Source organism: Papaver somniferum, chromosome 8 (assembly GCF_003573695.1).
Source record: "Papaver somniferum cultivar HN1 chromosome 8, ASM357369v1, whole genome shotgun sequence".
Classification (NCBI taxonomy): domain Eukaryota; kingdom Viridiplantae; phylum Streptophyta; class Magnoliopsida; order Ranunculales; family Papaveraceae; genus Papaver; species Papaver somniferum.
The window spans coordinates 137,417,089-137,489,177 of record NC_039365.1 but is presented as its reverse complement, the minus strand read 5'-3'; the positions used below and the strand labels follow the sequence as shown (position 1 = coordinate 137,489,177).

At 36.4% G+C, this 72,089-nt stretch overlaps 2 protein-coding genes, 1 long non-coding RNA gene and 2 pseudogenes across 4 annotated transcripts; 3 read left to right on the top strand and 2 right to left on the bottom strand.

The window, feature by feature from the left end:
- Positions 1-15,399: 15,399 nt before the first annotated feature.
- LOC113304401 (DNA polymerase epsilon subunit B-like) lies at positions 15,400-21,401 on the top strand. Of its 2 annotated transcripts, XM_026553505.1 has the most exons (12): positions 15,400-15,849; positions 15,933-16,086; positions 16,735-16,866; positions 16,979-17,056; positions 17,896-18,000; positions 18,094-18,174; positions 18,259-18,389; positions 18,477-18,571; positions 18,662-18,761; positions 19,554-19,668; positions 19,791-19,901; positions 20,483-21,401. In XM_026553505.1, the coding sequence occupies exons 1-12, from the start codon at positions 15,509-15,511 to the stop codon at positions 20,621-20,623; spliced, it is 1,584 nt and encodes a 527-aa protein (XP_026409290.1). In that variant the 5' UTR covers positions 15,400-15,508; the 3' UTR covers positions 20,624-21,401. The 2 variants fall into 2 exon arrangements, with proteins under 2 accessions (XP_026409290.1, XP_026409291.1); XM_026553506.1 differs by lacking the exon at positions 20,483-21,401 and having other exon boundaries at positions 19,573-19,668; positions 19,791-19,896.
- A 17,804-nt stretch (positions 21,402-39,205) lies between these two features.
- Positions 39,206-39,655, top strand: LOC113306088. Its single transcript, XM_026555070.1, has one exon. It carries the CDS (start codon positions 39,206-39,208, stop codon positions 39,653-39,655), a length of 450 nt encoding a protein of 149 aa, XP_026410855.1.
- Positions 39,656-41,841: 2,186 nt separating this feature from the next.
- Positions 41,842-42,412, top strand: LOC113303917. The gene is made up of 2 exons (XR_003337879.1): positions 41,842-41,963; positions 42,111-42,412. It is a non-coding gene; the product is annotated as an uncharacterized LOC113303917 (long non-coding RNA).
- An 8,240-nt stretch (positions 42,413-50,652) lies between these two features.
- Positions 50,653-64,708, bottom strand: LOC113306087 (annotated as a pseudogene).
- Positions 64,709-70,486: 5,778 nt separating this feature from the next.
- Positions 70,487-72,089, bottom strand: part of LOC113306086 — a 9,454-nt pseudogene continuing 7,851 nt past the window's right edge.

Below are 72,089 nucleotides of genomic sequence, written 5' to 3'. Positions count from 1 at the left end.
GTTATGATACACTAAAAGTTCCGATAAGATATTCGGTTTTGATATCCGATAACCGCTATGTCGTATATTAACCTAGCGGAATCCGAATATTCGGAAACAGCTATCAGATATCCATTTACAACCATAGCCACACCTGCCACAAAAGATGGTTAAAGCGGGCCAGTATCCATACCACCTAGATTAGTCTTAGGCCTGGGTGGACCAGTTAGACCCGTCTGTTGGATCCTTATATTGGTAACATACCTACTGATACTAAAAGATCGAGTGGTTATGGATGTCAGCCTTCACTATCGGTACGATCCTAATGATATTAAGAGATTGAGTAGTAAATGATGCCATCCTTCACTCGGTAGAATATAGATTGTGCCCAGAATGGACCGATCATCTAAGAGATCTAAGGTCACTAAGAGATCGAGTGGTTATGGATGCCCGCCTTCACTATCAATATTATGTAGATTGGCCTTGGATTGGACCGGTTAGATCATCTGTTGGATCCTTCCATACTATCATACCAATGGGCTACTAAGAGATCGAGTGGTTATGGATGCCATACTTCACGTATGATGTGCATAAGACTTAGTGCCTTGACGAGTGGTTATCGATGTCAGTTTTCACGGATGATAAACGTAGGGTGGAATTAGTGCCTTAAGTGAGCGAAATATTAACTCAGGTGGAGGCAGGCTAAGATAGAGCTAGGGCACATGGTGGAGTTAGGCTATACTCCTATTTAAATCAAGTGGAGCAAGCTCATAAGGGCATGCAAGGCTCAAGGGCGCATAGCTAGCGCTATGGTGGAGTTTGACCAGACCATATTTAACGCAAGTGAGTTAGGATCGAAGGGGTGGGAAAGGTTCAAGGGCGCATAGTAACTGTAAATAAGTTCGACGGTAGAATGCAATTGATGATCATGTTTGACGGATTGGTTTGGCATGCAGTTCACCTGGAATAGTGTCAATCAATATAGAGTTGTGAACATGAAGTAGCAAGGTGTATCTCAAGATGTTGCATGACGGGTGATCATATGAAGATAATTGGTGAGATGACTTTGGATCTCACCAAGTTGGAGATCGTGTCAATACAGTTAGTCCCACATGAAATAAACAAGGTTCAATGTTGTGACTAGTAAGTCGTGGAATCTCCTTACATAATATCGAGGCCTTTTAGATAAAAACCCCACACTTGTAGTTAAATTAAGGCAGTTAATTTGGGGCAATATCGGTACAATGTAGATTGAGCCCGAATTGGGTCGATAGATCGTGCGTCATCTTTGACATCTTTGCTACAACTATAGCTACACTTTTGAAAAGAATGTTGGTGGATAAATTGACTAGATCAACACTGCACTTATATATCTGAAATATCAGAATACTTAATCCAACCCAAGAGGAATGGAAGTTTGTGTTCCAAAAATTAGAAACTTTTGAACCTAGTTATTTATCAACATCTCAACGATTTATGTTTTGATGGTTTGGAATAGTGGTCTTGGACTACATCCTTAACTCTTTAAGAATTTATATCTGGCAGTTACGAGGTTCGAACCCCTACCTCTGTAGTGGGAGTGACCATGCCAACCATCAGACTACTTGATGGTTGGCTAAAATCTCAACGATGAAGTACGAATACTGGAAATACAGTAAAATAATAAGGAACATGAAAAGAATATAGCCATGATTTGCTACTTTCATTTGATGTGTATTTCACATAGGTCGATTATATTATAGGCTTTGTTATTTTAATAATACTGTCAATACAAGTTTTAAAAGACAAAGCAAAGTTATCTTAGGCCCGAAGTGGACCGGTTAGACCCCACGTACGACACTAGCGTGATTGATGTTTGGAGTGCATCATTTCTTAAAACCGGTATCATAAACTAACTCATTTTCCATTCATATGGATTGTGAAAATAGGTTTGGAAATTCCAATAGCATTCCAAATTCCACAGAATGATATATTTTGTTTCGAATCTTGTGTTATAATGCAGCCCCAACAATGGATACACACAATAATTTTTTCTTGGTTAATAGTTGTCTGATGTGCAAGAAAAGTCATGAATCAAATCATCATATTTTTCTCCGTTGTCAAACTAACACTTTAATATAAAATCATTTTTCGGATGGATACAAGCTCCAACAGGTGTTTAAGGGATCAGTAAAACAGACATTATGGGAGTGATACAATGTGGCTCCAACGGCGGATACATATAAGAATTCTTTCTTGGTTAATGGTTGTCTGTTCTGCAAGAAAAGTTCTTAATCAAATAATCATATTTTTCTCCATTATACTACCACTTCAGTATGAAGCCATTTTTTTTGGATAGATACAAGATCTAATGGGTGCTTCAGGGATCCGAAAGAAGGACCCTAATTTGTCCATTAGAAAGAAAGTATGAACTATACCTATTTGCAGTTTGTTGGAAAATATGGGTGGAAAAAAACAACATGCACTTTATGAAAGATACAATGAGTTAAAGGTCATCATTGATAATGTTAAGATTCAGATTTTCAACTGTTGTGTGTGGGGGAAAATATTTTTGATGGGTATAATTTGAATGATGTGATTTTATGTCCTTTCTAAGACATTTATTAAGAGTTGTGTAAGGTTATTGGACCATTTTTTGTTTTTGTTTTTGTTTTTGTTTTTTTTCTATTAGGTTGTATTTTGGATACAAGCTTTGAAGAAACGTCAAACTCGTACCTTCACATATTTCCTATTGATATCCTCTGTTTGGGATGAGATATCAGTTGTTACTCTTTTATCTGATATCCGGTCAAGATTCCGACGGTGTTGGGTATGGATTTCCGGATTATCTTATAAGCCGGTTGAGGTAATGGCGGTTAGAAGAGAATCGGAGAGAGAAAGGGAGAGAAAATTGTATGAAGTATATTTGCTATTATCAGAATTAACTTGTTTACATCATCAGCCTTTATGGATATTTATACATGACATGAATACAACAATTACATGTAGATGACTAAGTACATGACAGCCCGGACTTCAATAGTTTCCCGCCTTGTGCTTGTACTGACTTGGGATGGTTTCCAGGTCTTCCCTTAGATGACATCATCAAGAATCTTCTTAGATTCGCATATGGGTACACAGGTCTTCCACGCCCAACTCCGTGTCTCTATTTTGTTTGATCGTCTATGGATCGAGTAATAGACATCTGGTTCAGGTCTTCTACGTATGACCTTGAGTCTTATTTCATATCTCAGCTATATTACTCTTCAGCTGCCAGTTCTTTGGTAGATGTTATATTTTGTCATCTACAAGCTTCTTTTTTTTTTTTTTGTATCTCTACTACAACTGAGCACAAGTTGCTTTTTGCAGTTAACCACTTTGTTGGTGGGATAACTGCACTTTTCTTTTATACATTGCCTTTTGGGCCCAGAAAAAAATCTTACAAGAGTTTCCTGAAGAGTCCATTTTCCAACAGAGATTTTTAGGAATATAAAAGGAAGCAATTTAGTAAATAGGAATGGTTTAACATATTTTCACCAAAGTGTAACTATCAGCCCTAAAAATCCCTGATACGGATACGATGCATGAACACGAAGCTATACAGACACAAATACACGGACCATCCTCAACATATTATAACACCTACACTTTGGTTCCAGTAACTTGGGCATTCTATTTGGATTTAATAACATCTGTGTAAAAAGTATGGAATGAGCCCAAGTCATATTCGCAACTGCTAGTAGATTATATCAACAAAGAGTCTCGACCATTATTATAATAATAAAACAATTGCTAAGTACATTTTCCATCACATGCATACATGTATATAGAGAAAGCAACTAAGTTGCCGATACCCTAGCCTTAAAAGGAACGGATGATGCAAGAATTTGCCAACATAAAGCTACACCAATTGTTTGAGACTATTGTAACCCCAATTTTATGTTTACAATCATGTAAATGATGGCTTAAAGTAAGTCTAATGGAGACCGGCTAATAACCCATTTAATGATCCGCGTGGATGAGCAAACTCATTTTATCACAGTGGGAAAAGAGTTATCGTTTATAGTTAAGACGATCAACTATATTTTGGACGACCGTCAGGTTGAGTCGCCCATCAGCTAAAATAGAGTCGATCATCCCAGGGTTGGTCAAAAACGGGCTACTTTTTTACCCATTATCCAACAACTATGTATCCCTTCTACCTATATAAATCTCCTTTCGTCCAACAATTAACACACATATCTTTTATACATTTTCTATTTTAACAAAAATTCATTTAATTTATTCAATATATTACTTGGTTTCAGTCGTTTCAATCAAGATTTTCTTTTTTCTTATTGATCCTAATTTGGAAAATGATGAAACACACATAGTTGCACTAATCTTTCCCCAACAACAACAAGTGTTTATATAATAGTTTGATCAAATAGATGAATACTCATATGAAGGGAGTATGATGACCGACGTCGTGATACAATTATACACAGGTCAAATACCGCGAGCTCCATATTCAAGAGAAGTATTGAAAAGATGATATGCGTGGATATTTCGAGGGGATGAAAAATAATGAATGATTCTAGATTATTTTATTGACGGATGTGTGTACTGTAATCAAGACTTTCAACGTCGTTTACGCATGCCGAAACACTTGGCTATTAGGATTATTGAAGAGCTTTGTCGGGTAAACCCTTAATTAAACTATCAATTTGATGCACAAAACGTACGAGGACATAGTCCTGAACAAAATTTCACTACAACCTTAATGATTCTAGATTATGGTTTGCCAGATAATGCCTATGATAAGTACATGCGTATGGCAAAGCAACAACAAACGAAAATTTCTATTTTGGGAAAGTATAGTCAACTATTTTGGTCCACGTTTCTTACGACAACCAACACAAGATGATGTCGAACGATTACTAGTTGAACATATGAAAAAGGTATTTCTTAGAATGATAGGTAGCCTTGATTGTATGCATTGGGTGTGGCATGAGCTTCATGTCTGGAAAGGTTAATGTTAGAGCACTGCTCGGTCAAACTCGCAAGCGTTGCTATCTCAAGCTTGTTTGTCAAGTTTAGTTGATCAAAACTACATACTTGATTTCTAGTTTACTTATAGCTATGTCTCGGATTAGGATAGAATGTGTAGTTGAGCTTTATACTTCACGGGTTCACCAATTGAAGATGAAGATCTACTGAGGTGCTTGGAGAAACTTCATCAACAAAAGTTATGTGGAGACTAAAACTTATCTATCACTCAGAAGTGTATTCTATTCTATCTCTTAATGAGACTAAGTCGTGTAGCTATATAGAATTTTACATTATACACATTTGATATTTCGAGCTGATCGAGTTTAACTCGCTTATCTATTTATCGAAATATGTGTTGGAAGCTTTTTGCTTTATCTATGTTCATCGTATTCTTGACGAGTTTAGTTGAAACAATTTGTTTGTTGGAATCTGGACTAGGTCCCGAGGTTTTTCTGCATTTGCGATTGCCTCGTTAACAAAAATTTTGGTGTCTGTGTTATTTCTTTTCCGCGTTATATTTTTATATAATTGAAATATCACAGGTTGTGCATAGTTGAATCAGTTGATAAATCCAACCTTGTTTGTTGGATAAAAACTTGATTGACACTTGGATATTGGTCTTTGGTACCGTCCAAGTTATTTCTCATATCAATCAGGCTCGCGGATTTCTATCTGTTTGAATTGCTGATTGTATTGAGAAAGAGGTATAAACTCTTTGATATAATTCTTGATTGAGTCTCACTTTTAAGTTGGTGCTCTCAGAATTAAGTTGGAGTTTAGTCCATACAGATTGCCGAACGAATTATTGGGTCTGGTTGTTATACCCCCGCCTTTTCAATTGGTATCAGAGCAGGCAAACACGATAAACCTAATAAGTTTGTGTTTGTTTGATCCTAAAGTTTATTCTAATGGGAAATCACTTTGGGAAACTTGTTATGTGCATCTGTGACGCACGCCAAAAATGCTTAAAGGTTGTTCACAGTTTTTTCTTCTCAAGACCGCTGGTCTCTCAAGATAATCTCAAGCCAACTAAGACAAAAATCTTAGCTGATGGAAAACAACCTTAAGGAAAAGGAAAAGGTTCCTCTAAGAAAAATCGTTGCAAGAAACATGTGAACAAAATCTCAAGGATATAAAATTTCACTAGATTGTTACTCAGTCTATTCGAGGAATACTATCATGATGGATCTATCGACAAAGATCTATTTACAGCTTTTGAAGATACGTTTAAATTCTTCGAGCAACTTAATTCGATTAAGGAAAAAGGTTGTCCTGGTGTTAGTCTTGATTATATTATATCATGTCATGTATTCATGAAGTGCAGTCTGACCGTGTGAACAACTCATGTAAAATCAATAAAAAGTTTTCTACTGAGTTTGTTGCAAGTTCGAAATATCGGAAAATTTCACCCCTTAATCGTAAGAAAGAGGAGTCAAGAAAAACAATTATCCATGAGTATCATCATTACTATGATTATACCCCTGGTACATATCACAAATATCAACCTAAGATGGTGCGTGAGCAGTCTCCTGCCCATCTAGCCTCTTGGTAACAAGATTGGCTCCACCACATCTGTATATAGATTAAGGTGTGGCAAGTAACAGTTTGATTGGCCTTGTGATTTTGTATTATTTTGGGTTAGTTTGTTTTGTATAAACTTTTGTTTATAAGAAAAGCTTTTTTTCAGCATGGTTCTGGCATTGGAATGTATTCAATGTGTTGAGGAAACTCCAATTGTTTTTCACCTTCTATGACAGAGTATTTCTGCTCTCCTGAGACTAAATAATGCTATGTAGTTTTTTACTATCTTATTTTCCACACTGTGACATGATGAAAATATCTTTTATTCTTATGCTCTAAATGTTTTTGAACTGTTCATTGATCTAAGAATAAATTTGACTATAAAATTTTCACAATGTTATTATCTCATGGTTTAGGTTTTCGCCTTGGTTTGTTTTTGAACCATCTATCAAAAATTAAATTAAGTTGAGCACTCTTCTTGGTTTATGTTGTGACTCCATCTAAACATTCTTTGGAATTGCTCTATGATAAGGAATCCTGGTTTTCATGAGTCACGGTACCGTTACGGGTCCGAGCCCAATAAAGGGTTATTTAAGGTTCAGTTCGCGTACTCTTCTTCTTCCTCTTATTGACATCGTTTGCGAACTAGATTTTGTTGTAGGGGTTTCGAACTGGATCAGTTTTAACTTAAAATTGGAGGTCTAGAAAAGGTGAAGGAAGCAATTTCTCAAGGAAGCTCATCAAGTAAGTTTCTTATCTTATTCTTCTCCTCTCAATCTTCTATTGGTTGCTATAATGGGAAGGTCTAATAATGATGATAAGAATCCAAGGAAAATTTCTAAAGGTCTTTTTACATCCTCTCACTCAAGTAAGATTTTTCCAAGAGACCAAGACTCTATTAGAATTGTATTCATCAATAATTCTACTAGTGAGACCTTTGAAAATATTTCTCATAGTAGATTCATACTAGCGAAGAAATTGGTAGAGGAAAGTGGTTATAAAGAAGACTTGGTGTGGTTTGAGAAATATAATCTTGGTAATATCTTCAATGGTCTTGGTGAAGGATTTGACACTCTCACAAGAATCTTTTATGCTAACATCCATGATGTTAATCTTGATAACTTGGAATTCAAGACTATGATAAATAGGAAAAAGATTCTAGTTGATAGAGAGTTAATTTCAAAGATTACCAAAATCCCTTTGGTTAATTTTTGTCTACCTAGACCAAAAGGAGAAAGATAATCTTATGAAGCCATTTCATTTGGTCTTTGCCGCAAGAAATTTGATTGGATAAAAGGGAAATTTCCTACCTAAGATCTTAGTATTGCTTTAAGGATCTTTGGAAATCTTGGCATGTCTAATATTTTTTCCTCCACAATTGAGAATTCTCGGTGGAGTTGTGAATTTGCGGAGTTGGTCTATTTCCTTGAAATGGGTGCTCAAGGTCTTCATATTTGTGGATTTATTATTCTTCAAATGGTCTCGATGACGTCACCCAACAAGAAATTAGGCTTTCAATGCTTAATTGGGCACATATGTAATGCACATTCCATTGCTCCCTTTGGAAACTCTATTGGAACTCCCAAACTAGTTCGTCCAAGTGTTTTCACATGTTTGAAGACAAACTTCTACAAAAGAGAAAGATGTGATACTCTTGACGGTTCTTGTGATTGTACCACCTTGGGTCTTCTTCAAAAAATTCACAAGGGTGTTTGTAAGGTCAATTACAAGGTAAAATGTGTGCAAGCACAATTGTGTGTGATTGCTACAAAATTTCCCGAAATCAAGGAATATATGGATAAAGTTCAAGCCTCTTGGATGGATTCCGATGATGATGAAGATGGTGATTAACTTCCTTATCTTTTGACTTTATGATGTCTAGGAAACTTCTTTATGAGAATTTATTCTTATGATTAAGAAGTATAACTAGGGTTTGGAATAACATTATTGTGATTACACATAGATATTTCAACGTTTTTCATCTTGCAATGTTTTTAGATTTATTTGTTTAAATTCTAAAGATATTCGGGAGATGATTTTTGCAGTATTTAATTTTTTTGATTTCATATATTGCAATTGCTTATGATATATATATATATATATATATATATATATATGTTTACGTTCATGAACTGTGCTTATCTCATATATGTTCAAAAGTTAAGTCCATTGTGTCTTTACGCAAACATTGACGAAAGATAGAATGAACTTTTAAAAAATTCCGTAGTATTGATATTTCCATGATCCACTTTTATTTGAATGTACTGTATGGCTCCGTAAGTTTTCTTATGTTGAGGATTTCCGATTAAACTAATTAATAAGGTCTTCTTATGGTTAATTTATTCGAGTTTACTGGATACAAATCCATGTGATTTGTTAATGTCCAAAGAAATCACATGGGGGTCACTCATGCTGTTCTCTTGGCAATGACATCAAATGGGGGAGAGTTCTTAATTGAACTTGTGCTTAATTGCCATATTTTTGTGGGGAGTGCGGTTGTGGAATATTGGAGGAGTTATCTTTATCTTTATAAACTCCTTGATGAATTCACTAAGTTTCCACTATGTGAAATTATCGAAACAAAGTTGATATGTTATCTTTTAGTCATGAAGTATCCTTTTGAAAATTTCATTATGATCCCGTAGTTTTCGTACCTTTGCCAATTTATATTCACAAAAAGGTGGAGAATTATTTTGTAGTTCACACTACATACATATGGTATACAGATCATTATGTAAGGCGGAGTGGTTTTTATTGTAATATGAAGTATTGACTAAGGGGGAGTGACCCATATCACCATAGTATTATTTCAAAGTTGTGATACAATTGGTCTTTGATTATCTATAATAATACTATGACATTGTATAACAATGATTGAGAACATCTGTTTTCTTATTGTTATGGCTACGGATCTTCAACAATAATGATACTGAGTTGAACACGTTCAGAATCGCTGAAGTACTTGGAGTAGCGAAGAATTCAAGGAATGTTGAAGATCCAAGGAAATCAATAATGATGGATGAGAAGATACAAAGTTTATTCATTTTGTAATACATATGTATTGATAGTTTTGTCACTAAAATTGACATATTTTGTAGTTCACACTATACAAATATGGTATACGGATCATTATGTAAGGCGGAGTGGTTTTTATTGTAAGATGAAGTATTGACTAAGTGGGAGTGATACATATCACCATAGTATTATTTCAAAGTTGTGATACAATTGGACTTTGATTATCTATAATAACACTATGATATTGTATAACAATGATTGAGAACATCTGTTTTCTTATTGTTATGACTACGGATCTTCAAAAATAATGATGCTGAGTTGAACACGTTCAGAATCGCTAAAGTACTTGGAGTAGCAAAGAATTCAAGGAATGTTGAAGATCCATGGAAATAAAGCATGATGGATGAGAAGCTACAAAGTTTATTTATTTTGTAATCCATATGTATTGATAGTTTTGTCACTAAAATTGACAAAGGGGGAGATTGTTAGAGCACTGCTCGGTCGAACTCGCAAGCGTTTCTATCTCAAGCTTTTTTGTCAAGTTTAGTTTCCAAAACTATAAGTCTTGATTTCTAGTCTACTTATAGCTAAGTCTCGGATTAGGATAGAATGTGTAGTTGAGCTTTAGACTTCACGGCGTTCACCAATTGAAGACGAAGATCTACCGAGGAGCTTGGAGAAACTCCATCAACAAAAGGTATGTGGAGACTAAAACTTATCTATCACTTAGAAGTCTATTCTATTTTATCTTCTAATGAGACTAAGTCGTAGAGCTATATTGACTTTTACATTATACACATTTGATATATCGAGCCGAGTTTAACTCGCTTATTTATTTCTCGAAATATGTGTTAGAAGATTTTTGCTTTATCTATGTTCATCGTACTCTTGACAAGTTTAGTTGGAAACAATCTATTTGTTGGAAACTACATATTAAGTCAAAGATGATCATGTGAAAATTACCTTGAACATCTTATATGATTTGTGTGAGACAGTCATTTGTTGTTAACTTGGGAAGTTTCGTATTGATCATTCGATCACTTGAAAATTACTTGAAGCTAATGGTTTGTGTGAGACAACCATTGTCGTCTTCCAAGGATGTTTCAACGATTGAAATGAGAGTTTAGAACAATTACCCATGTCCGGATACAACACGGTATGCATACATAGTATGCGAACTGTATTGTGGTGATTCAGGTCCGGAACTCTTGTTTGCGTACCTAGTATGCAAATGGATTTACCTGAGAAGGTCCGGAACTCTTGTTTGTGTACCTAGTATGCGAACGGGTTTACCTGAGTTGGGTCTGGAACGGTTGTTCGCGAACCGGGTTTGCAAACGGGTTGACTAGGCCAAGGTCCGAAGCTGTTGTTCGCCTACCTGGTTGGCGAACACAGTGGTGAAGTTCTAGAATCGGCTATACACGTATTATTCACATACTCATGAACTAAAACATTTATGATTTAAGGAATCCAATCTTTGCAAACCGTGGCTTGATGTTCATGAATTGATTCTTGTATAAGTACTTTGTACGATTACGAATCAAGCCGATTTCGATTCAATTTGTTCATATATATTTTTATGAGATAATGAACAATTGAACAACTATATTTGAAACACAATTAGATTCATTTGATTATCTTTCATGATTGATTAATCTTCATATTTGATCTAGAAGTGTTAAATGAATATAGTTAAGACAAAAGTGTTTATATGTCTAACTTCGGTTAACTGTTATTGAGCCAACTCAATATACACGTTTAGGTATGGTAATCCATATCTAAATGAAAGTATATTTTATTTGTGTGTAACAAGTTAAGACCATCTAACAGTGGAGATTGATTTCTTTATTTTTAAGCAGACTTAGCTTGAATCTTAAATCAGGTTTTCATCTAACGGTGAATATTGAATGCTATGTTACTAAGCTATCTTAGCTTTGATTGAAAGCAATCCTGATTTGAAAGAATATATAAGGGAGAACTCTAGCAACTGGAAAACCTAATCCCCGCACTAGTGTGTGTTCCTAGTTGCGTACTAGAGTCGATTCTCCTTTAACCTAGGTTTTTCCAAAACCATTATAGGTTAACGACTTGAAGACTTCATTGGGATTCATGAAGCCAGATCCAACTATTTTCTTTGTAGTTGCGTATTCATATCTTACTTGTTCTATCTATTGAGTTTTATTTTCTCTAAGATTTATCTCCGATAGGTAAGATATAAAAAGTAATCACAACAGTTCTTCGTCTTAGACTCTTGTGATTCCGCAATAACTTTTCCTGTTTATTAGTTGGGTTATTGTGAGGTTACTAATATTTCTAGGCTGCTCTTCGGGAGTATAAGACCAGATTATTAGTTTGTTCATGTTCACCTTGATTTATCAAAAGAGGGAACAAATATCGAATAAATAATAGACATATCTGTGGGAGACAGATTTATTTATAAGTCTTCGACTTTGGGTTATAACAACTCTTAGTTGTGGGTGAGATCAGCTAAGGGAATAAAGTGCGTCGGATTCTGCATGGTTCTAGAGGCGTAAGGAACGCGACTGTACTTTAATAGGCGTGAGACTTGGTTAGGGCACAACTACATTCCAGTCCGAAATTAACTTGTAGTAGGCTAGAGTCTGTAGCGGCTTCATACAGTGTGGTTTTCAAATCTGGACAAGGTCCCGAGGTTTTTTGCATTTGCGGTCTTCGTTAATAAAATTTCCGTTGTCTGTGTTATTTCTTTTCCGAATTATATTTTTATATAATTAAAATATCACAGGTTGTGTGCAGTTCGATCAGTTGATAAATCCAACCTTGTTTGTTGGATAAAACTTGATTGACACTTGAACATTGGTTTTTGGTAACATCCAAGTTATTTCTCATATCAATCAGGCTCGCAGATTTCTATTTGTTTGATTTTCTGATTGTATTGAGAAAGAGATATAAACTCTTTGATATAATTTTTGATTGAGTCTCTCTTTTAAGCCAGTGCTCTCGGAATCAATTTGGAGTTTAGTCCATATAGTTTTCCGAACGAATTATTGGATGTGGTTGTTATACCACCACTTTTTCAGTTAATATAAAAAGCGGCCGCTTCTTATGACTGTTGGATATGGCATGCTTTTTTTGACCTCCCGAATTCAAATAACGACATCTATATTTTGCATAAACCGTCATTGTTTCAACAACTAAAGTATGAAACTACTCTAACTGCAAATTTCACCGTCAATAGAAATAACTATAACATGGAGGGGGGGTGTATTTTCTTGCGTACAAAACCTATCCACCATGGTCAACTTTAGTTCATGCTTACGTCGAGAAACGATAACACGAGGAAAACCATGATAGAAAATATTTTAGCATGAAACAGATGGGATGTAGGAAGGATGTTGAAAAAGCATTTGGAGCTTTGAAGAGCATGTTTCGTGTAATTTGTGGACCATATCGTTTGTTTAAACGTTTTGCATAACATGGTAATCGAGGAAAGTCGACGAGATACCAACTGGAAAAGTTATGGAGATAAAGATTTGAAGGAAAAAGTTCAATCCAATCACGGTGTGCCCGCAAGAGAGTATTGAATGGTAGGAGAGAAAATTTAAAATAAAGGTTTATATTTAAGACCAAAGGAGAATCTCACTGCGCACAATTGGGCTGAATTCAAAAGAAGAAACCTCACATGTTTTTTGTTACTTTTTAATTGTCATTTCAATCATTTTAGTTTTATTATGTAATTTGATTTGTGCAATTTGGAACTAAGGATCACATTGGAAAAAAAAAACAACAATTAAAGATCACGTTGAGTTTAAAACCAAAGATCACATTGAAATTGAAACTAACTATTACATCAAGAATTAAAAACTAATAACTAAGCCAGTGTAATGACATTATTGTTATCCTTATATAAGGTGTCCTCCTCATCAAAGTCAATATCAACTGTTGTTGGGCGTTATTGTGCCTTATATGCTTGAATTTCATCAATTTATCTTTCAAGAGTCGTAGTTGTGCAGGATTCATCCTTGACGTGTCCATTCCCATAATTCTTCTCATGTGCACATTAAACAAATTTTGTTCAACCGCCTTACGACCTTTCTTGATTTCTTCAACCATTTACACTCAGTTGTCTTAACAATATCGGTATTTTCTTGTTTTTCGAAAAATTCTTGGATGTTGAATACACAAGATGATAATTGTACGACATCTTGAGCTTCATGTATGTTCCTTTTTTCTCTTTTGACACCAGGTCAATTAACTTTTTGGGATCCACCAGTATTGGGTTGAGGGTTTGAGCTTGTTTCTGGTAAATAATAAGGAGACCCAGGTTTTTGAGAAACATATGTAGTCTCATAAGGTGATTCCTTTGGTACTTGATATCTATTCAACATACCATGGTTATAATTTAATAACCTATCTGGGGATGTGGAAATAGGCTTCGTACTTGAAACTCGCATTTCTTTATTCTTTGATATTCCTCTCGAGTTTTTCATTGCCGCAGTTTGAACATTTATAAATTAGAACAAGCATATATAACATGTTTTAAAAATTAATTAAACAGTTTGAAATGCGATTTACCACATCGACTTCAATATCACAGCTCGTTTTGCAACGATTCATTTGCATCATCAAAACTACCTAATTGTTCACGTCTTTACTGATTGTATTAAAACAACCTAACAACCTAAAAACATCACCACTTTTTATATTCCTAGTTTACTGACTAAATTGTTTAAAAATGTCCCCCACAAAGCGTATTACGTTGTTGTTGAACACCATTGGTAGGATCAAGCGTAAATGCTATATAATCTCTGCAAATAGCTTTATTTTCATCCAGACTATATTTTGGACAACGAATTTTTGTTGTTGGAGTATTTTATGTTTGTGATGAACTGGTCATTTTTGGGGTTTTTTTTCTTTAGATTTAAAGATTAAGAGTTTGGGACTCAAAATGAAATTATATATTTTTTTGGATGTATAAAGTGTGATTTTAGAGCTAAAAATAGTCAAAGTATAGAAAATAAAGTTAGAGCAGTTGGATGAATGATTCAATCATCTCAAGTTGTACTTCCCTTGGGGTGGGAGTGGACGGAGTGAACAAATTACCTCGTTCGCCATCCCACTAGAGTTGCTCTTAGTCTAAGTCCTACGGGCTAGATTTGGCAGCTAAATTAGACAAAAAGCATTGCAGGTTTGAAAAAAAAAAGGTTGTCTATTTTTTAACACTACTTCTCTCTATATATATATCTCGCGTGTGAACTAGTAGCGAGATAGTTTCGCTGAATGGTTCAATGCAGAGAAAATCAACTTTACGTTGTTTGGTTCAGCGCAAATTGATTTATTTTTTGATCTGAAGGCTGAGATGGTGGCGTTGTTCCATTTAGCGCGGCCACAAGGAATGGTTAAGCTCATCTAGATGCTAGATTAGAATTGCCATAAGATTCAGGAGGTTATTCTAGCTTCCAATATGCTAGATTGGAAGCTAGAATAACCTCTTAAGTCATATGGTCATTCCAATCTATCATCTAGATACGCTGAATGGAACAGTGAAAAGTAGAATTAGGTTGCGTTGAATGGAACAACATAACATTTTTTTTATCTTCCACTGAACAGTTCAGCGCATAGTGGAATATTCCACTATGCGCTGAACTGTTCCGCAAAAATTTAAAATTTTGCTATGCTGAACCATTCGACGAAATCTCGCTGCTACTTCACATGCGAGATATATTTAGAGCCAGAAATAGTGTTAAACAACACACTTTGATAAAAAGTTGCATCCCTTCTTGTCTCGTAAAGACGGCCAAATCTAGACCATCGGACGAGTCTTACAAATATCTTTCCCTTGAGAAAAAGAAGAAAAAAAATATTCTTTTTTAATTTTTAGTAAAGAACACTGAACACTTCCATTTCCCGCCTATTATCAGTCCATTTAGGCCCTTTTCAGCCGTTTTCGCGCCCATATCAATTACGAGAGAAGAAGAAGAGAGATAGAGAGTGAGAAATAAAAATGGCGGTGGGAGCAACAAGGAAGAAAGTACTTCGAAAGTTTAAGTTAAGAGGCTACATCTTACAAACAGATGCCCTAGAAGAGATTTTATCATTTTTAACCCAATTTGAAGACGCTGAGGATGAAGCAATCAATGTCCTTCTCGACGAAATCAATAAAGAATCTCTCAACTCATCAGTTCTCGATAGAGATTCTGTTCATCGAGTCATCAGTCTTCTACATGAAGCTGAATCTGCTGTTGAAGCTAGCCCTAGTTCTAGCAATCGTTCCCATTTCAGAATTGTTGATTCCTTTATAATCCCTAAATTTTGTTACGATCCAATCAAGAAAACTTTCTACGAGTAAGTCTTATTTTACTGATTAGACTTCCAAAATAGGTTTATTTTACGATTGTGTAATTTTTTTCTTCGATTGCTAATTTTAGGCGTACTGGAAAGCTTCCAATACACGGTGAAGCTTCCTCTAAAGCTGCTTTATACAGAGATAGGTTTGAGTTGTTGCTTCAGAGGCTTTCTCGTGATCCTCATTTTGCAAAACCGGCTTTTGATTCTGAATTTAATAGCTCTGATAGCTGTGAGGTATAAATTAAAACACACATCAATTATTTGTGCTCTCCTTTTTTTTTTTTTTCTTCTTCTTTGTATCTGCTTTAAAATGTTGAATATAACACTTTCTTATAGTATGCTATTGGTATCACTGAGATACCCTGATGGGGAAAGAAGACCAATTGACAGAATCTGGAGGAAACACATGTTAACATGATATAGGTTTAGCTGTTTAGTCTCCACTAGATCAAAATGTAAAATAGAAATTGGCTTGAGTATGTTGATGATAACCAGATGGGGGACGCTTAGCAAAGGGCAGGACATAAATCGACTGTTGATTCTTGGAAAGTAGGGATCTGAGAGCTGAGGTGTTGTAGGATGCATTGATTCTTTGTTAGGCACTTAATTGGGAATCCAATCTTCTTTTTTGATTTTTTATGGATATGTTTTCCTTGACTTACCAAGTCTGGTTTTTAATACAACCCAAGCAAGAATGCATTATTAGATGTATATGAGAAGACGTGTCTCATGATAGAGCTGAAAGGACTTGTGTTGCAAGCACAAATAAGTGGTTGTCGCAATGATAATGATAGTATAAAAGAAATCTGCGCTCACACTACTGATAATTTTATCAACAGTCCCATTGTCATTGAGGTTGACGTCCAATAATTTGTGTTGCAGATTTCTCCAATTCAATCTCTGATTGGGCAGACGGGGAGGAGATGGATTATGGGTGTAATCTCCCAATTAGAAGATGGTCATTTCTACTTAGAAGATATGACTGCAGCTGTACCAGTTAACTTATCTAATGCAATATCCTTGACAAGTTCCATGCTTTTTAATAAGCCATCATAATGAAACCAGCTTTGTATTTTTGTTTAATTTAATTGTAATGCGAACTGTCATTTTCTTTAACATGTAACACAAGATCACAACAGGTTTTTTTGTGGAGAACACTGTAATTGTAGCTGAAGGAGAGCTGCTCCCAAGTGGTACCTTTCAGGTTCAATTCTATTCATGTCTCTAGTAACTACTGTGAGCATGGTGGATTTACTTTACAATTGTTTCCCAATCTAGTCGACGCCCACATTTCTAATTAATAACAATATGACTCTCACCTGGTTGCTTCTTTGCATCATTGAATAATTACGTGTAGCCTCTTTACTTAGTTTGGGTCTTGTGTCTGGTACTTTGGTTTTCTAGCTTTACTTGGTTGACAATATGGTTTAAAAAGGCGTTTGTGGGGCGCGCTTTTGGGCGCTTTTTTGCGCTTCAGGTCCTAGGCACTTCTAGAGCGCCGCTTTACGAATTGGTTTATATTAGAAAGTGAAAAGTCGACCTTTGAAGCCCAGTAGGGCCTTCTCACGTTTTCTAACTAAATACTAATAAACCTAATTTATAGGGCATGATGATCATGATGACGATGACTATCTACATGATGATATGAATGATGCAGAAATCCATGGCTAGTATTTTTAAATATCTCTTGGGTAGTATATGCAATATCAGTATGCCATATGCTTAGTTAGTCTATTTGTTCCTTTCATTATGTCTGAGCTTCTTAGTTTTCTTTTATTAGGTTGATAACTTCTTATTTATATATATTATTATATATTTCAAAAAGCTCGCTTTCGCTTTACGCTCTCGCAGCGCTTTACGCTTTGGTATGAGAGCGCTTCGCCCCACGCTTTCGTTTTTTAAAACCTTGGTTGACATACTAAAAAAAATTGGATATTACTATCTGCTTTGGTTTTTGAAATGAGTAACTGCCACATTTCTTTTCTGTCTCTCTTTTAACATCTCCACAAATTTGTAAACCTGTGATTTTGAAATGTATTGCAGGTCAATACATGTGGGTTTCCCCCATTGGAGGCCAGGGATGAATCATTCTCATTACTTGTAGGGCTAGACTTTTTTGGTTGTGGTGCAGTCCCAACAGAGGAAATGGTATGCTTCATCAGGTCTTTATATTTAGCCACTTCAGCATTTTTGATTTGGAGTAGCTGATAATAAGTTTGGTCCCAATTAAAATGGCAACAGCTTAGACTTTCAGAGTTGGAGAAGAAGGCTGTGAATGACATGTTTGTCATCTTTTCTGATATTTGGCTGGATGATGCAGAGGTAATTGAGCTCGTATTTAAGTTTACCTTGCAATTAATAGATCAGCTTATTGCTGGAGGCAGTAACATTGTTTTTTTTGTGAAGACTATGGAAAGACTAGCCATTGTACTGAATGGTTATGAGAATGAGGCGGTGGTTCCTTCCTTGTTTGTCTTTATGGGAAATTTCTGCTCTCGTCCATGTAACCTGGCTTTTAATGCTTTCTCAAGTCTCAGGTTAGAATTTATTGCGTAAAGGTTCCTTTCCAAAATGTTGATGTAAGATATCCTGTGGAAAAGCAATTGAACAAATTAGATATGCAGATCACAATTTGGAAAGCTGGGAGAAATGATTGGGGCTCATACCCGCTTAATGGAGCAAAGCCAGTTCCTTTTTATTCCAGGTCCGGAGGATGCAGGTAAATTGAATAAACACTTTTTTTTTTTTTTTTTTTTGAATTTTGTTCACGAATGTTTAGCTGCATCTTAGACACATTCCGTGTTTTCAGGTCCTTCAACGGTTTTGCCCAGGCCTGCGTTATCCAAGTATCTGACAGAGGAGCTTCAGAAGCATGTTCCCAACGCCATCTTTAAAAGTAACCCTTGCAGGTCAGACCTCTGTTTAATGATTCATTTCATATATGCCAGTTTATGACTTTTTTCTTTATTAAGTATATACAGTTATAGCTATGTAACCACATTTAGCGTGTTATCATTGTTTGATGTCACTTAGCATATCCTGCACTCCACATAGTAGTATATAATGCTGAAAATAAATTATAATATTCTAGATAAATTCCTATTTCATGGTGTAGAAGCTATTTAAGTTTTTCATGAAAAAAGTTACTTGTAGCAATTAAATTAGTTAATACATCCATAAAATTTTCAAATGATAATATCTCATCATTTCCCTCATTGGCCACTGACCAGTATAGAACTACAGAATATATACTTGCCACATTTATTATTTTATTTTATTTTAGGATCAAATTTGTTGGTGAAGATGGATGAATTTCAACCCCCACAAAATTAATTAGTTAAGAGCTTTTGTGGTTACCTTTTGCAATTAAACAATTTTGTGAAATTCAAAGATGAGATGCAAACTAATTAATGGAACATGCACTATTGGACATAGCACATGGATTGGTTGATGTGATGGGTCAAAATGTGGCAAATCTGTAGTAGTCTTTTGAAAGCATGGCGATTATGTAAGGAAATGAGTCCTGAAAGTTACTATAAGCAGTATAGTATGGTATAATTTGGTTTTACATGCCGAAGCGTTTCAGTTACTTCACTTTCGCAGTTCCTACTTCCTAAGTTTTAAAAAGACTGCATATTAACATATTGCTTGCAGTACAAAAACTGACATATATGAATTATTATTTTTCTCTGTGAACTCAGAATCAAGTTTTATACCCAGGAAATCGTCTTCTTCCGTCAAGACCTCCTTTATAAAATGCGCCGTTCCTGCCTGATTCCCCCTTCAACAGAAGAAACCAGTGATCCTTTTGAGCATGTGAGTTGAGTACAGTTTTGTTTTGTCTTGTTTTCTTTCTTTCTATTTCTTCCTTATCTTCTTTTCTTGTTATAAAAAGTAGCAAGATACTTGTCTTAAAGTAATAGGTGGGTGTATTGCAGCTTGTTGCAACCATAACTCATCAAAGCCATTTATGTCCCCTGCCTCTCACTGTTCAACCCATTATCTGGAATTATGATCATTGCCTCCGCCTATATCCAGCCCCGCATACGGTATCTTATTCGCCCTCCTCTCTTTAAGTCTTTCTATGTTTATCTGAACATGTGCAGTCAAACTATGAGGTCCTGCCAGTTTGTTTATTTAGTAGTATGTTGTTTGTTCTTAGAAGAGGAAACCTTATATCGTCTTAAGTGATTTAGACTTTTTGATGATTTTTTGCGTTGTTTTCTGATTTGGGGACCAATAACCGTCAAAATCAAGTACTATATCTCAAATACAATATCAACTCAACTTGCAGTCTAGCACAGAACCATCAACGAATACAATTTATTACTCCTTTGAAGGGTTCTTTCATGTCAAAGGCATTTGTTTCATCACGTGCATGTATGCCGTGCTTACACTAATAGGAAGTTGTATCAATCACTATCCTCTTTTCCATTGTTCATCATTTGGTCCACGATGAGAAACTAATACATAGAGGAGCGCATTTGGAGATAGTAAAAAGACCTTCAAACTTAAGCTTGTTATTGGATTTGAGATTTAGTTTCTCCAGTGCAACTTTTCTACGTGTTTAGTTTTCTGCCTCATTTTGCATTAGTACAACTGATCATTTTTTCATGCATCGGTTTTCCAGATAGTGTTGGGGGATAGAAGTGAACAGAAGACATTCGAATACACAGGCACAACATGTTTTAACACCGGTTCCTTCTCGAGTGACAGTACATTCGCAGCATACTTTCCTTGCACGAAGAAGGTTGAATTGTCAGCCCTGTAAATGATCTTACAGCAGATCTTTCTAGTGCTAATTGCAAAGTCAGCAGGTTTAGTGTAAAATTCGGATAATGAGAACGATCCAATTTTATGTGGATCTTCAGAGTTAGAATTTGGAGTGAACTTCACACTTACATGAACTGTAACATTTAATGTTGCCAAGATATGCAACTCAAATAATATGCATGCCAAGCATTTAACCCATTAATGTAACTGTGAAGGTTTAATTGTTTTGCCAGTCTTCTGCTTCGTTTACCCTCTTGCAGTTATTTTCCGGAATCATCATTAGATACCCATGATATGCTGCATGTGGAAGCCTTGTATCCTCCTAGATGGCAGCCATTTTTTACTTTATTTTGAGATAAAAGGTTGATATTTTATTAAAATGGAGGAGAGAAAATAAAATTACAGGAAAAAGAAGTCAATGCAACCTCCCCTCGATGAGGAACTCAAGCCTGCCAATAAAGGTCTCCACAACACCTTGCAGCAAAGTTTATTTCTCTAAAAATAGGCTTAAAGCTAATATCTTCAAATTGCGAATTGATTTTCTCCATAAGCCTGAATGGCACCTGCAAAAGCTGACACGCCTAATCTTCTTTCCCGGCTCCAAGCGACTGCCCATTCAAGATCAACAATTATTATAGTGTTATGTAATCACTAATTAATATACTTGGCTTAAATGTGAACATTTAATTAACTATCTTGGCTTAAAGTACTATATACATAGTACTGCATGGACGAACCACTAACTTAGAAATGAGAAAAAAGAAATGGGGTGAAAGAAGTTTTATTACTTCTTCTCAAGTTCTATTACATTACAAAGTGGGAGGACCACTCGGCTATTTATAGCCTCTAACCTTGAGTCGGTTAAAACAAGATAAGTACATGTGCCTTGTAAAATTAAAAATCTTCATAGTTAAGTAAATTCAAATGATCTTATCATTGAATGGTCAAAGGAGGTGTATACTGTCCGGAATTCTCTGGATTTTTTTTTTTTTGAATAAAGTGTAGAAATTTTATTACGAAGTATCAGGATCCAAAAGCCTGTTTAAAACTGTTTGGATATGAGAAACATCATGACTGAACTCTTCTACTAGGAGTTTATTTCTCCTTACTACTTTAGAAATGGAATCTGCTTCCGAATTAAGAGTCCTACGAACATAAGAAATCCTAGAGAAATTAAAAGAGATAAGCAACTGTTTAATCTCTTGAATAATCTTCCTATTCTCCCATCTAACTGGAAGAGCATTATTGTTGATCGAGTTGACTACAGTCTCAGCATCAGAGATGATGTGTACGCCGTCTAATTCCATTGCCTTTGCCCATTTAAGTCCTTCAAGTACAGCTCCACACTCTCCTGCTTCTGCATCAATTATTCCAGCTGCATAAGATCCAACCCAATGAAGGCACCAGCAGTATCATAACATACGATGCCAGAACCAGAATCGTTAGCGAGTTTATCAAATGAGTTGTCTATAAAGAACTTAAAGAGGGATGCTTCATTCAAAATATCCCGCAGGAAGTTGAGAGAGTTAGTAGTAATCTCAGTTGAAATAGGAGCACTAATTAAAGCATCATCTGAAGCCTCATGAGTCAATACACTATAACTAATCAACTGTCTTTGGATCCTCTCTGCAGTACGAATCGGGTTGAGAGATTTATCTTGAAAAACACAGTCACACCTCTCCTTCCATATTATCCAACTCCCTACCATTAACAGACTTCTCCAATTATTGACATCCTCATTCACTGCATTCTGAACATCTTGAAACCAAGATATAATCCATTCTGTAATCGATTGACACTGAGTAATGATTTGATCAATATTGACATTAAGAGCTCGCCATACTGCGTTAGCATGAGAACAGCTGATGAGAAGATGGAAAAGAGTTTCATTCTCTTGCTTGCAGATTTTCACAGTGTGTTTCAATGTCTTGCATTGCCTGAGATAATCTCACTCTTGTAGGAACTATATTCTTCAAACACTTCCATATGAAGAGTTTAACCCGATGAGGCAGCTTCATTTTCCAGAGCGCTTTCCAAACTGTTGTTGGAACTACATTAAGAGCAGCTTGATTTTTCACTCTTGGTTCAGTAAGTTTCTTGTAGGCAGACTTGAGTGAGAAAACTCCATCATTTGAAGAGTTCCACCTAATGATATCTTGTTCATCAATAGAAAGATGCATATTTTTAATTATGTCCACAATCTCTGGAGAAAAAAGAGTGCTGAGAAGAGGAATATTACAGTTATTTGAGTCTGGTAAAATCAACTCACTGACAAACACATATTGCAAGTGCGTTGGATGAAGTGGCTCTACTTTGATGTCCATGCCTATGATCCATCTATCAACCCATATTTTGGTTCCCTTGCCATTGTTGACTTCCATACTGTAATGTTGCTGAATCACAGAAAGACCCAATTCAATCCCCTTCCAAGTCCATGAAGAGTTACTTCTTTCTCCTTCAATATGTAGAAATTCCTCTTTCTTGAAGTACTTAGCTTTCAGTATTCTAGTTAACAAATGGTCAGAGTTTTGACAGATTCTCCATGCAATTTTAGTGAGTAATGCATGTTTTAGCATTTCCATATCTCTGAATCCCAATCCTCCCAAGTCCTTGGATATTTTTATGTTATTGATCGTATTTTATATAGTGGTAAATAGAGTTGTCGTTCACTCGAACTTGATGAGATTGAGTTTTAAGGTTGAATTAAAGAAAATAATAAAACTAGCAAAAATATAAAAAATATGAGTAACAAGATGGAGGGACACTGAGACTCAGGATTTCACCAAGCAACAATTTTATGTGGTTCAAATATCAATCCTAAACAGTAATAGCTCATAAAAATTCATTAACTCTAATTCATTGCCTAAAGTAGATTTCGAAAATAATGGATCTAAATCTAAAGCATGGGATATCAAAACATTTAAGAAAGCATAACCATCAATTGAAATGACAACCATTCAACAAAAACCATAAATCAATTAAATAACAGTGCAAATAGTCATAATAAAATTAATATAATTACCGCATTCATGAGATTTGGTTTCCTCCGTCGTCCCAGAAATGGGGTCTAGCTCCTCATGATAATACCAGAGACGATAATATGATTAAATAAATTTATTTTATTAATCACCATTGGAGTTCTCACAATAAACCGTACAATCTTTTTTCTAAAATAATAATAATTAGAAACAGTATAAAATAGAATTGAAAATATTAAACTCCAAATGAAATAACGCTCTTGGCTCCGGACTACCGGCCTCCCCAAATGTGCTCTCTAGCTCTCTATTTATACACACAAATACACATTACTCAAATATATTCTTCCATAACTCCAAAATATTCTTCTTTTTAATTAAAAATATCTTCAGAATTTTTCCTTCTCTTTATTCTATATATTTCTTTATTAAACTCATATCTTCTTTAATTCGCAGAATAAAATCTTCTAAGGATATCTTTCTTGTTTAATACAAGATAACTTCCCTTTTCTTCAAAACTTGATGTTTATAAGGCAAGAAGATATCCTTATCTTAAAGATAGTAAATCCTTTATCGTTGACACCAAATTCCCGCCTATTTTTCTTTTCAAATCAAGGAAGAAGATGGAGTCCCCTTAACCAGTGATGGGGTGCGATTAGCAGCTGGCTCCCTGGGGTGCCCCTTATCAGTTAGGTGCCCCTTATCCAAAATTGAGAGTCCGAATAACATGTGTCCTCCGGGTGCCTATACCAACTTTTCGAGCCGAATTTTCCAAAAATGTTTATTTTCCAAAAATACCTACAAATACATAAAACACCATAATAAGTAGAAAATCGAGTACCAACAATACTGAAAATTGAGGACAATTCAGTCACAAAAATGTGTCTATCAGTTATGTCAGCCAATTAAATTTAATCCTCTATTAGACTTGAATCCCCACCAAAATTTCCTTTGTAAAGTGTCAAGTTTCTTAATGAGAGTCTTAGGGATCTTAAATATGCTCATCTGGTACATTGGAACAACATTAAGCACAGCCTTGACCATTGTAGTTCTACCAGCTTGATGTAAATTAATACCTTGCCAATTTTCAAGTCTTCTTTCAAAAGCCAACTTAATATCTTCAAAAGCCTTCACTTTGGATTTACCAATAATTAGAGGAGACCCTAGATACTTCTCATTTTCCTTCATACATTGAACTCCCAATATATTTTTGAGAGTATTGCACACAGATGGATCCATGTTGTTACTGTAAAAACTGAGGATTTGTCAAAGTTTATGACCTGACCAGATTGTGAACTAAAATCCTTCAAAACTTGAAGTAGATTATTCACACTGGTTAAATTATCTTGAGTGAAAATGAGATAATCATCTGCAAAAAGAAGATGATTTATAGGTGGTGCTCCTCTAGCAATTGGAATTCCTTTGATAACTTTTGAGTTATAGGCTTCTAAAAGAGTTCTTGAAAACCATTCCATTGCAATAATGAAAAGATAAGGAGAAAGGGGATATCCTTGTCTAATTACCCTAGTATGAGAGAATTCTTCACAGGGAGAACCATTGAGCATGACAGACAATGAAGTAGTACTAATACATTCCTTGATAAGATGACACCAATCTTCAGAAAACCCAAAGCTTTGAAGTACTTTAAGAAGGAAAGACCATTGCAATCTATCAAATGCTTTAGACATATGAAGTTTTAAAGCTAACCAACCTCCTTCACCTTCTTTTATCTTCATGGAATTAATAACTTCATGAGCTATAATGGTGTTATCATTAATAAGTCTATCTGAGACATAAGCTGCCTGATATGGAGAGATGATTCTTTCCATTAATGGATTCATTCTAGATACCAGTATCTTAGAAATGATTTTGTAAGAAGTGTTACAAAGCCTAATAGGTCTGAAGTAGAAGGATAAGTAGGCTTATTCTTCTTTGAAATTAAAGATATGTATGTTTTGTTGAGCTTCTTAGGTAAGAACTTAGTGTCAAAAAAATTCTTCGCCATATCAGAAACATCACTACCAACTATACTCCATTGTGATTTGTATAAACCAGCTTGGAAACCTTCAGAACCAGGGGCAGACCAACTCTCCATGTTTTTGAGAACCTTGTGAATTTCTTCATTTGAAGGAGGCAAAAGAAGTAATCTATTTTCTTCTTCTGTGATTAAGGTAGGAATGTGAGCATAGTATTGTTCTTCAATGATAGTGTTTTGAGAAGTACTTATATCCTTAAAATGTTGTGAAAGCAAACCAGAAATATCTTCTCTAGAATGTAACCAATCACCACCATCTGTTTTTAAGGAATCAATGTTATTTCTAGCTCTCTTCCTCTTTGTTAAAGTATGGAAATACTTAGTATTGTAATCCATATCTTTTACAAAGTTATATCTAGACTTTTGCTTGTAGAACTCATGTTGTATTTTATGCCACTTATCCATCTCTTGACTGACTGAAAAAGCTTTTGAAGTATTTTTTGGTGAAAAAGGCAAAGCTTGCAATTCAGATAACTTTTGTTGCAATGTATTCACATTCTGATCAATGTTTACAAAATGGGTTTTATTCCATTTAGATAAAGTAATTCTTGTGAACTGAAGCCTTTTAATGAGCTTGTATCCTGGAGAGCCTTGAACTGATTTTTCCCAAGCCTTAGCAATTTCAGCTGCACAAGTTCTATCTTGAAGCCAAGTCTGAAAGAATTTAAAAGGCTTCCAAAGCTTTGGTTGGGAGTAGTCAGTCACTAACATAATATGGCAATGATCAATTCCATTCTGACTTAAATTAAGAAGTTTAGAGTCTTGAAAATGCAAGCTCCAAGCACCATTTGTGAGAGCCATATCTAATCTTGATCTCTTATTCCCAGTTCCCAAATTGTTATTGGACCAAGTATGCTCTATACCTATAAAACCCAAATCCTGTAATCCCACTTCCTGAATAATAGAATTAACAAGGCCATCACCTGACGAAGAAGATGGAGAAGAAGTATCTAGAATGCGGAAATTAAGATTCCCAAGAAGAACCCAAAGTTGAGAAATATTAAGACCAATATCTTTGATGAATTCCCATTGAGATTTCTTCTCAGTGTAGTCACAATAATACATATAAGAAAGAAGCAACTCTGGTTGACTAGGATCACATTGAACTGCAACATGAATCATATTGTCCTCACAACTAACAACATCACAAATAAAACCATTCTTCCACAAAAGGGCTAATCCTCCAGACAGTCCAATGGGTTGAAGAAATTTTATATTAGGGAATTTAAGTGGAGCTAATAAAGTTTTCATCTTGTCTTCATGAATTTTGGTTTCGCATAAAAAGATGATATCAGGGTCTTGAGTTCTAATTAAATCCCTAAGATGATCTCTAGTTGCAGGGGTATTGAGTCCTTGAACATTCCAGGAAATGACTTGCATGTTGTAAAGAGAGTTAAGCAGATGAATAATGTAAAACAATGTGAAAATTTTCCTAAAAAACCTTAAAGAAAATATGCATGAAAATTGTATGACTAACATAAGATTTGCATGGAAAAATTTAATGCAATTAGGGTATCTAATTGATGACTGATAATAGCTAATAAATGCAGAGAGAGTAACAAAAAAAAATTACGTGAGCAGAAAAGATTTAAATGTAGTATAAGAGTAAGAAAATCAAAGATGAAGGGAATATGTAATACCTGATCCCCCTTGAGTGACTGTGTCATCTGATTAACTCCAGTTGTGATTACTTGAGTATTTGTTGGGGCATTGATTGGAATCATAATGTTGCTGTGCGAGGAAGTCTCAGGAGCAGAAGGAACAGATGAAACAACTTCACCAGCTCTGTGACGTTTTCCAAGTCTGCTGTCTTCTTCTGACGGAATCTCTTCATCCTTAGGCAAAGATTCTAGATTGATAATTTCACCATCTTTTGGGGGGACGAACGCATTCGATTTGACAAATTTTTTCTGGATCTTTTTGATTGCTGGAGTTTTGATAGAAGCAGTAGAAGCCTCGTTGTTTGCAGATGCTATTGAAATATTTTTACGAATTTCAGTAATTTTTCCCACAAAATAGGGCTTCTCATGAGCTTTATTCAAAAATATTGCAGCATCCTTACAAACTCCTTTTGAATGATTAATAATATAACACTCAGTGCATATGCTCTTGGGTTGATGCTCAAATAAGTATTGCTGCTACTTAGTAACTCCTGCATTGGTAGAGCACTTCAATCCCCTTCTCAAAGGCATTGAAAGATCCACATTAACACAAACTTTCACTGTAACTCCACCAATAGGAACGGCATCCTTTGGTTCTATTGCTACAACTTCACCCATGACTTGTCCAATTTTGGTAAAATAAGTGACATTCATGTGCTCTGGAAATAAGTATTTGATCTGAATCTAAAAAAGCTGAAACCCCCAATGTTTCTCTGTGTAAACCATTGATGGAATGTAATCATGTATAACAAGAAGGTGCTTGTTAGTACTCCAGGGGCGTTAATCGATAACTCTATTGAGTAGCTCCCATTGACGGAACTTGAATATAAAAACATTTGGTTCCACCTCTATAATTCTTAGGTTTTCTAGAGTTAAAAATGGTCAAGTGAAGGTGATGCCTTTTTTCCAACATGTCATAAGACATACAAACTTCAATGATAATCTTACCAATAGCACTGGCTTCCCATTCATCTTTGTTTTCCTCTTCCTTACTATCATTTTTGATAACCACAAGTTCATTAACATCAACCAAATCCAAAGTAGCTTGCTTGAACTTGTTGACTAAATCAACAACTTGACTTGATTGAGCTTCCTCCATAACTTGATTCTTTTGATGAAAGTAGTTTACGCAACAAGAAAAATAATCCTCTCTGAGAAGATATATATGAAGAGGTTTTTTATTGAGTCTAGGATTATGAGAATATCCATAAATACATCTCTGGATGTATAATTGGATATGAATAATCTTGTTATTTAATTGCGGATTAATTATAGGTTGCGGAGTAAGGTAACAAAGATATTTCGAATCTAGTCTAGTTATGGTAGAATGAAAGCTGGAAACCGTGAAAGAAGACAGTAAAATAAGGTAACGGAATAACTGCATGCAGTTGACTCTAGAGTTTTTAAATTTTTTTTAAAAGTTTGGAAGGCGTGATGAGTTCTTATCTAGTTCTAATGAGTTGAAACCGATCCAAGACTTCTTCAACACATCACCATTATCAAAAGCAATGATTCCAATCCTGTTTAAGCCTTTAAGCAAAAGCTTGATACAATACTCAGCAAAAGATATAATCACAACAACAAAAGAGGCAAAAGCTATTAGAAAAAATCAGGATAACAATCACATGTAAGGGGAATCAGAGAAGGATTAAAAATCCATCAAACACAAGTAATGTTGAGTAAATAAAGAGATTACTAAAGAAAACAATGCAATAAGATTAATAATAAGATTAGATGATCATGAAAAAAAAACTTATGATTAGATTCTATAACTACCGTTAAGATTAATCATGCAGAAATTGAGAAAAAATTAAAAGCTGAGTTAACCCACCCCCTCCCCTCTCATGTAATGTGACGCCCCAATAATAGCCTTCTGATTTCTTTGAAACTCCAGAATTCTCTGGATTTTGCTCGAGTGAAAATGGTGGACCACACCATACAAGACTTGTTCACACAACACTCCCCTTGGGACCACCATTATAAGAACGTTTCCTCATTAAAACCTTGCCAGAAAAATTGGAATGCAAAAAAACTGGTCGAAGGAAAAAGAGTACAACTCTGGTAGCTTTAAAACGGCGTGGGTCTCCAAAACTTTCTCCCTCCTTCGTTGTGCCAGGAACATAGCTTGGGATAAAACCCGAATACGTGAAGCTTCTGAAATAACAGTGGTCTCCTCCATAAATTCTCCAGCTGTCAAAACTCTGTCAGGAAAACAATTTAGGAAAAACCTGAGCTTAAAGTGAAGGTGGTCGCCATCATGAAGTATTTTCTTTGACAAAACTGCGCTAGGAAAAACTACTTGGGACAAAAATCTGAGCGCCATGAAATACTTCTTCCGTTTAAAATTGCGTTAGGAAAACCACTTGGGACAAAACCTAAACGCCTGCGCCAGGAAAACCACTTGGGAAAAACCCTGAGCGCCTAAAACTCATAATAATTTTGATGCCAATGAAGATGTTTCCTCGTTAAAAACCTCGTCTGGAAAACCCCGTGGACAAAACTAGACCAGAGGAAAAGAGTACAATGGGTGTGACCCGATAATGGTGTTGGACATGCATATGCTGCATCGTTAAAACCTTGACAAGGAAACCCATTGGGAAAAAACCTTTGAAGGAAAAAGAGTACATCGCGTTTAAGTCCAGCCTATGATTCTAAGAGTTTACTCCCCCTGAAGCGTGACTTCTTAAAGCGATTGGTGATGCAAATATTATATAGCCTTCAGAAAACTTCTTTACCATTTGCAGTTTATGGAGGATTGACTGCAGGTCTTGCGCCGAGTGCACCACTAGTAATGTACACCTCGCATTAAAATCATCCATCATTGCACACCAAATTTAGTTTTTCCGCTTTAACTTCAGGCATAACAATGAAAGGGCTATTGTAAACTCATAAATACCGTAGAATCAATTTCAGCCTCTAAAAGTGTAACATGCAAAACAAAAGTTAGAAAAACAAGATAATGCATGCATTAAATATGTAAATGGTACTTCTGGACCATAAAGTATTATTAATACGTACGTAACAGATGGATCACTTTTCCACTCTACGGGATCCAAACTAATGGTTCTAATTTAGAAGCACGATAAGTATTATGAGTATCAAAACTAGATACTCTGGTATGTACAAACAAGTTTTATTATGCTAGCATGTCCTCGAACTTCAGGTCGAGCAAATATTTCAATTTCAGCGAGATCTCAAAATTTAGGTCAAGCGTGGATTTTAGCGCTATCAAGGGATTTTCAAGAAGCCAAAGATGATATCATCGATTTATCCGGATTTTAACCTTAAAGTAATAACATAAAGCACATACAAGGATTGTTAACAAACTTCCCCTTTTCGAAGTAGTGATTATGACCTAATTTCAAGCCTGACGTAGTTCACAAAGTCAGGTGGTTTCCTGAGTCAGAAACTCGAATCCTTCAAGGATTCAATTACTAGTCATAACAAGATGCAATATGAGTCCTTCAGGGACTACCACGCTAAAATGCATCTACATAGGAGAATGCTTTTAGTTTTAAAGAACCAACCCTGGGGTTCAACAGGAAATCCTTTAAATCGCACCTTGAGCGATTATATTAATCTCTTTGCGCATCATTTCAAACACCAACATTTAATATTCATGCCTCATAATTTTACGGTGTGAGTCGGATCTGAACTTTTGCGCATTTTCGAGAGATTCCATCCTCTACCTTAGTTTGAGGGATCAAATTATATGCCTACCAATCACAATGTCGATGTTCCTCTGTAAAGGGGTACGAAACCACTATTGTAAATAGATAATCGACAATTATATGGATCCCACACAGTTCTCTAATGCATGCATACTCAACAAAATTTTCACAGACTAGTACCAGTGCCACTTCAGGGGCATTATCATCTTCTCATTTTTAATGAGGTATAAACTTAGAGAATGTGGATCATTCCGATAGTCTCCACGAGAATTTCTTCAAGATCACTACATATTATAAAAGCAATTGGATTCTCTTTTGTGAGGCATATATGAGGCATTCATTCAGGCCTCAAGCGTGTCTTAACACACGGCTTGGTCATTGTGAGATGCATGATTTAACCTGCTGAGAAAACTTCCCGTGTATGCATCCTCAAGCAAGTGACCATCAATATTTTCCCAGAGCTTCTGCAGTTATTTGTTTTAATCACGAGTAATCTCCAACACCTCAATTACATCCAATATCTTGGTGTGAGAAAATAAATGAGATGTTTCACACCAATTCTAGTGGCTGCCATACTTTCTTTGATCGGGATAAAAATTTAATCAGATAACCTATTTGATTTCCGACATCTCTTACTGCAAACTTTAGGTGATGCCTGTCATATCCATGACTTCAAAGGAAATCCCTTAAATTTGTCGACATAATACGTGCTATCTTCAGACGACAGTCTTTCTCCCCCTGGTTAAGGCGGGAGAACCCTTTTAGGTTATCAACATAATTCTCACCAACTTCTTGTGGTGACATTTCTCCCCCTGATTAAAATGGGAGAACCTTAAAGGTTATTAACCTTACTCACGCCAACTTCTGGTGGCATCTTAGTCTTCCTGATCATGGCGGAAATATTAGTATCTCATTTCTGGAAACTTCTGATTCCATAATTGCCTGGTTTTCAAAGGAAATTCTGCTCATAATAGTTTTTGGGTTTTAATTTAACTACACAAAAAGTACCCAAAAACATCTGCAGGCTCGACAAGAGACGAGACATTTCACGCCGTTCCTTTTTTACGGCTTACTTCCTCCCCCTAATAGCGGGAATACGATCTCATCTTCAATAAGACATTACCAGAACGTGGTTTTAAATGCCTTATGAATCGAAACCAAAATATATAGATAGGTGACGCTATGGACCAAACACATAAATTGTAAGGTTGCTTCGCAAGACATAATTGATGGTAAATAGTTGGTCGAGCAATAAACTAAAGATGCTTAAACAAAGGACTCAACTATACCGAGTTGAGTACGCACATGTGCAATTTTGTGCTCGACATAACACCAACTGAGGCAAAGCATCAGAAGCCTGTAAATTTACCACCAATATAAATGGACTTAATTGGAAAGTCCAAAAATGGATGCGCAACCACAGTATTTGCACAAACAGTTTGGAAATTACGTGTTAATATAAACAAGAGACCATATTTTAGATGCGTCTTGCAATACAGTAAAGTATTGAAAAATGTCCACAGTGTAGGATCCCTACAAATGCCACCATAAACTCTCTGCAGGAATGTGGGTGATTCAATGAGTTACCATAATGCAATTGTTAATGCTAATTAAAGGGATAGGTGTCTCAAGGAACGACCAACATAATTTACATCTTTATCCGACAGAAGCTTCAGGTTCTGTAAAAGATGTCTATGAGAATTTTGTATTGTGTACTCATCTTGGTAGAACTTGGGTGTCCAAATCTATCATGCCGAAGCATGAAAATTCAAATTCATTAAACTTCTGGTTAATGACAATGTGAGATTCGAAAGTTCGAATCCTAATATGGCACACCCTACAAAAGAGAGCATTAAGCTTCTCTGTAATGTGCTTCTGGCACAAAACATATGAAGTAATAAAATACTCCATAAAATGCTCATTCTTCATTTCAAGGAGGTAGTTACGCCTAATATTTTCAAAATAGATTCTTCAGGACTCTAAAATAATATAAGGCGTCAATAGTAGTAACTTTTATACCACCAGAATGATACACGCTCTTCCGGAGCCATCTATCACATTATTCGAACCTGAAATGACATTTCACATTTCCCAAAACTTCTACAAGGTTATAAAAATGGTTCGGAAATTTGTGTATATTGTTCCCTTGTCTTTGAGACCAATATCTCCATTGTATATTAAATATGGATAAATTATTTTAGGAATCCATATCCGTTAGTATAGATAGACGAGAGAAAGATAGTAGAGCCATCAACAAAAACATTTGGTAAATATGGGTTACTTCGGGAACCCAAAATTTTATGGCGTATTCCTGGAAACCATAGACCACTTCTAAAGCCTAATATGGATTACTACAGGAAACCACAAATTACATGTTGGACTGCTTCTGGAGTCGCCAACGTCTCATGGACTGCTTCAGGAATCCATTATTTCCAAAACAAGTAAATAAAATAAACAAAATATAAACATATATGGTACTAAAAGAAACAACAAATCTCCATTTTCGTCACCTTCAGGGTCGACGAAATATCAATTTCCAAGTGTGCACATGGATATAGTCTTTATGGGAAAAATAGTCTCAATATCAGTTAAAGGTCACTTCAGGGACCACTGATAGAAACCGGTCGGGTAGCGGAGCGCGCCTTTTGTATCGATCCATACCATGCCACATGATATTCCAACTTCTGGTGGAATTATTTCAAAATTTAAGGAGATTATCAAAGTTGAGAAAATCAAATATATGCCATCCCTAAATAGGAGGCAATTTCTCGCTCAACCGGTATTAAACTGTTAGTACCACAATAAATAGAAAGAGAATTGTTAAAATTCGACAACTTTAGTTCTCACCATTTCCTTTCTTATCGGTGACCCCACTTAAGCTTACCAAAAATTATTAGTATTTGGTTCTGTTTCCACTGCAAGCTTGATTCAGGTACCACGTACAAATAGAGAAGCCAATAATCGACTCTATGTGGTTACTGCTAGTGACTACAACTTTCCACTTGCCTTTTGATAATTCCTTGCTTAGTTGATTGATTCCTTCCATGTAACAAGTACAAATTAAAGGCAATTAAAACTCAAAATTATAAACATCAGTGAAAACAGAATGAGCAAAAAGGGAGAAGGGATTTTTCTTTCTCTCTCAGCGAGATAAAAGAACTTCACACGTATATTATTGGTGAAGTAAGTATCTCTTCTTTGATGGGTTTAACAATCGGAGACATGTTTCGGTCATATTCGTTCTTCACCAGATTCCTTCCAACAAATACAACGAACGAACCGATAACCCAATACTCATTAACGAGCAATTCGTGCTGATAACGTGTTATGCAATCACTACTTAATGAACTCTTCTGCACTGAAAGGATTTGCAAGATTCTCTCTTTTCTCCGAATTTCCTGGAGAAACCAAAAAATGGCGATCACCTCTGATGAACTCAGCCTTCTACTCGTTTTGATCCTGGTGATCAAATCACTGTAGAAGTGTGCTATTCTGAACTTCTCCATTGTCCAAGGACGGATCTTTGATCCTTCCCCTTGGGGTCGGGATTTATTGGATGGTACAGTTTCATTAACCATTTTTATTTTATATTTTTTACTGTTTTTCAATTTTATTCATGTCCTCTTCTTCGACGATACTCCTTAAATCAAAATCGTTTGAGCTCTCTTGGATTACTAAGGAAAAAGAAGAATTCTTAAGGTTTTGGAGAGATTCAAAGGAGTTAATAATTGGATTTTGGTACCTGAGGATGCTTTTAATTGGATTCATGAGGTAACTTTGGAAGCCATCAATTCGTTATCTGGCAAACCACTTAAATGGACTCGTAGATTTGATCAGGTTGTTTTACTGATTGAGATGCAATCAAACAGTTATGGGTATTTCCTTAAAGTTTCCAGTTTTGATCCGGAAAACGATACAAGACAAAGATTTGTTTGTATCTCGTCAGGTGTTGAAGGTGCAAATTGGAATTCCTTTTGGGCTTCGATGTTTCCATCTAAAATTCAAAATAAGGATTTCATCATGGGGGAGACTGAGTTTCCAGAGCTGGAGGACAATACTAATTATTGGCAGATGAAATCAATTGGAGATTTTGGTATTGCAGTGAAGATTCTAAATTTTCATTCTGGCTGGAATAAAATCTATGTAGGCTTGATGAAGAAATTCAATTGGTCTGGTAAACTAAACCTTCGATGTATCAACGGAAAATTGGCTTTTTTTGACGCAAGATCAAGAGAGTTATTCGAGTATTTCAGAGAATATAAGATCTTTAATATTGCTAAATCCAAACTTTAACTGAGTCATTGGAATTCTGAAGATGCCCTCCTCACGAAGGCAAAAAACTTGGATAAAGAACATTGGTTAGGAATTCGTGGTTTGCCATTAAATTTGTGGAATTCACGTTCTTTTCATTCAATTGTTTCTTCTTGGAGTAAGCTAGTTGACATACATACTTTTACTCTTAATCTTGAAAAATTGAATTGTTGCAAATTAAAAGTCTTAACTGATCTCAGTAAAATCCCAGTGGCCGTGAATTTTCAAGATCATTGGTTGAGTATCGAGTGGCTTAAAGATCGATTGGATGATTATCAACAGTCTCATCATGATCATCATAGGATCAAATCAATGGTGGTCAATGAGGAGGATAATCAGTGCAAAATATCTTCTCAGTCAACATCGTCAACTCATAATTCTAGTCCGGCGATTTCGGCTTCTATTCCATCCAAGACTAAATCAACGCCGGGAAATATGGTTAATTCAAATTCAAATTCTTCTTCTACTACAAACTCGGAGGTAAAGAAGTTAAATAAGGTTTGGAGGAGAGTAGCTGCTACTCAGCTAAGGGATAACCTAACGAAGCCTAATGAACCAAACTCTGAGCCATGTGGAGAAATTTGTATCCTATGGGTCACGGTTCGCAAGAAGAAAACGGGTACAGGTTCGGGTCGTGATATGGGCCAGATGGGGAGAGTGTTAGCTATGGGTATCGGCTCTACCATTTTGATGGGAACTCCTGCCCATGACCCGAACCGTTTTAGTGTGTTGGATCAAGATATGGTCCAGATAGGGGGGATGTCTTCTAATGCAGAATTCGGTCCTACCATTTTGATGGGAACTCCTTCCCATGATCCAATGAATCTAAACCCGGATTTTAATAGTGTGGAGCATAACACATCTACTTCGATGTCGCGAGCGAATGGCACTTTATCTTCTCAAGATAGATCTTCTGTTAATTCATTGGATAACTATCAAACTGTGTTGAGTTCAAAGATAAACACTCCAATATCGTCCATCTCTAGCTCACTTCACTTGCTTCCAGTTGACTCAGAATTCACTAATATAGATTTGAGTGATAAAATTGATGCTCAAATAAGTTTCTATAAGAGATTGGGTATCTCTACTGAGCTTCCAAACATGAGATTAATCTGTAAGGAACTCATTATCAGAGATTCTAGACCGGTGTTGGATATGGAAATTCCTCTAAAGAAGATGATGATGGATTAGGAGCTCTTGAACCTGATGAAGTTAATGATACTCTTCCTTTGCAGAATGATGATGATCAAATTGAAGCAGTCCAATGTACTTTTGATTATGAAAACTTGGAACTGGAATCAGATTTCAATCCAATTGTTTCTAGGGATTACTTAGAGGATAATGGATCATAAGATAATGAGTTGGAACATTAGGGGTTTGGGGAATGATTCAAAGATAATTGCAATCCGAAATGCAATTTGGAAAAATAATCCCACAATTTGTACAATTCATGAATCCAAGACTGAAAGGGTTGATGATAATCTTATTCGTTCTCTGTGGGGAAGCACTAGATGTAACTACATATACTTAGCTTCAGAAGGTGCTTCAGGAGGTATTATTGTCATGTGGAAAGAAGGCATTATTCACATGGAAGATCATTTGATAGGTGCATTTTCGGTTTCAATCAAATTCAGAAATGCTTCTGATAATTTTGTTTGGTTGTTTACATCTGTTTATGGGGCTTTAGATTCAGGTTATTATAATCAGTTCTGGCAAGAGTTAAGAGATATACGAATTCTATTTGATGATTCTTGGCTAATTGGGGGAGATTTTAATGCAATTCTGTCTTCTGATGAAAGAAATATTCCTGGTGGTGCTTTGAGGAATAGAAGATCTTTTAGAGCTTTTGTTAACAGATTCTCTTTAATTGACTTACCATTGGCTGGAGGGAGGTTTACTTGTACAAATTCTCAACAACAACCACTGCTGATCAGGTTAGATAGATTCCTCTTATCTCCTAATTTTAATGAGCATTGCCCTGCACCTATTCAGATGAGACTTAGAAGACCAGTTTCAGATCATACCCCAATTTTACTGTGTTGTGACTCAGGTGACAAGATTAAATCCCCTTTTAGGTTGGATAATTCCATATTACTTCATCCTGAGTTTCTCAATAACCTAGAAAATATGGTGGGATTCTCTTGTCTTTAATGGTAAACCCAGCTTCATTTTTGCTAAGAAGCTACAGGCTATAAAACCTTTCATTAAAGCTTGGCAAAGGGATACTTTTGGTAATCTTCAGACTCAGCTGGATAATTTAGAACTCACCATTGATGTCATGGATTCTCTTGAAGAAGTTATGGGTCTATCTTATGAAGAGATAGTGGAAAGAGAACAAGCTAAGCTCCAACATTCTTCTGTTGCAATGAATATAGCTAGAAAAGCAAATCAGAGAGCAAAAGAAAAATGGGCTAAAGAGGGAGAAATCAATTCGGCTTATTTGCATCAGCTAGCAAGCTTCAAATATAAATGCAACACTATTTCTTGCCTTTCAGTGGATGGTGTTTTAACTTATGATAAAAAGCAGATTGCTACTGAAGCAAGGAATTTTTATTCTTCTTTATTCACTAAAAAATATAATATGAGACCAGGTTTTGATCATCTTGTTATGCCTACAATTTCAGTTAGTGATAGTATTAATCTGGAGAAACCATTTTCTGAAGAAGAAGTTCAATATGTTATTCAACATTTTGGATCCAATAAAAGTCCTGGTCCAGATGGTTTTACTATGGAGTTCTATAAATCTGCTTGGAGTGTGATTAAGAAGGACTTAATGTTGGTAGTGAAGGAATTTGAGGATACTTGTATGTTGGATTTGAGGATAAATTGCACTAATTTAACTCTCATCCCCAAGTGCAATGGAGCTGTGTCTCTACATAATTTTAGACCTATCAGTTTAATTGGTAGTGTTTATAAGATAATATCTAAATTGCTCGCTGAGAGAATGAAATTGGTGCTTCCATCTATAATATCTGATTATCAAGGGGCTTTCATACAGGGGAGGCAGATTCAAGATAACATTCTTATTGCTTCTGAGCTTATTGACTCAAAATTGAGACAACATGATACAGGTTTAATTTGCAAAGTAGATTTTGATAAAGCATTTGATAATGTGAATTGGAACTGTGTGGATATTACTCTTGCAAGGTTTAGTTTTGGGATGAAGTGGAGATCATGGATTAAATGATGCATTTCTAATCCAAGATTTGCAGTTTTATTGAAAGGTGAAGCAACTGAATTGTTTAAGAGTCATAAAGGAATCAGGAAAGGTGATCCTATTTCACCCTTCTTATTTATTTTGGTAGCTGAGGTGCTCTCTTTATTGATCAAAAAAGCTGCAGAGGAAGGTCTTATAACTGTTTTTTTTTGTCTCCCAACAAGGTACTTTAATCACTCATCTTCAATTTACAGATGATTTGATTGTGTTTCTCAAAGATGAAGAATCTCAAATTCAAAATTTGAGAAATATTTAAATGGCCTTTGAGATTATATCTGGTCTTAAGGTTAATTATAGAAAAAGTACTATTGTGGGATTAGGTTAGTTACATAATGCAGAGAGTTGTGCTGATATTTTTGGTTGTTCTGTGACTCAATTACCTATGAATTCCTCTTGGTAGCAAGTCTAAGAATAAAATCATTTGGAATGATATCATTCATAGACTTCAGCAAAAACTTTCTAGCTAGAAAATAAGATATTTATCTAAAGGCCAAAGGGTGATAATAATTCAAAGTGTGCTTTCAAGTCTGCCAGTATATTATTTGACAATGTTTCAAATGCCTGTGTCTGTTTCTAAAGAAATTGAGAAAATCATGAGGAATTTTCTTTGGGGTTCAAATATTTCTACAAAAAAGAGGAGTTGGGTGTCTTGGTCAAGAACTACTCTGCCAAAATATAGAGGAGGTATTGGGATTAAGAAATTGTAGTTGATGAACAAGGCTTTACACTGGATTTGGAGATATGGCTCAGAGAAATTTTCTCTATGGAGAAGAATTATAAACCAAAAATTTGGAGGTGCGGAAGATGCTTTTCTGCCTGCTTTGACAAGAAACTCTATCTGTCATAGTGTGTGGAAAGGAATCTTGAAAGCTAGAGAGTTTGTAAAAGCTGGTACTGTGTTGAATATTGGTTCTGGTGCGTGTATGTACTTCTGGGATGATGTGTGGATTGGAGAATTCCCTCTGAAGCAGCTCTTTCCTTCTCTCTTTGTTATTGCAAGACAGAAACATGCATTGATAAGTGAATTGATATCATCTGAAGGTGCTTGGATTTTAAATTTCTCTAGGAATTTAAATGATCAAGAGATGTTGGAGGTGGCAAACTTATTACAGATTATTGGTGACCCTTCCCGGCTTGTGAATGAGGATTCAAGACAATGACGCTATGGAGAAGACTTTTCAGTAGCTAATGCATATGCTGCCCTTGAGACTGGTGGTCTGTTAACCTTCCCTGACAAGCAGCTGTGGAACTCAAATGTGCCATTAAAGGTCTCTTTCTTTGTCTAGACTTTATGTTTTAATGGTGCTCCCACTTTGTATTATCTTTTTAATGTTGGGATTGCGCAAAATCCAAATTGTATCTTCTGTGATGATTGCTTGGAGACAAATGAGCACCTCTTCCTCCACTGTAAGTTTGTTTTTGATATCTGGTCTTATTTTCTGAAAAGTTTTGATATCAATTGGGTGCTATCTAGAAATGTGAAGACCAACATATGGGAATAGAGAGATAAGTGTAGAAGGAGAGCTAGAAACAGAAAAAACAAAAGCTGGAGTATCTTGCCATTTTCCATTTGGTGGTGTGTTTGGAATGAGAGGAATGCAAGAATTCATAATCATAGGAAGAAGGATTTGGATCAACTGATTTCGGGTGTAAAATGTTTGATGTTTAATTGGGATATAAAGTCTCAATTATTTGCTGGTTTTCAATTGTCTACATTGTTATGTAATTGGAATGCTGTGATGCACTCTTCCATGTAATTTTGCTATCATATGTCACTTTTTTGGTGACATTCCGATTCTTTTATATATTTTGCCCTTTTTGTCAAAAAAATATCACTAATTAATTAACTTGGCTTAAATGTGAACATTTAATTAACTATTTTGGCTTAAAGTACTGCATGGACGAACCACTAACTTAGAAATGAGAAAAGAGAAATGGGGTGAAAGGAGTTTTATTACTTCTTCTCAAGTTATATTACATTACAAAGTGGGAGGACCACTCGGCTATTTATAGCCTCTAACTTTGAGTCGGTTAAAACAAGATAAGTACATGTGCCTTGTAAAATTAAAAATCTTCAATGGTTAAATAAATTCAAATGATCTTATCATTGAATGGTCAAAGGAGGTGATACTGTCCAGAATTCTCTGGATTTTGCTCGAGTGAAAATGGTGGACCACACCATACAAGACTTGTTCACACAACATATAGGATTTTCTGGGACCAACCTATTTTTGAGGGACCCTTAAGTTATTTGCCCATATTGTGTTGGGTGATAAGGGGTGTCTTAGTGTTAGTAATTGACTAAGTTACCCCTTACTAAATTAACCTAAACCTAGCTCAAGACTAAATCAATAACTAATTTACCTCTAACCATAATAATCTAATTAAAGAATCCACAATTGGGAGATACTACCACAAATTGGGGATATTCACGATTATATGGGGATGGATTTTGATTAAAGGGGTATTTTCATCTTCTTCATAGTTTTAAAGATTTTTTTTGTTTCTTTTTTGTTTAGGTTTAAATGACGAATCAAGTAATGGAGGAAGAGAAGAAACCTAAAGTATCAGATGTGGGTACACGGGGAATGAACGTAGTTAGTTCCCCTAAAATTATAATGGCTAATAAACAACTTATGTCCGCTCATGTATGATTACTCCTTTAACTTAGGTTTATCCCTATACCCCTTTTATGTAATTAGATTGATTAGATTTGAGATCTCTGTTATCACTTCCGTAATGAAACTAATCCATGAAAGTAATAATATGGATAGAGATTGGTTTTCACTGTAACAATCGGCATTGGTTTCCATATGAATGCAATACCTGCAGTATTATCGGCATTGTTTTATGGATGAACCCAATGCCGACAGTCCTAGTTGATATAATCTTTTGTTGAGTACAATGCCGACAGAATACTAACACTAAAAAATAAAATCAAAAGAATTGCATGCATCAGTAGATTGTTATTGTTTGAGTGGTTGGAGAAATCATGTCCATCTGGTCACACCAACTGAAATGAGAGAATCAACATTGAAGGGAAGAATGGACTAATGTTGCTATGCTGTTCACTTTTCATGTTCCTTTATCTTGTCTACTTGTCCTTGGATGTGCAGTTAGACTGAAAACTTTAGGTTTGATCCCTGGAGCAGTATCCATTTGGGTTAACTAGAATCTTCATCAATGGCGACAAACTAGTGTGAATGCTCTTCAAAGAAGATTCGAGAATGTCGGGCTATGAAAATATAGTTTAATCTCAAGTTTTCTTTGATGGGAAGAAAGTTGTAACTATATATAGCCACTTGAGGTGTTAACCTATTCCTTGCCACATGAGAGAATTGTTGCCTAAACACCATCACTAAAGTTAGCAACTAGGAAGAGTGGTGAGAGGAATAAAATTTATCCTCATAACTTTGATGTTGTAGTTCATGGAATGGAAGATTCTGATCATGTTCATGTTTTAACCAGGTATGTCATACAACTTGTCTTCTTGAAATTAAATTAGTAGCAAACATGATGATCCTAGATCCTGTTGTTCATGCTAGAATTGTTTAGAAGTATGATGAAAGTCCAACAGTTGGTAACCTGCAACTATTTGTGTGTTGTGCTTTACAGTATGTACCTGAATGGACGCGAGTCAAGATCGTCCTGCATAATTATTTTTTATTAACATAATAGGATCTCTTGTCACTTATTTTGGTTATTTCAAAAACAAACAAACAAAAAAAAAATCTAAAGTTTGATCTTCACACATTTGGGGCATACTCTAGAGTAATTACCAAAAAAAAAATTGGATAAGGAGTTTTCAAATTACTTCATAATGTTTTCTTTTTGTATCTCCCAATTTGTGGTGGTATCCTCCAATTGTGGGTTCTAATTAAACTATAGTAATTTATATAGACCAAAAATTCACTTTTTTTTCACTCGCGTTTTTAGGGGCCATCAATTTATACCCAGCCAAAGACTCTAGTTAAGGGGTACCCTATATGATATTGAAGTTACATAAATGCCCTTCTGGTAAAACTGTATAAAAACCAAATCAAAAAAAATTCTACTCATTTCAACTCTTCTTCTTCCAGTTTCATATTATCTTCCGATTGTGGAAGAAATTTTTTTTTTCCCTCGTTCTTGTGTTCAACCGAAACATCGCCGCGAATCGTAAAATCAAAACATCGTCGATTCGTTTATAAAACAATGGATAAGGGAAATGAAACCCACAGACCTAGAACCAAAAACGTTGCTCGGGGTATCGATCCAAAGATTGGGATTTTAGCAAGAAATAAAGAAATTCTTGCTGCAAATGAAGAAGAACGCGAAGAACGCGAAGAAGAAGTACCCGTCGATGTAGTTGGTGGTGGCGATTCCGATAGTCAAACACTTCGTCAACTTCAAATGGCCCCAATTAGGTAAGAATCTATCATTTTTGGGGTTTATTTCGCTTTAATTCGACGAATCGAGAAAAAAAATTTCTAGGGTTTTCGGTTATTTATCCAGATTCGGGCGATATTCATGCTTATTTACTTCCGAATGTAGTCGTGTTCTTCATTTCTCAAGAACATCGACAGTATTCGGGAGAAATATTTGATGGTTATCGGCCGAATAATGTTGGCCATATCTTCCTGGATACAAACTGGTAATAATCGGTAGTTTAATGAATTTGTTGGCTCCCGAATATATTTAAGTAGACACACAGTATTCGGAAGTACACTCACTACCGAATATATATATATATATATATATATATATATATATATATATATATATATATATATATATAGAAAAAATCTCAAATTTTCTGATATAGGAAAAATCCCATTTTGGGGCCAGTATTTATTCGGAAGACAATATAATGTTTTATACCTCCGATTGTGTAGGATAAAATTTTAGAGTTTCTGAACTCCAGTTGATGAATATTCGGTTGTAAACATGTTTAGTTATATTCCGATTGTTTTTCATTCGGGAAAAATATGTGTCTTCTTACTTCCGAATTTGTTTATTCGGGTTATAGTTTTGTACTTTTGCTTCCGATTGTGTAGGATGAAAAATTTAGAGCTTCTGAACTCCAATTGATGCATATTCGGTTGTAAATATGTTTAGTTAGCTCTCGATTGTTTTGTATTCGTGAACAATATGTTTCTTTTTACGTCCGAATGTGTACATTCGGGTTATATTTCCATACTTTGTCTTCCGATTGTATAGTTTGTAAATATTTTTCCTTTCTTTGTTGTTTAGACAAAGCCGAGAAAGGAGGAAGAAAGTGACAGCTAGTGCTAGGAGGGAAAGGAGTGCCAAAGATAATTCAAGTGCTCAACAAAGCTTACAAGAACAAAGCAGTCAACAAGGAGTGCAACCAAGTGCTGAACAAAGTGTAGAACAACAAGGCAGTGAACAAGGGGTGCAACCAAGTGTTGAAAAAGCCGCTCAACAAAGTGCAGAACCAACTGCTCCACAAGTTACACCCCACCATGAAATTGAACCAGTGGATCCAGTGCCAAGAGTAGAAGAAGAAGGACAACCAAGTGGTACCCAAAAAGCCAAAAAAGGAAAAGATGGTGTAAAGAAGGATATTGCTCCAACTGAAGCTGCTCCAACTGAAGGTGCTCAAACCCGTGGTCGTGCAGGACTGGGAGGTAGTCACGGTCGCAAAGTAAAGAAGAGCGGATAAATGACAATGATTTGTGTTGTACATTCGGAAGTTTGGGTAACTAAGTTAGACAAGTTCAAATGACAATGATTTGTGTTGTTAGACAACCCATATTCGGAAGTTTGGGTAACTAAGTTAACTTCCGATTACTTTGAAAAGTATCAGTTTTTCCCAAATTCTGATTTTTGGGCCATCGTACATTCGGGACTTTACAAAAAAAAATTATCCTCCGAATAATATAGTCGTTTTTAGAAATACCAACTTAATCGGTAGATAAAAATTTAAGTTCGCTACCGAATGTCTTGTTCGGAGGGAATACGTGTATCGTTAGCAACCGATTGTGGTGCATCATTGATACGAAACCTCAACGGCCATATTTTCAAAAATTAGAGCCGTTGGAACTCTAATCTATATAAGGAGGGTAACCCCTCTCAGTTATTATTGAGTAAAAAATAAGAATGAAAAACCTTTTCAATGGAAAGTCCATCATCAATCGACAACATACTTCGAAGATGCAAGCGAACAACTACATCAATTGCAACAATGGAAGAAGAAATACAAAAAAGGAACAAACAACTCAAAAAAATTAAACCATCGTTAGTGGCAACGAAGGAGGAGGAAGAGGAAATCAAGGCTAAGAAGCGAGGTGAAGAACAATTTCATCATAGAGAAAGATTAAAACAAGTTGAGGAAGAGACCGAATGGATAAAAATTATTACATTGTGAAAGATCTACCCAAAGAACAGCAGGACGATCGTATATTTTGGACTAACGTTTCATTGGGTCCTTTTGTTGGTAAGTACAAGAAGCCACGCCACAATTATGAACCATCCCATGTTTCTTCAAGGGTGCACCATGTTATAAAATTGTGCACCGAGTACAACCATATTCTTGCTAGGCACAAAGACGACAGGTTTGCGGCACAAGATGCTTATTCCAAGTGGAGAGGAGAGTCGTTTCTACATTTCAAAGCCGCGTTGATTGTTGCATCTCAGACTGGGGAAAAAGAATAACATGTGATGTTTGAGTGCTGTAAATTCAAAATTTTAATATTAATCGGCGGTTTGATAAAATATGGAACTCCCGAATATGATTAATCGGATTGAAGTGTTATAATACTGTTGTTCCGATTACATAGTTTCAAAAAAAAATTATAGCCGTGCCTCGAAATACTCACCAAATCGGTAGATAGATATTTAAGAGTTCTACCGATTATAATATTCAGAATCAAAACGTGTATCATTACCAACCGATTATAATATTCGGAATCAAAACGTGTATCAAAGAGCCCGATTCCTACATTCGGAATCAAAATGTGTATCATTACCAACCGATTATAATATTGCGACTGATTAAATCATATACCTTCACAAAAAAATTCCAAAAAACTTGTACAAATTACATGTTCGAAAAAAAAACGATCAAACATCGTCATCATCCGAGGGGATCAATTCGAGTAACTCAGCGGGAAAGTTTTTGTCCATAACGCGATCCCAATCAACCATGTTGGACTCATATTGTTTCACCCAATCCTTGCAATGGTTCATCGGGAAGTAATCGTGCCACTTACTCAACGGAGGTAACGGACAATCTTTCTTTACTCTTAAACCGATAAAATGCATTTCATTCACAAATGCCATTACGATTCTTCTATCTTTAACCGACTCGTCGCAAGCCGTTCTTGTGGGTGCAAACGTCATGCTAAGTCCATACATAGGAGGAACAAAGAAATGTACCACGCAATTCAAAACGTCCGCTAGGAGATATCCAAATTTAGGCATTGTCATCCAATACTTGGATCCGATTGTCTTCAATCCCTTTCGGCACTTCACACGCGCAACTAAGTCTTTGAACTCTTGTTCTTTGTCGTATCTATCTCCTCGCCTCATCATCTCCATATAAAAACCCTTGTCCTTCACTAGTTGTACCGCCATCTTATTTCTTAAATATTGGCATTGGGTGACATCTTCGATATCCGCCTCTCTAAAGTAACCCATTTGTTCTGTAGCAACGTGAAACCCACAATTTCCATCCCCATCAACCTCGTCAGTCGACAAAACAAATGGAATGATAAGTGGAGGGAGTTGTTCCAAATACTCTTTGTATATTGTATACGTGGATCGATTTGGTCTTCCATTAAGATCTCTAGGGCAACGAAGAGTACCTTTGTCCTCTTTTATAGTAAGAATTTCCATTGGTTGGGTTTGTTGCGAGGCGTTCATTTGCTCAACAACTTCTTCGCCAACATTGGGTTGACTTACTTGAGAAGGCTCTGTAGAGATCTTTGGCCTTACTTGTCGGGTGGTTGGTCCACTTTGATCATTTCTTGGACGACTTCTTTTCTTAGGTTCCGGCTCATCTTCAAATTCCGCTTCCGAACGCTCGTGCCTAGACAATATTCTTTTATTAGACAAATACTCCTTCAACTCTTTTCTTTGGATGGTCCTCGACACTTCGGTGTTCAGCCTACCGGTGTTCTTTTGCTTAATAGGTTCATCAACCTCCCTTAAACAAGGGTGAAGGGATTCCTCCAAATTATGCATCAATATTTGCTTTTTGGTGCCGTTTGATGTAGCGTAACGCTCGGCTATTCGTGCACACAATTCTGACTCAAAGAAAGACGGACCATCAACTACCGGGGTGTTCGGAGTGAAATTTAATTGCTTCCAAAATGGATGAATATCATTGATGTCAATCACTTCAACATACCTACCCAACTTATGACGACACGGGAGTCCAATACCTATCATATCCTTGCAAACACAAACCGTATTCTCGTCATCATAAGTTTTATATAACTTCAATTATTTCATCATGCGATTTATTGCCCATCTTGAAACTTTATGAACTCCCCTTAGAAGCAATTTTTCCTTAATATGTTCCATCGGGAATTGGTGTACACTAAATTGCATACATTTCCTAATCTTTACGAGATCACGATTGGTGAATTCATGGATTGCTTCTTGGATCGACACAACTCCATTTTGACTACCAATTAGTATTTTCTTTAGTCGACCATGAGACCCCTCCGCAATGCTTGTCGCCTCGTTCTTGAAGTTACGATATTCATATGTCCATGCAAACACAAACCTCTCCTTAATCGTTAACCATTGTTTCTTACAATACTCAACCGGTTTTGGGTAGTCTGTGCCGTATTCATCCTCAAATTTCTTCAAGTTACATTCGTAAATTTCCTCGGTCATCGACCAAACGATTTTGTCCCATGCTTTCATGAACATTTTCCAAATAATTCCATCCTCCTTCCACTTTTCTTCAAATAACCTATCCTCTTCCTTACGTTCTTCCACGGTTAATTTACTAATGCGCTCATCCTCTTCCTTTGACCTCTTGGTACCCTTCCTTGGTCTTTTAGCTTGGAAATGATGATGGCAATTGGTTTTGAGATTGCATTGAATGTGCCACGTACATTGCAAGTTTTGGGCTTCCGGAAACACTACCGCTATTGCATGCATTAAGGCTTGATCATTATCCGTTACAATAACCCTTGTAAAATTATCACCGTTATAAATGGACCTCAACGTCTCCAACATCCAAATGAAACTCACATTGTTCTCATGATCCATTAAACCCCATGCAATCGTAAACGTGTTTTTGTCCGAAGTATGGAAAGAAATGTTCAACAACGTCATGTTATACTTGTTTGTCTTATAAGTAGCATCTATCAACAAAATTTGATGAAAGCATTGAGCCAATTGGATCATTTCGGGATGTGCCAAGAAAATACGAACCACTATACCATCCTTTTCTTCCCTTCTCAAGGTGTAGCCGTGTAACTCCGCTAACCACTCCGATTGTTGCATGACCGTTCTACCATCCCATTCAGTCCTTTTGATCGTATCTAGGGCCGACTTAATTGTAGAAAAAGAAGACAAGTTGTCGGGGTCGTCCGCCTTTATTTTACTTAAGATCGCACTCGCTTTTTGGATCCGCATAGACCTCACTATCTGCATTTGATGTGGTTTTAACTTGGCAACCATTACATGTCCAATTAAATCCAACGGATCATCATGGTTGTGACAACCGTTATCAACTTTATACATTTTATACTCTTTACCTTTAATACCATCGGGCTTATAGAAGACAATCTTAAATGGGCATCCTATCTTCTTGGTATTGCTTCGGTATTTCCTATTCGTCTTCCGTACGTACTTACTATTCTTTTCCTCGTGACTCTTTCGCGTCCCACCTCGCTCACAAATCATTTCAAATCGAGTGTCACTAACATGATTATTTTAAACTACCACGCACATGTTATCTTTTGCCTTGTTCATAAGCCATTCCTTTGCCTCCTTCTTACTTCCAAATGTCTAAACGTGCATAAATCTAATAAGCATAACCATTTAACATATAAATTTTGAAAAAAAAGAAAAGTAGTAATGAGTATACCAAATCGTTTGCATAGTATAGGAAAGTGTCGGGCCTCAAATAGAAATCATCAACAAACTCTTCAACGGTCTGCATATGAAAGCAACAAATTATTATACAATAATCGGAGGTTATTAAATAAGTCAAACTGCCGAATATACTATATTCGGAATCCTATCGGTTACCCAAAACACCCGATTTATGCAAATGAATGTACACAGTTTACTGAGTGCAACAAATGATATAATCGGAATCTAAAATATATAGTAAAACAGCCGAATATAAATAACCGGGAGATAACTTTAATCGATAAACATCCGATTTTAAAGTTTTCGGAAATTTTATTTTGAGGCCACTGTTATATTCGGCAGTCAAATAATGTTAAACTATTACCGATTGTAAAGGATAAGAATACTGAGTTTTGAATTTTTTTGAGGAATTCGTTTTTGGGGCCATTCGGAGGTAAATAACTCTACATAACTACCGAATGTAGATTTTTTTGGAAAACCAGTTTGGGTTTTTTTTTCTCATATTCGGCAGTAAACTACTATCTTGGAACTACCGAATATACATATTTGGTACTCAGTGTGTTATATTCGTAAGTTTTTCCGAGAAATTATCTACCGAATCTGGGTAGTTCATGGCATTCAATGCATGCAATAATCGGTTTTTCTTGTTTACAAAAGCACACAAACGCATACAAATCGAGTATTTGAGTTTCTTAACACAATACCTGTGTTTTACATGCATCGTTAGCTTCAATATCAGGCGATTCTCCATTTTCTTCCATGAAAGGGTCGTCTAGGTTTTCTTCTCCACAAAAGTTTGGATCATTCAACATATACCCCAAATCGTCTTCGCCATGATTCTCACCTTCTTCTTCATATCCATCCATTTTTGTAGTGATAAAATGGGTTTTCCCTTTTTTCCTTCATCTTCTTCTCTATAACTCTAACAACTCAAAAATGAAAAAGAAATGGAAAAAATGAAACAGAAATCATTCTAATACTGCACCGACTACAATCGGAAGTCTGGGTAAATTTTTGTCTTCCGATTGAAATCGGAGGATAAAAATGTTATCATATTCTCCGAATATATAAGGATAATTTTGCCATTACGAATTACGCGAGATAAGGGCTGGCTACATTTTCCCTTTGAGTGACCTTTTTTGTTTTATTGTTGGCCCCTAAATCCTTTTAAGTGGACCCTAAAAACGCGAGGTTTTTTTCCATCTGATTTTTCTATATTTTTTTTATCCTCCCCTTCCGATCTCTTCTCTCCGGGGTGAGAAGCAAATCCTGATTGTAAGCCATATATTCTTTTTACGCTTTTGATTGACAAATTGGGTAGGAGCGTCCAAAATTTAGTTAAAAAGTAAGTTACATACTCAAATTCGGTTATGATATATATCAAAACTTGCAAATATGGCGCTAATTGCAACTTGAAAGTTCGGCTAAGAATACGATGGAGTCGACCAAGCCGAACAGTTTTCTATTAACCAAAAATCAAAATTCAGCAAGATAAAACATATCTTCTTACTAGCCGAATGTATGACTTTAATTGTTAAAGCCTTTAAAGTTCTGTTAAGAATATCTCGACCAAGCCGAACATCACTCCATCACATCTAAAATATAATTTCGGTTAGGAATTCTGTTCTAGTAGTCGAACTTAGTCCTAACCTCTATTAAAACGAAATCTGACTACCTGCCCATCGATTTTTCTAATCCCAAACTTCAATAAAATGAAGTTTGGCTACCTGTTTTTCATTTTTCTAGCCGAAGTTATATCAAATCTAGCCGAAACTCCGCTTTAAAAGTTTTCATTTTCACCAAATTTTAGCCAATCAAGCAACAAAAACTCGTTAATAAATACTTTCTTTATTCTATGAGTTGAAGGTTCGCATTCCTCGGAATTGTCACTCGGATCACTCATTTTAAATTCAAGAATCTCACACTTAGTTTATCAAAAAAAAACCATTCAAAATTCTTATTCTCGCATTTCCCCAAAACTCTTCTTCTAACTAAGAAAGTGCACTTTCGCCATCAACTAAAATATATTGATAAGGGGTGTATTGATTTCATAATGACCTAATCCAAAATTAGAGAAGGAAAAAAGGAAGAGTTGATCCCCAAAAAAATCGTTCTTTTGTTATCTTATAAATTTAGCGGGATTAGTCCAAATCGGGGCTGACACAATATTATTATTATTTGGAAATTATTAGTTTACCGCGGATTAATAGTTACCCTACCAAAAATATTCCTCTTTCTTACTGCTGCTTGCAGTCTGTCCACCTATCCCAAAATATACAGATATGTTGCATCAATACAGCAGGCGAGGAAACCCTTGTTAACAAGTGAATGGCCTCTGCTAGGATCTTTCTTATCCTGCTGAGGAGTGAACGCCCCAAATCTTGTATCCATGAAAGAAGATACAATACTTCTGCAAAATGTGAATAAAATAAGTTAAAGCAATTTAAACTGTTCCGTGTTTGCAAATGACAAATTACATACTAGTACCAATCACATAAAGGACAAATTACATACTAGTACCAACCACATAAAGGAAACAGGTAACACCTGCAGGTTTAACACCTCCACCTCCCGAACACAGATGCACATACACACCACTCAGCTTATAGGTAAAAAGGAAAAACCGAAGGCTTGCATTACTCCGTAAGGAAATGAAGACTTGCCAAGAACCAGCCTCAGTCGAATAAAACCCACAGTTGCCTTAAAGTTTGAGAACAAATTCTTCTCTGTAACACCTGAATACATCAATAAATGCAAATCCTGTCAGATTCAGTATAGCTTGATGGAAAGTTGACAGGACAGAGTTTTCCTTTTAGGTGGAAAAGGGAAAAACAGAAACATGTCAAAAGATGATAAAGACACAAGAGAGAAAAGAACAAATACATGGATAGCTCGACTTATGATGATCCAACATTGAAACATCTTAGCATAATATACATGAGTCAGTAACATGACTTGCTTATTGTTAAGAAAAAAAGAAGAGGGGAATTCATCCAGCTGATGTTGGTAGATCTCTTGCTAATGTAAGTCAATGGTCTTTGGCTCCTAAATATACTGGTAGCATTGCTAAAATAAATTTTATTGGCTACTTCCCCTTGACTAGTTTTCTCCATGCCTTGGGGTTTAGGCTGTTACATTCCCCAATTTCTATCGTAATTTCTTTTATTTTTCTTTTGCAATGCCAAGAAAATTCACACCAAGTTTGAGGTTTACCAGACAAGGGATTCAACTTTGAAGAGAGACCATATACAGAATATCTTGCATATGTGAACAGTCGAATTTGTTGTGAAGCACCAAGTTTGCTAATTACAGATCTCAGTAGTCCACTGAAATGACAGGAGGAATAAAAAGAGTAGTTAGTATTTACAAAAGAAGAAAAGAAAAGAAGTCAAGTTCTTCAAACAATTGGCTTATGTATCTAGTTATAAAGAAAAGTTTCTTACTCTGTACGAAGTATGGTAATAAAGTCAGGCGGCAAAGATTCCATGAAAGAAGAAATGTCCTCCATGTTTAGAGACTTCAATTCTTGTTTTAGAATCTTCTTTTCCTCAAGTGTCATTCCTCTTCCAAGGGCTGATTTACTGTAAGCATGTGATAATAACAATCAGTTGTTTGGTTTCCTGAGTTGGCTAGCACTAGAAAAATGATTATATAAGGACGAAAGAAAAAGCTTGAGTCCATGAGAAGGCATCATATCCCATTCCTAAAACTACTCAGTTAACAAGCATAACATTCAGGTATAACTGGGGGTTAACAGATTCTCATAATATACTCCCTCTGTTTTTGGAAAAGTGATACTTTCACTTTTTCATTTTACCCTAAAAATAGGCCAAACTGAAAAAGTGAAAGTATCTCTTTTCCAGAAACGGAGGGAGTATATTTTTATTTTAAATATTGCACCATCAGATGGTATATGTCATGCATCAAATGTCATGTGTGACAACATACAATTATTACATTAACGCAGATTCAACAGGACCCAGAAATGATTTCCAATTGCATAATGCTACCCTACAGCAGTCCAACCTCAATTGTTGTGGCCTCTATTTAAAAATTGCACACTTCAATTTGCCAGAGTAGCTTACTCTGAGAGACTATGGAAAGAATACTACATACAACATCATTAACAATACTACCTCATAGAAAGAATCCTCTTAAAGATGAATATTGGTTCAAAAACAGCATAGGCACGTCTATGTAGTTTACAATTACATACATGCAGAAGATAAGTGAAAGGTCGCAGGGAAAATCCTTATACCTGTCAATAGTCCTTCCAGTGAAAATGACAGGAAAGTATCTAGCATACTTTCCGGCACCAAATCGCTCACCTAAGTTCGCAATCTTGTTTGCATCCAGAAGAATCAATGCATTCCACAATTCGCAATAGTTCAATCGGAACTGTTCATCCAACTCCCTGCATATTCCATGATCCAAGAGAACTGCATAATTCAGTCGTAAAATGAATCAGATACATGTAACAATATATTGTAAGTTACACTGTTAATAGAGAGTAAAAATACAATGCTGGGCAATCATAATAAAACTGAGATCTTTTGGTCAAGCAATACCTAAGGAGAAGCCATTATGACCCCCGGGTGAAACTATTATGTTGCCTGGATGTGGATCTCCATGGAGAAAACCATGGACAAATATCATTTCCGCAAATACCTCCACCAATGCTTTGGCAACCTACAACACCAACTCAATAGATATTCAAGGAAATTAACAACCACCAAACGAAGCTTAACGAAGTTATCATATGAATAGAATATCTGAATGTTTTCAATGATTTAATGTCTCACATCATGAGGATGCAAAGGATTTTAGTTCCTTCGGACATCAAAAAGATGCCAAACTTAACACCAAGGATATACATATAAAAGAAGATCACTTGCCCCACTGAACTCATAGTTTAAGGTGTTATCACGATCCATGGGAGAGTTTCCTAGACTTGGTTGCATGGTTATGAGATTACAGATAGCATTACCAGTTAGCACCAAAAAACTAAAAACCAAATAAAAAAAGGTTCAAGGTTCCAACTTGAAAAATTGTTTAGGAGAAATTTAAAAGGTAGAAGTAGATGAAAGGTAGAAAAATGGGAACTAGAGGATTACAGAGAAAGGTAAAGGAGAATATATTGAGCTATCTAAATTACATGGAACAAACCTTTCCAGGATCTATTCCGCATTCCTTCAGAAATTTCAAGTCATCCACCTGAAAATTAGCTCATAATAGAACGTAGACAACAAGTAATGAACTGTTAAAAAAACACTTCATGGTACATAAAAAATGAAGGAGACAATATATAATGCTGTGTGACAGTTTCTCTGAAGTTCTGGTTGCTGGTGTTTGGGCATAAGGGATGTCAGTTCAGTATATATAATGGTTGTACCAAATTTATCTCATGTTATAGACATATTCTAACTTCAGATTTTTTTTTTTTTGTCTGGCAACAAATTTTCCAAACCAAGTTTCTTCCACGACGTATCTCAGAGTTGGAGAAGGATCTTCTCTGAAAGATATGATGGTATCAGAAACCACATGAACTCGACACTCAGGTTAGAAACTGATTAAAAGGTCATCACTATCAAACTATTGCCTACACCTTGCCAGTATGTAAACTAAATCCTAAACACCAAACTTCCAAAGATAATATAGCAACGGATACTAGCATATGTTATCTTTAAAGTTTGATAGACCACTTCTTTGCCGCGAAGGTAACATAAGTTTTGTCAAGCCCGAGGTTAACATGTTCTTCTACAAGTCTCCCTAGACCATTATCTCCCCGTAGTGTGACATATGAACAAACTACGCAGTTTCTTATTGCTTAGATGATCTCTTATACCCCAAAGGGGCCTAAGGGTAATGCAGACAGTCCTGTTATAAGTTTCAGATTATCAAGGAATAGTTTCTTAATAAAATCAGCTTGTTTTCTTTCTTGTTTACAACATTTGTTTTGCTAATAGCTGATGTATAGGTCTATTACGTTGTGTTAAAATAAAAGCATGCATTTCCTGTTTCAAACAGACCTTTCAATCCTTGTACCAATATTGACAGACAGTGAGTGTCATTCTCAAAGTCTTACTACTAGGATTGTAAGATACTGCTGATTATATTGGGAAAACAACAAAAACCTTCAGTTCTGGTATACTAGATAATGAATTAGTATCCTACAATATGTATATTTAGTAACGGAGAAGCATACCTTGTTTCCACTGCAAAATTACATCGTCAATACTTGCCTTCTCGTCAAATCCTGGTTTATTTCATAGTGATCAGAATATACCGTGGAATACTTGTATCTAGCCTTACCATACATGCTATATAAATTCTAAGTAAGAGTGGTTTCCATCACACAAGATATATATATAGAGCTCCGATAAGACCTTCAGGAAATTTCCGTTAAGATTATATCTGGGTGGTCTAAAAGAAAACTTTAGAATGTATGAATTTGCTGCCTCTTTATGCAGATTCAATGCACACTATGGACAATGTTCGTAGCGTTTATTGTGTTTTGCAGCAAGGAACTTTGGTCCCAGCAATCAAAAGTTAAAATAGGAATAAAATTTATTGGAAAATGGTTTTCTCCCAACACGTTACTCTTTGAAATTCGAAGAGGGCGCAATCAATAACAATAAACCAATCAAATTTTAAAACATACCCAAAAAACATGAGGAACCTTGACAATACTGTTCCCTTTGAAGTTTTTAGATATTCTCTCAGAATTCTTTGCCTCTTGAACAAAATCTGTGGAGTCACCACAGGAAATTAGTAACTTAGAAGCACGAGACAAAAAATTAATTTGCTCTATTAACCAAGAAAAGTCTCTTTTTTTTCCTAAATGCCAGAAAAGTCACATCAAGCTACTGAGTGGCGAATTTTACAATAATCAAGATTCTGTAGATAGATGTAGTACATACGATACGAAGAGACGTGATGTACTGAAGACACGAAATTTAAGTATACTCGAGGTAATTCTTTGATAGACACTGTGATTCTGAGAAGCAAATACTAGCATCTCGTATAGAAATATTTTTTAAGTGATTGTATGAAGTATAAACAGTATAAGAGACTCACAAAAAAATTCAAAAAAGAAAGAAAGAGAGAGACTCGAAATCTTTGGCATCTCTAGACAATAACATAAGAGAACACTAACTAAGAAGAGTTAATCAAACAACTGAATGGAGGGGAGTGTAATGAGTTCAACAAAATTCAATATTTCATATGTAAATGTTGGTAGATATAATATGAAGCTTGAAGTACCAGTGAAGAGATGAAATTTCAGATATTAAGGCATTAAAATATTCTAAAAGAAGTAAGAACGACGAATTGATGAGATAGTAGTCATACAATTGAATATTAGCCTAACAGGTGAATACTTCCAACTATTCAACTCACTAAGTTCCGAAGAAATTGCCTTCTCAAATTCTAAAACCATCCAGTCAAACCGATACTCTGGAAAAACCTACATAAAAAGTAGAAGAAATGTTCTTAAAAGGAAAAGAAGAACTCTTGCAGAAAGGACCATTTTCAATTAAATATTATTACAAGATAATAATAAAAGTTGCATTGGTGAAATTCAAGGGCATATCACGAACTCACATCTGAAGAAATAAAGTTATATAATGTACTTGCTAACTAAAGATGAAAAATAAATAACAAACTGTTAGGCTCTGCCTGGCTTCCGGAAAAATTGCAGTTGAGAACTGAAAACTTCTAGACCATGCTCACCTAATATTTAAAAGCACAGGCAAGCAGCGCAAGCCATAACCATAATTAACATTGCATAAAAGATTGTGGCATTTTTGTATTTGCATCATGAACTGTTTTCTCAGATACCAAGAGGATGCTAACTTTAATTAGCTTGAAATAAAGGTTCCTGTTAATGGTACCACCAACATAATTCATACAGTGATAAGATACTAATTTTCGTACCCAAACAATTGACTTTGAGAGGAAACTCATGGTTGTAATGTCAATTCTCATCTGCTGCTCTAAACCAGGATACTGCACCTATTTTCAATAAAACAGAATGAAAATTAAAAACCAGTGACATCTCAACTCAATAAAACAATGAGTTTCTTGAAAAAGCTTAGCAACGATCTGAAAATGCAGATTCAAAGAGAAGAAGAGAAAGTAACACTTAAATATAGCTGTTACTTGTAAATTTTATCACATTTTACCAAATTATATATTTTCAAGATAGATGATTTGAATTTAATAGATGCTTAAATATTTGCACAAATTGAGGGGATTTCATTGGGTTTTCATTTTTAGTTGTTTCCTTAATCAAGTGAAAGGATATATTAAAATATAAAAATAATAGTTGTAGTCTGTAATCTGTTGATATAGAAGATTTCTAAGCATATTCGAGGATGTTATTTCTTTTCTTTATTTGATATAATGAAATACAAGCCTCCAGCTATATGAGAGCGGGTAAGAACAGAGATCAGGTTGTATATTAGATGCACCACTCAACCGTTTTCGAGAAATCTGAAAACTACCATGGCTTGAATTATGCATTAAGACTTGACTGTAGAGGTACCTATCTGACTAACCTTAACTGCTTCATCCTGATGATCTTTGAGTACCCCACGATGTACTTGAGCAATTGAGGCAGCAGCAATTGGTTCCTCATCAAATGACAAAAAACTGATATTCAGAAAACATGTCATTGAGCAGCTGAGAAGTTACGAGATATGAACACCACTTTGAATAGGTAGAAGCTAAAACAGTTCTGCACGAAATTTGTTTCAACAGCAATTTTAAAATGCCTAACATAAAGCAAAAGGTCCGCACAGTTTTCTCTTAACATCCCACCGCAGCAATTATTACACTGTCACTATCACTATCAGGTATTATGATGCATAGCCTGCTTATGTTAGGTTGGCATTTATTAGTTTAACTTTAAACTTGGGTTAAAATGGCGATGGATTATATCGTGAGGAACATCGAGATGAGACATAACACCAAAAATCCCTGTGTAAGAATCGACCGAGACTATAGCTCTTGCCTTCTTGGTTTCTTTCCATACACTTAACCCCCTTCAAGGACAGTTACTTGTTATCTCTGCAAATGTTCTCACCTAGTATAGTAATGTAGGACATACTTTACACGAGACTAACCAAGTGTTGGAAGTACTCATGTCAGTTCCTAATATCCCCTTTTCAAATCCAGATCTCCTTATGCAAAAAATCAAAGTTTGTTCATACTATGCAATGGACAGATATATATATACATGGGTAACTACTAAAAATAGAACCATACAAGCATGTGAGTAATCTTTTCAAGAAACATAAAATGCTATGTAGTAAATACTTACACCTCCGATAATTCTTTGCCCAGATTACTTGTCAAAACTTTTTTAATGGCTTCGAAATTGCAAGGAACTGCCTAAAGAGTTAGTTTGGCAATATAAAGAAGACAAATTAGAAGTGTGATCGCAGCACATATTTATTCTCAAGTAACGTTCAAAATATAATGAGTCCAGAACAGCTGTTACACACCTTGTTCTGTAAGGAGGAGAGAGTTGACGAATATTCTTTTGGAACTTGCCGCATGGCTGCAATAAATTGACCAGCTTTTACATAGAATCCTTTATTAGCTTCACAAAGTTTCAGCACCCTCCTGGCTGGAACGTAAATGAACCTATGTATTATGTAAGTGAAAAAACAAAACAACAATTAAAACAAAATCGTTTTTCAGCTTCTGTTTTCTTTTTCCACTGTCAACAGATTGTACAACTCTTGTAGTCTGGTTCATGTACGACATACCAAACTCTTACGATATTCACTCCATACCTACTGAGTTTATATCCTTAGAGCGACTGCAATGGTACGACTAAACTCAAAGATCAAAGACCAAAAAAAAAAGACTAAATATGAGTTTAATCTGTACTGTGACGTTATGGGGAGAAGACCAAATTTGGTCGCGCGTAAAATTAATCACCGCACGAAAACGGGCGTAAATTTGGTGTACGCTTGAATGGGGCGTAAAATTGGTTTACGCCCGAAATTTGAATGGGGCGGATGATTTGGTGTCCGCCTGATGAGTAAGTGAACGGGTGGATGGTTGGGTGTCCGCCTGATGAATTTCATTTTGAATGGGGCGGATGGTTTGGTGTCCGCCTGACGAAATGTGAACGGACGGATGATTGGGTGTCCGCCTGATGAATTTCATTTTGAATGGGGCGGATGGTTTGGTGCCCGCCTGATGAGTAAGTGAACGGGCGGATGGTTGGGTGTCCGCCCAGCAACAAGCGTACTTTAAATTTACGCCCGACTATATTAGGATTTGGTATTTGGTCGCGACCAAATATGATCTGGGATTTGATCTTTGGCTGGGATTTAATCTTTACTCCGTCCCACTGCGTTACGATCTCATCCCAAATTTTTGCTTATACTCGCCCACTGTGGATGCTCTTAACCAACACCCAAGTCATACAGTTTTTAGGTGCTTTCCCATCGGTAAATATGGCGATTATATCAACGGAATTAGAATAACTTGCAATAGAGAGTTATACAAATGTTTTTTTGTTGTAGATTAGGAGTCTCCCTAAGAACAATGGCATAACCTAAGATGAACAGAATCTTTATATTAGGATGAGATCGTGTTACTTTTCAATTCAACAAAAACCAAATGAGACAAAGTAAATACATTGCGTAGCATGCCCCAAAATTTTGATGCAGATTTGCCAACAATTTCCCCGAAATTTACTCACTGAACTCATATTACGCCATTAAGAAAGGAAAAACTCACCTCGGACAATTTACCACGGTACTCATCAGAATCCAAATTTAATCCATGTAACGATTATTTATAATCGACGACATTTGATGAGAGCTGCAATGATGAAGAATAATCAGAGACGATTTTGAAGAAAGAATTGTTTGAATAGAAAGAAATGAAAACTGAGAGAAAGAGAACAGAACCGATGTTAAGTTTTAGGTAATTCTCTTTCTGGTTTTCATTCATGCATTGCCATAGCTTTTTATACAGGACCATACTTGGTGTACAAGTTATTAACCCTAGACACCAACTTGAGCCCTTAATTATCGGTCTCAAGATAGCTATCTACTTGGACCAAACTTCTCCCTAAACTTCCCAACACAGTCTTGGAAATACTTGGGACTCAAGACACATTTTTGTGTCCTACACCACTACGACACTTACCATATATATCGTATTTCCTAATACCCCCTCAAGACGGATCATGCAGGTCACAAATGCCCATCTTGGATAAAAGTCTTTGAAACTGTGCTTTCCCCAACAATTTGGTGAAGATATCCGCCAACTGCACCTCCGTAGGTGTTTAGGAAGGTGATAGAATTTTCTGTACTATAGCATCCCTGACAAGATGACAGTCTACCTCAATATACTTGGTACGTTCATGAAAAACTGGATTCTGAGCAATATATAATGCAGACTGACTATCACAGAGAAGACTCATTCCGTGTGGATGATGAACTCCCAAATCTCTAAGTAATTGTTCCAACCATTTCAATTCACATGTAGCTGCAGCCATTGACCTGTATTCTGCTTCTGCTGAGCTACGTGAAACCGTTTGTTGCTTCTTTGTCTTCCATGACACCGGCGAATCTCCAAGAAGTACAAACCATCCTGTCAAAGATCGTCTAGTCAAAGGACAACTAGCCCAATCTGAATCACACCAGCCTTTTAAACTCAGGCTACTATCAGAGCGCAACAGAATTCCTTTCCCAGGATTCTTCTTTAAATACCTCACCACACCAAGTGCTGCTTCCCAGTGATCTATTCTCGGTTGTTGCATAAACTGTGACAACGTATGAACCGAATAAGTAAGATCAGGTCTGGTTACTGACAAATAAATCAGCCTACCAATTAGTCTTCTATATTTCTCCACGTCTTTGAACAACTCTCCCGTCGCCAAAGCAAGTCTATGATTAGTCTCCATTGGAAACTCTGCAGGTTTTGCTCCCAATAAACCCGTTTCCATGATAATATCCAATGCATATTTTCGCTGGCATACATAAAAACCTTGTTTACTGCGAGCTATCTCCAAACCCAGAAAATATTTCCACTTTCCCAAGTCTTTCATCTTGAAACATTGTCCCAAGTAGGTTTTAAATTTATTAATCTCCTCCAGATTATTTCCTGCAACAATTAAATCATCTACATACACCAAAACATTAAGCTGCATCTTTCCCTTGATCATAGTGAAAAGAGAATAATCTGAATATGATTGCCGGAACCCATAATTTTTCAAGGCTGTTGATAGTTTTGCAAACCGACAACGTGGAGCCTGTTTCAAACCATATAATGATTTCTTCATTCTACATGCCAGATTAGAATTACCTTTGGTAAATCCCGGTGGTATCTTCGTATACACTTCTTCCTCCAAGTCTCCATGAAGGAAAGCGCTATGTACATCCATCTGATGTACTTCCCAGTTTTTAACTGTTGCAACAGACATAAAAGTACGTACCGTTGTCATCTTTGCTACTGGTGCAAATGTCTCTTTGTAATCCAACCCCTCAACTTGATGATTTCCAAAGATCACCAATCTTGCTTTTAGCCGTACCAACTCCCCATTTGCATCATACTTCTCTGTGTAAATCCATTTACTCCCAAGTGCTTTCTTCCCCGGTGGCAATTCTTGCAATTCCCACGTACCTTGTTCTTCCAGTGCTCGTATTTCTGCTTCCATGGCTTTCCGCCACCCTGGGTGCTTCATAGCTTCCTTAAAATTCCGAGGCTCAGACCCAGCTGTTAATGCTGCTAGATATTTCTTATGAACTGCAGAAAACCTATCACAACTAACATAATATGTCAAAGGATAAGGCGTACCTGAGGATGGTGATTGTGTTGAGTGAGGATGAGATGGACTATTTTCTCGAATGGTGTGTGTCACAAAGCCTTTTAGCCTACTAGAAGGAATCTTCTGACGCCTTCCCTTGCCCAACTCTTCTGCAGCTGTAGTATCATTGCTAGGATTGACATCCTCTACAGGTTGTTCCAGTGTGTCGCCTTCATTAACATCAACACTGCTGCAATCATCGCTGTTCTCAGTCCCTGTCAAGACACTAGGCATATCGGTCTCAGTGTCTGCAGTGGACTCGGTCTCAGCTGGATCATCAACAGCAGTCTCAGAACCTCCAGAATTCGACTGATCCTTCTCAGTCGATGGATCTGACCCCAACTGTACTGTCTCAGTCAAATCTCCCTTCAAATCAGTCATATACGGACACTGATATTCACAAAACTTCACGTCTCTTGACACTAGAAACCTTCTTGCATCTAAATCATACACTTGCCATGCCTTCTTACCAAAAGGATAGCCAAGAAATACACATCTTCTTCCTCTACTCGCAAACTTATCTCCGTTACTACCTTGATCATGTACATAGCACAAGCATCCAAATACCTTCAACTGATTATATGGAGGCTGCTTTCCAAATAATATTTCATATGGAGTTTTATTGTTTAGAATAGGTGTAGGTGTACGATTAATTAAATATGCAGCAGTTAAGGCGCATTCTCCCCAAAAATATATTGGAAAATTGGCTTGAAATCTCAAAGCTCTTGCCACATTCATTATATGTTGATGCTTTCTCTCAACTCTCCCATTCTGTTGAGGTGTACCAACACATGATGTCTCAAACACTATCCCATTAGTCCTAAAATATCCACGCAATGCATTAAACTCGGTTCCATTATCACTTCTAACAATTTTGATTTCTTTTCTAAATTGACGTTTCACAAGAGCAATAAAGTTAAGAAATGTCTGTGCAACTTCTGTTTTATTTTGAATCAAATATATCCACACACCTCTTGAAAAATCATCTACTATTGTCAAAAAATATTTAGCTCCACAAGATGACCGAGTCTTATAAGGACCCCATAAATCTATATGAACCAACTCAAAAATACAATTGGATTTAGTCAGACTACTAGCAGAACTACTCCTATGATGTTTCGCTCGTGGACAAATATCACACGCATCATTATTATTCTTTAAAAAGTTACTCCCACCTGGTAACCTTTGTAACACTTTTTCTGATGGATGTCCCATTCGTCGATGCCACAGCTCATACGTATTTCCACTGACAGCCATTACTTCAACTTGAGGCACACCACAGAAAATATATAGTCCACCTTGTCGTTCACCCACTCCAATCACCTTCCTCGTCGACCGGTCATGTATAAGACATAAGTTGTTAGTACATTGAACACTACATTCCAACTCATCAATAAGCTGTGTGACTGAAATTAAGTTACAAGTTATTTGAGGCACATAAAACACGTTTTCTAGTCTTAAACCACCAGGCAGAATAACGGTTCCTATTTTCTCAGAATGTGCATATTTCCCATCTGGGAGACCAACTGAACATGCCTTAATATCTCTCACATCTATCATGTCATCCCTTTTACACGTGACATGGTTTGTAGCCCCTGTGTCTACAATCCAAACCGTTTTCTTACCTTGGAGCTGAGACGTGGATTTTCTTGTATTTAAAAACTCAAGCACCTGTTGAAGCTGTGTTGCTGTTACTCCCGTCAAACCTGAGACATCTGATGAGCACGCACCACCTGCATACTTCATTTCTGATATATTCAGATTGTGTGCTCTAACCTGATTGCCATTTCCTTGTCCTCTACCTCCTCTGCCATTGGCAAAACCATCTCGGCCTCTACCACCTGCTCTGCCTACTCTACCATTTCCTCTTCCGCCTCTAGGTCTGTCTCCCCACCATTCTGGGTATCCAATGATCTGAAAACACCCTTCATCTGAGTGTCCTTCTCTGCTACAGTGCTTGCAAAACTTGGCAGGATCATATGTATTGTTGAACTGACGCTGATCAGACTGAACCCCGAAAGCCATCACATTCTCTTGTACTTCCGTTGACATAGCTACATCCCCTATCCTCAGACGCTCCGAATTCACCATTGTCTGGTATGCTACGTCTATTGATGGCAATGGATCTCTTGCCAACAACTGCTCACGCAGTGAGCTATACACAGAATCTAATCCAATCAAAAAATAATGTAGGAAGTCCTCTTCTCTTAACGTACTAATCTGGCTTGCTATATTACAAGCGCACTTACCACACTTACACTGAGGTACCTTCACATATGTCACCAACTCATCCCATATATTGTTTAATATTCCAAAGTAGACAGCTACACCTTCCTTATTCTTTTGTTTGCACTCACTCAGAGACGCTTTAAGCTGACAGATCCTTGTTCCGCTTACAACACAAAATCTTCTCTTCAAGTGTGTCCACATCAAGTTTGCATTATCATAGTCACCCAAACTTGATCTGATTGATGGCTCTAACGTGTTGCTGATCCAAGAAACAAGCATTGACTGGACCGCAATCCATTCTTCTAGCTGGTCACAATCTTTAGGTTCTGTGATAGTCCCATCAACAAAATCGAACTTCCTCTTGGAAATCAAAGATCTTCTTATGACTCTAGCCCATTCATCATAGTTAGTGCCTTTTATAACAATTGGTGTGATGATAATTCCTGGGCCATCACTCGACCCTAGATGATATATTGGGTTTTTCTTTTGCATGTCATACTCTATACTTTTTCCTTTGGTTGATGATTCCGTCTCACCACCCATCTTGTATAGCTTTACGATTTAGGTTTGTTTTTGTTTTTTTTCTTTCGGTTTCTCAACTGGGTCTTGATGCCATGTTAAGTTTTAGGTAATTCTCTTTCTGGTTTTCATTCATGCATTGCCATAGCTTTTTATACAAGACCATACTTGGTGTACAAGTTATTAACCCTAGACACCAACTTGAGCCCTTAATTATCGGTCTCAAGATAGCTACCTACTTGGACCAAACTTCTCCCTAAACTTCCCAACACAGTCTCGGAAATACTTGGGACTCAAGACACATTCTTGAGTCCTACACCACTACGACACTTACCATATATATCGTATTTCCTAATAACCGAACAGTGTAGAGAGCTAGAGACGAACGAGCAACTCCACTAACTCCTGCCCTGATTTTGTCAACAAGATCATTGGAGAAGGGAAAATTATTAGGGTTTGCTGGTGTTGTTGCTTGGTAAGTTAGACCGGCCAATCCAGTGATAGTTATAAGGTAGAAAGTTTTCTTCTTCGTTCCCCCGGCGGGAAATTTTAACAAACTTCTCGCCTTCATGGGGGACTGGGCTTAATTTTGTTTTTCACAGTACTGGTCGACTGTTGTTGTTGGTATTGTACTAAGTTTCGAGTCTCAGGACTCTCTACTGAGGACTCACTACTGTTAAAAGTCTATTCTAAATTTCGAATATGGAAGAAGGGGAATTTGGGACCTGTGCGCCTCTTTAGGGGTCCTGTTTGGCAATTAGAAGCCGAAATAATTAAGTAGTTTATTTCTATTATAAAAAACCGAAATTAAGTACCAGAATTTTTTGACGTAGATGTTATTTATGCTATGGGTGGTCTGGTAGGTTAGGTTCAAAAAATAATCCCAGATGATGCTAATCCCACTGATTCTAATATGGTTAGTGCTTGTGTTAATATCGACCTTAAGAAGCCACTTATTCGTGGAATTCTAGCGGTTACTGCTTCTGGTTAAGTTCAATGGGTTCCCTTCTTTTATTATCAACAACCTCATAATATATGTCCGGCTTGCTATATTCTTGATCACGTTGAAGCTGAATGTGAAGAAAAAGCTGCTGAACTCAACACTCGTGCTCGTACAATCTATAAATTTGGCAGTCATGGAGTTGAAATTGCCAATAATGATCCGGATGAGGATGATCCTGATTTAGGTGATGTTGTTATCATTCAATCGAACCCTCGTTATCGTCCACAGCGGACTAATAAGAAAGTTTTTGTAAAACCTGATGATGGTCAGTTGGTTAGCACTTTTTCAGTATCTAACTCTATTACTCGTACTGAGAGGTCAACTCTTCGTAAATACAAACGCACTCGTCAGCAAGCTCTCCTATCTCAGTCTGCTTCGAATTCTACTTTTACTCAGCCTATGCAAGAGGATGACAATCAGGATGAAAATGTCACATCGACCTTTGCTCATCAATTCATGATGCAACAACACCAACCTTTGAAGCCAGTTGTTGGGAAATGGGATAGGTTTCTTCCTTCAGCTCATGATACCACCAGGAAGAATCTGACAAGCGGGGATGATCAGGTTTCTCTTTATCTCACTGATTTTTTTTCTTTTTTTCCTTCCTATCTTATCTTATTTTAATACCTTTTTTCTAGCTGTTTTTTCGTATTCTCTCTGTGTTTTCTTTTTCTTTTTCCTATATTATGAAAATCTTAGCTTGGAATTGTCAGGGTATTGGTCCTAAACTCACTCGTGATCATCTTGACACTTGTGTTTTTAATTATAACCCTGATGTCATATTTTTTTCGGAGACTAAATCTAGTGATAGTAAGGTTCAGTCTCTCTTGTACTCTCTGAACTATCCTCATCTTTGGTCTTATAATATAAGAGGCAGTGCTGGGGGTATTACTTTATTTTGGAAAGATGGCTTTCAGCTCGAGCTTATGCATCATACTTCAACTATGGTGAATGTTATCGTTCACTCGGGTCCAACTGATTCTGAGTGGGTTCTCACTTGCTTATATAGCTCTACTTACACGGCTGAAAGGCAGCCACAGTGGCAGTTAATTCGAGAGATGGGAGATCATATGGATTTGCCTTGGGTTATTATTGGAGATTTTAATTCTACACTTTGTAGTTCTGACCGACAAAGTTACGCCATCCATACTGTTCCTTCTCATTCAGTTATTACTTGTACTGTGGATTTACTAGGACTCACTGATGTTCCTTTTACGGGTAATCCTTATACCTGGTCTAATAGACAACATTCAGCTACTTTTATTCGTACTAGATTGGATCGTGCTTTGGGTGATATTTCGTGGCATCAGCTCTTCCCTAATGCAGTTATTCATAATCTTTTACCAATTGGTTCAGATCATGCACCCATATTACTGTCTACTGACCCAATTTTTTCTAGTATCACAAGACCATTTCGTGTTTATGAATCTTGGTTTCAGCATCATACTTGTAAGCCTCTTTTTCAATCACAATGGCAGTCTACTATTAATGGTTCTGCAGCTAGTAATTTCACTCACAAGTTGTCCCATACTTCTACTTCTCTGAGAAATGGAGACGTGAAGTATTTGGTGAACCTGAGCATCATATTCGACAGCTCCAACAACAACTAGCACATCTGCATCAATCTCCCGCTCCCAATTTTTCAGACATTCACAAGATTGAACAAGAAATTACCCGCTGGTATGATATTAAGGCAAGAAATGCTTTTCATAATGCAAGAGAACACACTCTTCCTTTTCAAGATAAGAATGTCAGATATTTTCACGCTAGAGAAAATTTCCGTTGTCGATGGAATCAGATTGATACCATTCAAGATTCTCAAGGTATTTGGCATTCTACTAGGCCTGCCATTGAACAAGTTCTTATCAATCATTTTGCTAATATTTCAACTACAATCAATCCTCATATGGACTCATCCGTTCTCATCCTTATCTCTCCATGTATTTCTTCTCAAGATAATGACATGCTTACAGCTATTCCTACGGCAGATGAAATTCGAAATCTTGGGATGCACCGGGTCCAGATGGGTTTCAAACGGGGTTCTATAAGCATTGTTGGGATGTGGTGGGGCCTGATGTTTTTTCAATGGTTCAAGAGTTTTTTACTGCCACAACTTAACTATACCTATGAAACTCTAATTCCTAAGCATGATTTTGCTCATACACCATCCGACTTTCGTCCCATAAGTTTATGTAATATCACTTACAAGATCATATCTAAGTTGATGGCGGTTGGATTGAAGACTCTTCTTGCAAAAATAGTTTCGTCATGACAGGCAGCTTATGTTCCATGCCGTAACATTATGGATAATACCATTATTGCGCATGAAATGGTGGACTACATGAAAATAACAAAGGTTTTTCCTGGGGTTATCGCTATTAAATTGGATATGGCTAAAGCTTTTGATCGTATGGAATGAAATTTTGTTATCCAAGTCATGCAGCGTCTGGGGTTTAATGATCATTGGTGTTCTCTGATATTTCAATGTATTAGTACCTCTACTGTTTCTTTGATGCTCAACGGTTCACCAACAACAAGTTTTACTCCTACCCGTGGTCTTCGCCAAGGTGATCTCATTTCACCTTATTTATTTATATTATGTATGGAAGTTTTTAGTCGCATCATTTCACATGATGTTTCGTCTAATCTTATTCTTCCAGTGAAACCAGCAATTCATGCTCCTCACATTTCCCATTTGTTTTTTGCGGATAATTGCATTTTTTTTACTCGAGCTTCGGGTTCCTCCATCACAAATTTGCTGCAAATTATAAATCGCTTTTGTGCTACTTCTGATCAACTTGTCAATCTCAGTAAGTCTAGTGTTCATTTTAGTTTTAAGTTAAGTGATTCTGCTAAAGCAGATATTTTTCATATGCTGCAAATGAAACCTATGCCTCTTCATGAGAAGTATTTGGGTGTTAGTCTTTTTATTTCCAAAAACAAGACTAAATGTTTTGAGAGCACAATTACTAAGATGCAGTCCAGGCTTCATGTTTGGCAAGGTAAACTCATCAACCAAGCTGGTAGAAGCACTCAGATTCAGTCAGTTTTGAACACTATGGGAAAGTATCAAATGGCTTGTCTACATATGCCTGATTCTACCTTAAAGAAAATGGAATCAATCCAACGTCGATATTGGTGGGGTCACAAGCGGCCAAGAGGTATGTGTTTTAAATCCTGGTTTTCTGTTTGTTATCCTAAACGTGATGGGGATCTGGGGTATAAGAATCTACTGGCTACAAATAAGGCTTTCTTGACTAAGTTGGCTTGGTGCATGATTAAAAATCATGATGCTGAATGGGTTAAGGTGCTAGAAGCTAAATACTTCTATAATATTAATCCACTTCATGGAGTTCGTATCACTAAAGGCTCATGGGTCTGGCAAAGCATACAGATAGGGTTGAAATGGGTCAAACAATTCCATGTTTGGGAGATAGGGGATGGTACTAAGGTAAGAGCGTTCTAAGATAACTGGATTCCTAATACTGTCGCTACTACTTCAACAACTCACTCTTCTTCTTCAACGGATGTTAAGGTTAGCTCGTTTATACTTCCATAATTTTGTTCTTGGGATGTGTCTTCTCTTCAGCAATGTTTCTCTCCTAGCCAGGTGCAAGCTATCACTTCTATTCATTTATCGCATACTAGTAATGATACCCTGCGATGATCTTTTACTAATAGTGGTGACTTCACTCTAAAATCTACTTATATAGCAATATTGCATTATCTATTCACCTCCTGTTACTGTATACAATGAAGCTTTTTGGTTGGGTCTTTGGCACCTTCAAGTTCCTTACAAGTGCCAGATGTTCATGTGGAAATTAGCTCATCAAATTCTCCCAGTTCTTCATCGTCTTGCTAGGCATACACACATCCAAAATACTTCTTGTTATTTTTGTAATGCTCATGAGGAAATTGTCACACACTTGTTTTTGAATTGTCCATTTTCTGCTGCTATTTGGTCTCGAATGTTACCTCATTGGTCTGCCATGATTACCTCTCAGTCGTCTATTACCAGTTGGTTACAAGGATGGACAGGTTCAGCAAACAGCTTCACCTCCAAAGATCATCACACAGTTAATATGGTAGTGGTCATCCTTTGGCATATATGGAAGGCTCGTTGTACTCTTGTCTTTGACCAGATTCATCAATCTCCACAGATTTATTAATAAGATCAAAAACTTTTGTGGGTTATATAAAATTGGTTATGTATCTTCTTCTACTTCTCAACATATTGCCTCATTAAGGAATCAGAATTCAGACCATTGTCAGATGTCGGATACTTCAGCTAATGATGCTAACAGTTTCCAATTGAATGTGGATGCTTCAGTTTTACGTAATACTCGTGTTGCAGGTACTGCTTTTATCCTTACTGATTCAATTGGTTCTTTCGTAACAGCCACGACATCACCCATCTGGGCAAGGAATGTAATACATGCTGAAATGTTGGCCTTATACAAAGCTCTTTGCTGGTTATGTTCACATCAACCTTCTAATGTAGTTATCTACTTTGACGGTAAAAAGTTAGTCGATGGTTTGGGTGGATCTGTAACTAATGTGTCTTGGATTGATCGGTCGTTGTTGTTTGAGTGTGTTAGTCTGTTACATAGTTTGTCGAATGTGACTATACGTTACATTCGTAGAGTGAATAATAAAGCAGGCGACCAGCTTGCTAAGTTTGCGAGGTGTCATGTTTGTAATATACAATGGTGGTACACTCTACCAGTTGTGTTCCAGTCTACTGTTACTGAGTCTATGTAAATCGGTTCGTTGATTGAAAGTTTCTGTTTCAAAAAAAAAAAAAATTTATTTCTATTCATAAAAAGTTACTTCTTAATGTGTATCTAACGTCTAAACACCATATTAACATTTCTGTATTAATGTGATACGGAAAGTTTAGACCCATCCACAAATTATATTTGAAGTCCCTGATTAAAAGAAATTTACATCTAAGCTCCAAATTATAAAATTTTGCACTAAATAAAAACACAAGTAAGGCGCAGTTCTAAGCAAAATATACAGAAGATAGCCTAAACAGAATACTCCAACATTCATCAAAACAAAGGAGCTAACTCCATGCAACAACCAACGCAGCAAGTACATGATTTTTACAAATTATTTGAGTAGAGAACATAAGCGATAAAACTGAGAGAAAGAAAAGAAATGGAAGTGTAGAGACAACTGGAGACGCACAAGCAACTACATTAAAAACTCCACGACTTGTTCTCTAGTCTCGAAGCTTACAATACCTATAAACATTCATGTACAGTGTGGCCTGCGATAAGAAACATACCAAATCTGCATAAAATCTTAAAAGAGGGGAAGATTAGAGGACCACTTGATCTCTTAGCTTAATCTTAAACTGCTCATGAATTGGTCTTCCAGTGACCAGTTGTGCTTCCTTCGCATACTATTGTTCTTCTTGATGTGAATCAGCTTGTCATAAACACACCAAGGTAAACTAAGGAAATGGTCCCGACTCATCTCTTGATGGTAGCATCCGAAGTACATTGGATGATACGTCACGTGATACCACGCTGAAGCTTTTGCATAGACATCATCATCTTCCTGGGAACCAGAGTTGATACTACTCTTTTTATCAAACCACGTCCTTGCTTCCTTTTTTAAAGCTCTAACTGCGAAACTAATTGATTCTGCATCTCTCCTCATATTGAACGATTTGGACAATTTCATTACACTTCCACCAAGGATCTCAGCCTCCGTTTTGATCCCATAATAGTCCATCAGGTTAGCCAACTTGTAATCAAATTCTCCTTTGTGGAAGTAAGCATCATCTAAGTAATCCTCGAACCCATCAACTTCCATATCTGTATCATATAATTTCTTTGCCACCTCCAAAGTGAAGGATTTTATATGGCTGGTGTGGGGAGTAATATCTTTGACCTGCCTAAAGAGTTTGCCTATCACTCGCTTTGACTCATAAGTCGGTCTATCAAGCTTTTCCATGAAGTCGGGGTATTCTTTGACGCGTAAATGAGGAGGAATTTCTGCGGGTACACCTGTCTTAGGGAAGTCGACAGCAATTGAAAATAGCTTAGCGAGTTCTATGCATTCCTCACTCTCTGCCTTCAGCAGCTCCTTATCAGCAAAGGCGGTGTGGGTATTCGCGATGACTCCTAAGCTGTCATTTATCATGTAATTTGCGAAGTACTCCTCAACTTCCTGTAACAACACATCAACAACCATAAACCACCAGGAAGTGTAGAACAAGGCAAAGATAGCTTATTTTCAAAACTAAACTAGACATACATCTGGCAGTGCAAGCAATACAAAACGAGAAAATGAAAGTTTTCATAAAAAGATAATCACGGTGGGTGAATGCCATTATTTTCGAGCGCCAACTTCTTCATACAGTGGAGGTTAAAAAAGTAGCAATTGTTGTTTGTTTTGTCGGACAAATTACATCTTTTGACATTCGAAAACAAGAATGACTAAATTTAAATGTGTAACAAGATTTATTCACAAAATGAATAACCATACCTCAATCTGAACATCGTGATCTAAGAGCATAGCAGGTGATGCACCATAGTCCATGGGCTCGACTTGACTAGGTGGAATAAGTTCTTGGTCCCAGCAGACAAAGTATACGTCACCATCCAAATCACTCCCAGAACCCTCATTTGGATGGGGTCTACGTCAAAATGTCAACTAATATCAGTAAACCTTCAAACGGAACTGAGCAAAGATTTCACAATTGTGAAATTGGTGCATATATATATAATTCAATTCAAACGCAATACATAAAATTTAAGACAAAAGAAACCAATCCACCATCTCCATAGTCAAATGCTGCAGACTTTAGTTTCATCTATTGTGATTTGAAAACTAAGATAATGATACAATATGATAATACTGAGCAATTAAGGAATGAAAATCATCTGATTTACGATGGTGATGCTATCTAATAAACGGACGCTAAAAGGTTCAA

Coding starts and splice junctions, on each gene's coding strand:
- LOC113304401 (XM_026553505.1), top strand. CDS start 15,509: ATGGCGGTGGGAGCAACAAGGAAGAAAGTACTTCGAAAGTTTAAGTTA. Junction 16,867..16,978: donor CAGTTAACTTATCTAATGCA/ATATCCTTGACA, acceptor AACATGTAACAC/AAGATCACAACAGGTTTTTT. Junction 19,902..20,482: donor TATATCCAGCCCCGCATACG/GTATCTTATTCG, acceptor TCGGTTTTCCAG/ATAGTGTTGGGGGATAGAAG.
- LOC113306088 (XM_026555070.1), top strand. CDS start 39,206: ATGAACAAGGCTTTACACTGGATTTGGAGATATGGCTCAGAGAAATTT.